The following is a 66,639-nucleotide window of genomic DNA, read 5'->3' on the forward strand; positions in this document are numbered from 1 at the left end:
TTTGTACAATAAACAACCCAGACACAGTGGTGTAAAACAGCAAGGTCATTTAGTATTATTCTCTCTCCTGCCCTAAGCCTGACTTGTTCGTAGCAACAAGTATTTGTAATGGCCAAAAGTGGGAAGCAAGCCAAAAGTCCACCAACAGGTGACAAAGAAATGGCGGCCTGTCCATACGATGGAATACTACCAAGCAATAAAAAGAACCAACGATGTACACCTACCACTAATATAATGTTGTATGTCGATTATATCTCAATTTTAAAAATTTTTAAATAAATTTTTTAGAAAAGGAATGGGCGAGCTGGCCCCGTGGCACAGTGGTTAAGCTCGGTGCACTCCACTTCGGTGGCCTGGGTTTGAGGGTCCAGATCCCAGGTGCAGACCTGCACCATTTGTCAGCCATGCTGTGGCAGCAACCCACATACAAAATAGAGGAAGATTGGCACAGATGTTAGCTCAGGGACAATCTTCCTCACTGAAAAAAAAAAAAGTAACAGACTAAAGATATGTGTAATGACGTGGATGAATTTCAGAATCACTGTACCAAATGGAAGAAGCTGGAAACCAAACGTACACCCTCCGTGATTCCATTTATAGGAATGTCTAGAAAATGCAGCCTAACCTATAGGGACAGAGAGAAGATCAGTGGTTGCCTGGGGTTGGGGGTGAAGGGGCGGGAGTGAGGCTGACAGAGGGGCACGAGGACAATCTCGGGGTGATGGAAACGTCCGCTGTCCCAACTATGGTGATGGCTTCGCAGGTGCGTACACCTTGAGTGTTAGAAGGATGGATTTTGAGTCACGCATGCTTTAAATATTCTCATTCTATCGTATGTCATGTAAACCTCCAGTTTTTTTTATTCAACAGATATAGAAGGCTATATGATGGCAAGCCCCCCTCGACCCTCAGCCCCAGCCACCCAGTTCTTCCCCCAGAGACAGCCGATATCTTTTTTAATTTATGAAAAGGATCAAAATTGTTAGCCTCACTCTGTAACTTTTTTTTTTCTCACAAGATTAGCTCTATTCATGTCAATCCATGTAGTGGTTTGAATGGTGACCCACAAAAAGATATGCTGATGTCCTAACCCCCAGAACATGTGAGTATGACCTCATTTGGAAAAAGAAGATGTAATTAAGCTAAAGATCTTGAGATGAGATTATCCTGGATTAACCGGGTGGGCCCTAAATCCAATGACCGGTGTCCTTATAGGAGACGGGAGAGGAGCAACACCGACACACACAGACAGAGGAAAGGGCCACCCGGAAGCCAGGGCAGACTGGAGTGGTGTAGCCACAGGCTCAGGAACATCCAAGATGGCCAGCAGCCACAGAGGCTGCGAGAGAGGCGAGGAGAGAGGCTTTGGAGGGAACCCACCTGCCAACACCTTGACTTTGGACTCCAGCCTCCCCGGTGCAAATCAATAACCTGCACTTCTGAAACGAACATGTTTCAGTTCTAAGTGTTCTAAGACACTCAGTTTGCAGTCATTTGTTAGGACGGGAAATGAACACAATATGTGTAGATCGAATCCCTTTGTGCATCCTAGGTCTGGTTCTCCACTGTTTTAATGGGACACATTTTAAACAAATCTATTCCCCTCCCACTCGCTCACTCAACACGTGTTTATCAACCATGGTTGTGTGAGGCACGGTTCCAGATGCTGGGGGACGGCGGGGACCACGGCCACGGCCCCCCCTGCACAGAGCTGACATTCTGGTGGGGGAGACGGGCAGTGGACAAAAATATATAATCATGATATGAGAAACGCCAGGAAGAAAAAGAAGGCAGGGAAGGCGAGAGAGAGACAAAACTATGGCCTCTGATCGGGGATCTGGTGTGGGGCTCTCTCAGGAAGCGACGTGAAGCGAAGTTGGGAGCCGAGCAGGACCCAGGGAAGAGAGACTTTCACCCTAATAAACGAGCCTGCGGGGAACAGCCTTGTACGTTTCTGTAGGGACCGTGCAAGAGCTTTTCCAGAACGGACGGCTGGACCTCGGGTGTCGCAGCGAGAGTAACACTGCAAATATTCAAAATATTCCATTTGTTGCTCCCCTCGCGCCCCGCCCTTTGCGGGCAGGCGGGACCACGTGACTAATCCTGGCCAGTGAAGTGGGAGCGGAAGCGTAGGCAGGCTTCTGGGGGAAACACCCGAGCGCTTTCCTGGGGGTCGCCTCTCTCGCTTCCACGGCGCCAGCGCCCGGGGAGGCTGCCCCTCAGGGCGGCGCAGCCTGTCGGGCCGGGTGCCTGAGCGGCCGCGGGGCTCAGAGGCCCGCGGGTCTGTGGGGATCGTATTCCTGGCTGACCGGCTCTGCTGCTGACCCCTGACCTGCTGACCTTTGGGCTCGTCTGTTACGCAGAGTGATCTCGCCTGCCTGATACACGTGAGACAAAACCAATAAGATATATATGTATATATATCCTTATGTATATGTCCTTTTATATATGTAACATACATACGTATACATAAAAAGAGATTGTTGACGAGAAAGGGGCTCCTGTGGTCATGGGGGCCAGAATCCCTACGATCCGCCATCTGCAAGCTGGAGACCCAGGAAAGCTGGTGATAATCCCAGTCTGAGTCTGAAGGCCTAAGAGCCAGGGCAGCTCATGTAAACCCCACTCTGTGGGCAGGAGGAGACGGATGTCCCAGCTCAACCAGGCAGGCAGGACGAGAAAGGGTGAAGTCCTGCTCCTGTGTTCAGGCCCTCAGTGGCCCTGACGATGCCCCCTACACTGGGCAGGGCCGTCTACCTTACTGAGTCCACTGATTCAAGTGCTAATCTCACCCGGAAACACCCTCACAGACACACCCACCTGGGCGCACCGTGACGCGGCGTCATTTTATATTTGACATAGACAGTGACCTGGCACGAGGACATGGCGGCACATTTCCAGTGTTACCAGATGCTGTCAGGTCCTGTCTCTCTCTGACTCCCCGTCTCTGTGGCCGTCGCCAGCTTCTCCTCTGCACCTGCCTCGAGCATGAGCATTCCTCAAGGGTCTCCCTTCTCCCATTCTGTACTTTCTCCCTTGCTAATGTCATCCATTAGCCACGTGGATGTCCTCTGTATCCACTAAGATTAGATTCAGTTTTTTAAAAAAAAAGGAAAAAAAAGAGAAGAAATAAAAGAGAAATAGCTGCTGAAACAAGAGAGAGATCTATTTTCCTCTCACGTTCAGGATGACCGGAGCTGGTCATGTGGAAAGGCCTGCAGTTCCGTGCGCTGCTTTCATATCTTTGAGCCTCTCAGGGCCCCAAAGGCCTAACTGTGGGTTTCCCGGCCTTTGGCAGATATGCCCGCCCCCCAGCAGGAGGCTCCCCACCCGGCTGGTTCCTCTATCGGCCAGACCAGCTGCACCCCATCTGGTCCTCAACCTAATGGGTTCACCTCTCCGCCAGCCTGAGAAATTACTCAAACAAGCCAGTCGCATCCTCCCATGGGAACCAGAGGCCACCCACTGTTTGTCACTCCGCAGCCCGCCTCCTGCAGCCCCTGCGTCTTGACTCTGCTCCTGAGTGCAGCACCATCACCCTACCCCCGGCCTGTGTGGCTCTACATGGCGTGCAGTGTCCTCCCCTCCTCTGGGCTCGGAGTGTATGTGACTAGTAAACCAATGTCAATCTCATCTATCCAGTGCTGGGTGTCGTGTGTTCAGCCATCTTGCACTATTTAAGGTGGGGGATCCCTCCTTCACCAATGGGGTAATTGGGAAGTGATCAAAACTCTGGTCAGTCCAAGGATGGCACAGCATGGTATGCAGCACCCAGGTTGCTCCTATCTTGTTGCTTCACCATTCAAGGCCTCTATTCCCAAGGTAGTGTCATGGCCCAAGATGGCCGATGGAGTTCCAGCCATCACATCTGCTTTCCAACAGAAGGAAATAGAAAGACATCCCCTTTTCCTTGAAGCTGTACATACCACTCCTGCTTCCATAGTCCTAAGACTGCTCCTAGCTGCAAAGGAGTCTGGGACATGTAGTTCTCTATTCCAAGCAGTCATAGGCCCAGCTAAAGAGCAGCAATTTTATGGGTTGGGTCCAGATCCTGAAGGGCTAATTAGCCAGATGAAGGCTGGCTGAGGAATTTGGCCTTGGCCAGTGTCTCAAGGTCGGATGCCATCAGAGGATGAGGAGGGGTGTGCCTTGGGATCCTTAACTGGGCCTGAGTTAAGACTCCTACTTTCCTCTTCTAATTGGGAGACTACATTTCCCATGAGCCTCTTGCTCCCTCCCACACTAACCCTGCCTCCTCCCCCGACCCCCAGCAGCCAAAAGGAGACCAGATTGCTGCACTAGCTGCCCACGGTGTTACTGCAACTGTCCCTCGTCCCCATGACCACATAGTCCTTCCTAATCTGAAGGCAGGGCCTCAGGGGCACTGAGAGACACCACACCCCCTCCCCACGCAAACCTCCCCACACACATGGGCACAACCCTACATGCATTCCAGGAAGGTGTATAAATGGTGATCATGCCAGGCTCCACACTGGTGGACCGTACTCCATCGCTGTCCCCACAGAACTCCTCGCTGGGTAGGGAAGGCAGGGCTAGGCAGGGGAGGGTAGAGAGAAGGGCCTAGAGAGAAGGCCGGGGGTCATTTACAAGACTGGTGGTTAAGTTCCCAGCCAATCAGCACATTACGTCCCTCTGGCCACAGGGACTGGTTCCAGATGGACAAGTGACCAAAACTCAGCCAATGAGATTCTAGTTCAGGGCTTTCAGCTGGACTAAAGCTGGGGTTCCTTGGCACTACATAGAGAAGCATGCTGGTAGAGCTGAGAGAGAGAGAATCCATCCTGAGGATGTCATTTGAGTCCCTGGATCCAGCTATGCCTGAAGGACACACCCCTCCAGCATCTCTGTTCATGAGTCAATAAATGCCCTTATTTGCATTAGTTAGTTTGGTTTGGGTTCTCCATCCTTTGCAACTGAAAGAGGCCAGCTAGAAATTCAAACTTGAAATTTGAATTCAAATTCAAAGGTTGTTCTCATTGCTGCTTCCCTGGGGCTAGGATCTGTGCAGTAGTTCAGTAGCTCCCTGGGGCTGGCCCCACTCCTCTGCTAGGGAGACTGAGGGGCTTCTACACAATGTCCAAACTAGTGGCTGTCAGTCCCACATGGAGAACTTGGGGTGTGGCCTGTCTTGTCTCGTGCCCCAGCACTGAGGGGCACTGAGGGGCTCTGAGGGTCCCCCTCCCAAGGCCACACAGTCCTGGGAATCGTGGGCAAACGCCACCTCTTCGGGTCTCAGTGTCCTCCTCGGCGAAAGGGTGGCTACAAGCACAGACACCCTCTCTCTCCATCATTCTCCCGCATCATGGCCCCTTCCTCCTGCCCACCTGACCTGCTTCACTGCCGTCTCCCCAGGGCTCGGCCCCACAGCCTCCCGTGGCAGGTGCTGGCCGGGCCCCGCTGTTGGGCACCTGTGTCTCTGGGCCTGGTCTTCTCTACCAAGTGCCGGGGAGTTCAACCGATGGAGGGAGTTGGAGGATCAGCACCCCAGCTCCCTCGCCCAGCAGAGGGATGACTCTGAGCGTGTCCCCAATCTCTCAGCGTTCCCCAGCGGGCCTGAGCCCAGTTACCTATAGCAGGAACTTGCTGATAACAAGAGGGACCGACCATCCCCGTCTGCCCAGGACTAAGGGTTTTCTGGGATGCAGTATTCTGAGTGCTAACACTGGCAGGTTCCAGGCAAGAGGATCCCTGGCGATAACTCATCCATTACTGACTGCTGCCTTCCTGCCCTCTGTCACTTCCCCACTCCCTGCAGCTGCGTTCTCCTAGACAAACGCACTCAAGCCTCGTCTCAGGCTCTGCTGCTGGGAGACCGCAGTGGCCTTCACGCCCTTTGCACAGCCCATCAGCTCGGCGGCTCCCACTTGTGAGGGGCAGGTGCTTAGAGCTGTCCGTCCGCCACCTGGTTTCGCCCTGGGACAGCCCTTTGAGAAAAGGTCTTCTGTCATCTTCGTTTTGTGCGTGGGAAAGCTGAGGTTGGGCAGGAAAATGACTGGCCTGAAGTCACCCCTCCGGCAAGTGGTCTGTCTTGGGGGATTACGCCTGGGCAGAGACGGGCTTCCTCGCCCCACGGCACACACTGCCGTTCCAGCATTGAGGGCCTGGGATGTGCCAGGCACTGTCTGCCCACATCCTAGGCATTATCTCATTTAATCCTTACACCCCTCCCAGGAGGTCAGACAACCGTTCCCCTACTTTGCAGAGTGAGAAACCGAGGCCCAGAGAGGTGGCAGAGCCCAGGTCCCAGCCCAGGCAGGCTGGCGCTGAGCACACATCCTTAACCACCAGGCTGCTGCCTCAATACGTGTAATTTCCTTTCGGGTGGCGGCTGTGGCCATTTGAGGAGGGGGGAGTCTGGCTGCCAGGGAGGCCAGCTGGCAGAGGGAGGAGGGCCCAGACGGCAGACCTGGCTGAGGGCCCCCAGGCCTGCCCTGACTCCTCGCTGCCAGCCCCGGTTCCTTGGGGACCCTCCTGCGGCCTGAAGTGCCCTCCCCTCCTCTGCCCCCACTCCTTCCCCTGTGGTTGGCCCAAATACCAGACAGGGCGAATCTCGGCTTTCCCCCCAACATTCCTTGCTCCCGTGGCCGGCCCAGGCTGGCTGAGGTTACGCAAGCAGAGCCGGGGTGGTTGGGGGGGGACCGAGGGGACGGGCTGGCCTGTCCTCACCACCCCATCCGGCAGGCCGCCCGCCTTCCCCAGGGCGGGGAAGGGGGTGGGCCCGCTCCCCTGAGCCCCTGGGAGCACAGGCTGCAGGGAGGGTGGCCTCTGCCTGGAGATGGGGGGTGGTGGCGGCCACGGCCGAGTCTCCGGGAGGTGACCGCCTGCCTTGCATTAGGGAGTCCTGGTGGGCCGTTCGGGCAAGAAGGCTGAGCTGGGCTGGCTATGGCGAGGTGGGGCGGGGATGCTCCTGTCGCCATGGCGACCTCCTGCCCAGCCGGGAGACACCCTGACCCGGCCCTCCGCTCGCAGCGGCTGAGTCTGCTGCTGCTGCTGCTGCTGCCTGGCCCCCCACCCGCCCCCTGCATGGAGGACCCCGCCTTCCCCCACCTGGGGGAGAGCTCGCAGCCCCCGCCCCGGGCCTGCCCCCCGCGCTGCTTCTGCCCGCGGGCTGACACGGTGGCCTGCGACGGCCTGGACTTGCTCGTGTTCCCGGACAACATCACCAGGGAGGCCCAGCACCTGTCCCTGCAGGTGGGCCCGGCGGTGGGGGGCTGGGGGAGGCGGGGCGAGGGGCCCTCGAGGGGCGAGCACGGGGAGTGCTGGGGTGGAGGGTGATGGGGTGGGGGCCTGTGCGTGGCTTGGCACTGATGGAAGTTGGCCTTGATGGGAGTGTTGGGGTCTGTGCGTCAGAGGCCAGAGGAGTCGGGGTACAGATATTAGAAGTGGGGGCTGAGGGTTTGAGCGTGTCGGGGTCAACATCTTGGAGGTCACAGAGTTGCTTGGGGTAGTGTGATGGGGCATGTGGGGTCAACTGTGGGGGTGATGAGGTGCTGGCTGTCAACATCTTGGCAGTTATGGGGTTGTTTGGGGTCAGGGTGATGGGGCACTTGGGATCGACTGTGGGGGTGATGGGCTGTCGGGGCTCACTTGTTTAGGGTGGTGGGGAGCTGAGGATCAGGGCTGGGGTCCCTTGCTGAGGGCTCAGGGGCATCGGGGTCAGGGGTGTGAATGCCCGCCCCCGCCCCCAGAACAACCAGCTCCAGGAGCTCCCCTACAACGAGCTGTCACGCCTCAGCGGCTTGCGGACCCTCAACCTCCACAACAACCTCATCTCCTCCGAGGGTGAGGGGGACGAGGGAGGGGCCCTCCAGCACGGCCCCAGCTGCCCCTCCCGCCCCCGGCTCTGCGGGCGGCTCAGCGGCCGTTCCCGGAACTGCCCTGTGCTGAGCAGATGGAAACTCAGGGGGTGGGGGGCTGTGGCTTTCGAGGGCGGGGAGGGGGTGCCTGGAGGAGCGTTGGCCAGCGAGCACAGGCTCCCAGCCCCCCGGCCGGGTCCCTCACGGCCCGCCCACCGCAGGCCTGCCCGACGAGGCCTTCGAGTCCCTCACGCAGCTGCAGCACATCTACGTGGCCCACAACAAGGTGAGCCCCCAGGCCCGGCCGGCGGGGCACAGAGCGCGGGGCGCACGCGGGACAGCGCGGGCCGGGGGCACCGGGACCAGCAGGGCCGTGCTCCCGCAGCTCTCGGTGGCCCCCCAGTTCCTGCCTCGCTCCCTCCGTGTCGCGGATCTGGCTGCCAACCAAGTGACCGAGATCTTCCCGCTCACCTTCGGGGAGAAGCCGGCGCTGAGGTAGCCCCTGGCCCAGCCCAGGCCCCCAGGCCGCAGATAGGCCTGTGGTCACCCCCAACCTGGGGCCGGAGCCCTACCCTGTGGGGGGTCTGAGGTGGGAGACAGAGCCCTGGTGGCCTCGTCTGGAGAATTCCAGCCTGAAGTGGAGACAGTGCACGCTCACACTGAAGGTGGCCCTGCGCTGGGTGGGGGTGGGAGTGGGGGGCGGTGGGGAGGCTGGGGGCGGGCTGGTGGCCGGAGCCTGGCTCCCCTCAGGTCCGTGTACCTCCACAACAACCAGCTGAGCAACGCCGGCCTGCCCCCCGACGCCTTCCGCGGCTCCGAGGCCGTCGCCACCCTCAGCCTCTCCAGCAACCGGCTCAGCTACGTGCCGCCCAGCCTGCCACCCTCGCTGGAGCGGCTCCACCTCCAGGTGCCCCCACCTCCCCACCCCGCGTCCCGCCTCCAGGGCTTCTCCACCGCTCTCCCCGGGGGCCCCCGCCCCCTCAGAATTCCCGCAGTCGGAAATGTCTTTCCTGGAGTCTCTTCCACTGGCAGGCGGTTCACGAGTGCTCTCTGAGCAGCCTTGCTAGAGCGAGGTCCGTCACGCCCTTACTCGAGAGCCTCGCCTCCCGTGGCTGCCCTGTCCTCTGTCTCTGACCCTCGGTCCCCTTCTCTCCTCCCTGCCCAGAACAATCTCATCTCCAAGGTGCCCCGAGGGGCCCTGAGCCGCCAGACCCACCTGCGTGAACTCTACCTCCAGCACAACCAGCTGACGGACAGTGGCCTGGATGCCACCACCTTCAGGTGGGGCCTGGGACACGGTGGGACGGGGGTGCCGCCTCGTGCTGGCAGTAGGGGCTGAGGATTTGGAGTCCAGGGGCCCCAACGTTCTGTCCCTGTCCTGTGTATGACTCCTAACCCAGAGCCTCATTTGGTGAGCACCTACTGTGCGCCAGGCTCGGCCGAGTACCTGGCAGCCCCCTTGCTCCCCAGCGCCGTGCAACACCACAGCTGCCATGCGCAGATCTCACACCCAGAACTCTGCCCTGGCCACCTCCACATCCACCCCTCAGGCAGGACTCTGCCCTGGCCACTCCAAGTTTAGCTCCCACCCAGATCTCTCAACTCATCTCCCCAAGTTGGAACGTCCAGCTTACATCTCTCAGGGAGCCCTCGACTGCCCCCAGATCTGCCCGGCCCCCCACTCTGGGCCCAGCCCAACACCGGCCCTCTCTCCCCCAGCAAGCTGCACCGCCTCGAGTACCTGGACCTGTCCCACAACCAGCTGGCTGTGGTGCCCGCCGGCCTGCCCCGCGCCCTGGCCGTGCTGCACCTGGGCCGAAACCGCATTCAGCGGGTGGAGGCAGCCCGGCTGCGCGGGGCGCGAGGCCTGCGCTACCTGCTGCTGCAGCACAACGAGCTGGGGGCGGCGGGGCTGCCCGCTGGGGCGCTGCGGCCACTGCGGGGCCTGCACACGCTGCACCTCTACGGGAACGGGCTGGACCGAGTGCCCCCGGCGCTGCCCCGCCGCCTGCGGGCCCTGGTGCTGCCCCACAACCGCGTGGCCGCGCTGGGCGCCCGCGACCTGGCAGCCACGCCAGGGCTGGCTGAGCTCAACCTGGCCTACAACCGCCTGAGCAGCGCCCACCTGCACCACCGGGCCTTCCGCCGGCTGCGCGCCCTGCGCAGCCTTGACCTGGCCGGCAACCAGCTGACCCGGCTGCCCGCTGGCCTGCCCGCTGGCCTGCACACCCTGCGGCTGCAGCGGAACCAGCTGCGGGCCCTCGAGCCCGAGCGGCTGGCGGGTTTGCACCAGCTGCAGGACCTCAGCCTGGCACACAACCGGCTCCGCGTGGGCGACATCGAGCCCGGCACCTGGCACGAACTGCAGGCCCTTCAGGTCAGGGGCAGGCTGAGGAGCCACACCGACGGTCCCGGGGGCCCCTCCATCCCCCTGTCCGCCCAGCTTCACCTCCACGAGAGCCCCTGCCGTGGGCCAGCCCTGGGGCAGAGCAGGCAGACCCAGCCTCCAGGCCTTTGCCCGGGCTGTCCCTGCAGCCTGGTCTGCCACCACCACCCCCTCCGCCTCCCCAGCGCAGCCTCTAGCGCCTTGGAGCACTGTTGATTCCACACAGTTTGGTGCAGCTGTGGGTGCCGGGCGCTGTGCTAGGCCCGGAGCGGCACAGCTCCTGGGTCCTGGCACAAACACTCTAGTTAGGGAGAAAGCAGTCAACAGCCTTAAGTAAACGATAGCGTGTTAGAAGGGCACGAGCACGTGGAGGAAGCAACATCTTGGTGACTAACTGATTCAGTGTCTCCGGCAGCAGGCGGGGACCCTGTCTGTCCGCACCCCGGGCCCAGAACAGGGCCTGCCCCAGGGGACTCAGTTCATCTCTGTCGCGGGGAGGAAACTGGCAGCCACAAAGGGTGTCAAGGGGAGGGGGCAGGAGGACCGCGCTGGGCAGGCAGCAGAGGAGGGCCCGCGAGAGCGGTCTGGGGCTTGTCCGAGCGGCTGGCCCAGGGCCTGGGGCCGCCACGGCGCCATCTCTGCCCGCCGCCCACCCAGGTCCTGGACCTGAGCCACAACGAGCTGTCCTTCGTGCCCCCCGACCTGCCCGAGGCCCTGGAGGAGCTACACCTGCAGGGCAACCGCATCGGCCACGTGGGCCCTGAGGCCTTCCTCAGCACGCCCCGCCTGCGCGCCCTCTTCCTCAGGTGCCCCCAGGGCGGCTGGGTGGGGCTGCTGGGAGCAGGCAGGGAGGGCCGAGGGGGGCTGTGGTGCACCCAGGGAGGCTGGGTGGCTCAGGACGGTTGTGGCCCGCTCCGCTGGCACCTGCCCTCATACCCACCTCTCCCTCCAGGGCCAACAGGCTTCACATGACCAGCATCTCGCCCGAGGCCTTCCTGGGCCTCCAGCACCTGCGCCTCGTGGACACGACGGGTAACCCCGAGCAGGTCCTGGTCCAGCTGCCGCTAACAGCCCCACGTCGGCCACGGGCAGGGGCCTCCTGAGCCTGGAGAAGCCCAGCAGTGCAGCCCAGACCCCTGGGGCTCCGCTGGGCCATGGACTAAGGAGACGGCACCCACCTGGGGCCTCGACCTGGCTCTCCCAGGCCTCGAGGGCTGGGCCCGCGTCACCGGTGCTGACCAGAGATCTCAGGGGGTACGCAGCCTCCACACTCAGGGCACTGAAGCACGAAGCCCAAGCGCACAGACCAAGCCGGCCCTGCCCTCACCCCACACAGACTCAGACGGCGACAATAAAGTCTAACTCAAGTGCTCACCACCTCCCAGGGGTTCTTCACCTGCCGGGAGGGGCTCTCACAGTCCCCGCGTCCAGCTGGGGAGACAGGTCCTGGGATGCTAAGTGGGTCAGGCAATTTGGTCCAGGTCCCCTGGCCAGTGAGCAGCAGGGCTGGATCTCGAAACCCTGGGCCACAGGCAGGTCACCAAGCACCGTCACCTATGGCCCAACCACACGTGTAAACCCAGACACACCCGAGGCCACCGGCTGGGGCCACACTCCCCCTCGTGCAGGCACATCTCCATCCAGGGGCTGGGGGAAAGACACCGCGAGGAGCGAGAAACGAAGGCAGGACAGCGGGATGGGTGTGGCCCTGGCTGTTTATTCCTCGAGTCAGCCCTGGGGCCCGGCTGGGCCAGGGCAACCCCCTGGGAGCCGGCGGGCTCTGGCTGGCCTCAGTGGATTCTTTGGGGTGGGGGTGGGGGTGGGTTCCAGGGTTAAGGCTGGGGAGGGACAGGAAGTAAAGTGCTTGCAGGGCCCTCAGAACTTAATCCCAGCCGCCCCTGGCTGACACCCCGGGACTGTGCAAACGGGACTCTCGGGGGCCCACCCAGCTGGGCCTGGGCGAGCGGTGCACACCGGCTGGCGGGCACCGTCCTTGTCGTCCCCTGGGGGGAGGCTTTGGCTGGGTGGGCCCCGGGGGGACGTGTCCACTCGGAGCCGATTGTCCACTGATTGTCTGCTTGTCTGGTCTGCGGCCGAGGCAGCTCCTCGGGCGCCGGGGCCTCAGGCCTGCCCGCTGCTCTCCAGGGGCCGCCCACGCGCCAGCCCTCACCTGCGGAGCCGCTGCAGCTGGGGGAGAGGCGCTGGGGTCAGGGGGGCCCGGCCACAGCCGCCGCACCCCCGCCACCCGCCGCTCACCTCGCTCTCGACCAGGTTCCGCCTGTACAGCGCCTCCTTTGCGGCCTCCTGGGGGACAACGGGCGGTCGGTGGGCAGCCCCTGCCTCCCCAGCCCCCAGTGCCCGCCCAGCCCTCGCCCAGCTCACTCTGTTGCCGTCGTTGCCCATGCGCCGGGCGGCCTCCGTGTAGAACTGCAGCTGCCGCTCCAGCTGGGCCAGGTACTCTGCGGGGAGAGGGGTCAGCACGGCCCGCTGCCACGCCCCCCGGGGCCCGGGCCCCAGCCCCTACCCCACTGCACGCCCGGGTCGTCCGGGCCTCCCGCCCCTCCCCTCCCCCTCCCCCAGCCTCTCCCCCTCCCCTCCCCGCCCCAGCCCCGGCCCCGCCCCTCCCCCAGCCTCAGTCCCTCCCCCGGCCCCCAGCCCCTACCCCGCAGGACGCCAGGGCCGCCCTGCTCCAGCTGAGCCCTCTGCCACTGGCTGCGTTGCACGGTGTCCTGGTACTGCTGGGCCACTTCTGGGGGCACCGGCCGCCGCGCCTGCCTGAGGGCCAGGATCTGGGGGGTGCAGAGGGGCCTGTGAGGGCCCTGCCTGGGCCCGCAGACACCCCCCAATCCTGCCCCACCGAGCCCAGCGGGTTGGATACCCACCTTCCGCTCCAGACGCTCTTGGTCGAAGGCCAGTACGCTGAGGCTATGCAGGGGCCGGGCTGATCTACGAGGAGGGGAGAGATGAGGGGCCGCAGAGATCCCCATCCCCGACCTCGTTAATTCAACAGACACGCTGGGCACTGGGGAACAGCGGGAGACAGGCCAGGCCCACCCCAGTGTTGCTGAGCCCACAACCTAGCAGGGACAATGGCTGTACACCCAGGCAACTGGGATGCCAGGTGGTCAGGGAGGGCTTCCTGGAGCGGGCAACAGCCAAGGTGGGACCCAAAGAAGTCAGAGTGGAGCAGAGGAGCGGGAAGCAAGTGTGGGGGTCAGGGTGCTCAGGGCATCGTAACACAGAGAAGCCCAGAGGCCAGTGTGAACTAGGTGTAGCCATGAACCAACCGGAGGAAGTGGGGAGAGAGAAGGCTGGATCTGACAATGGTCAGATCACAAAAGGTCTTAAAGATCAAGCTGAGAAGTTTAAATTGGATCCTCCAGGAGAAGGGGAGTCAGGAAACGTTTTGAAGCAGGGGAGGGGCATGCTCCAATTTGTGCCTGCTGGGAAATTGTCCAGGAGGGGTTGAAACGGGAAGAGGGGAGGTTGTCTCCAGATGGCCTGGCCCAACCACCTACCTGTTCCCTGGCTCCCTTGTTGGGGCAGGTACAGCAGGAGCCTTCCCTTTGGGCCCAGCAACCTGCTGCAGAGGACAGAACCAGTCTTGTGAGTCCTGGCCCCTTGAACAAGCCTCCCTCCCTGGGGTGCTGAGGGCAGGGGTCTCACCGTGGGCAAGGCGGCTGGCACGGGGTCGATGACCAGCCACCTCTCAGTCGTGGTCTCCAACTGCTGAGCTGTCAGTGGCTCCCGGATCCGGACCATCACCTCTAGCCTCCCCCCGGTGGGCCGGCGACCATCCAGGACCTGTGTGGGAGAGGAGGCTGCTGGGAAGGTCCAGGGCTGGGGTCAGGGAGAACCAGGGCGATTTCCAAAACTACAAGCCCACGGCTGTGGCTGAGACAGCATCTGGTGAGACGGAACAGGGTGCCAGCGCTATTCAGGGCTGGGTAGTGGGGAGGGCTGGGACTCCGTGGGAGGGCCTGCAGGGAGCATCTGAGCAAGGTTAACAGGTGGCATGGCCGTACCGGAGTGCTCAGATGAACGCCCCCCTCTCACCTCCAGAATCTCCCGGACCTCACATGCTGTCTCCAGGGCATCCAGCTTCAGCTGTGCTGTGCCCAGGACCCGGTCGGTCTTGAAAAGCCCCCTGGGTGTGTGGAGGGGACAGATGGTTGGCCCAGGCAACTCCCCCCGCCCCGGAGCCCACATAGCACCTGTGGCCCCAGCTCACCCCTTGTGGACCACTTCGAACTTGATGCCTTTGGTCTGGATGGCCCTTCGGAAGCCGCGGTGGCCGCGGTTGATGCAGAGTTTGAACTGCTCCTTGAACTCTGCCCAGGGAGGGATGGGGAGAGGAAGGAAGGAGGAATCAGGCTATAGTCTCCTGTTCCTTCTGCAGGCGGTGGGGGCGCCCCCACCGAGGCTCACCAGGGGAGTCTGTGTTCTTGACCACGCTGGTCTTGTCTTTCTGAGCTTCTTCCTGCGACCAGAGAGGAGGCAGGGAAGCTCAAGGGCTGGGGCCTGGCCTTGGCCCCCTGCCCGACCACCCCCAGGCCTGACGGGGCTCGAGCCCATGCCCCCTCGGCTCGCCACATACCACATTGGGATAGGGGAAGTCGAACCGAACGAAGACATCCAGGTCGCCGGGGGACAGCCCTGTGGGCGAGCGGAGGTCAGAGCCGGGCAGCGAGGTGGTCCCCATGGCCTGAGCCCTCCCGCCGCCCCTCACCTGGTGGCGTGGGCAGGCCGATGCCCTTCACAACCCACAGGAGCATGTCATTGCTGCCGAGCTCAGGGAAGATCCTCCAGGAGGGCAGGCGGGAGACAGAGGAACCTTAGCCCCCCGCCACCGCCTCTCCCCTTGGCGGGGCAGGCACGAACCCCACGCTGGCCTTTGAGGGTGTCTCAGCCCCCGGGTTCACTCCAGAACCAGACAGACTGGAATTCTCCGTCCAGTGCCAATGGCTACCTCGTGGGCCCTTCTTTCAGTCTGCGTGTACTTATTTGGTACCTGCTTTGCGCCAGCAGTGGCCGCGCTGCTGGGGGACCTCCCTTCACTTCACAATATTTCCGGAGCCCCTACTCTTCCCCAGCCAGTGCCCTAGCTGCTCTGGGGCCTTCTCATTTGACAGTATTTCTGGAGGCCCCTACTACGTGCCAGCCGGCGTCCTCGCTGCTGGGGGTAGAGCAGGAAATGAGACAGCCCCGTTCCTGCGCTCAGAGCCTGAGCCTGCCGAGTGAACAGAGAACTGATGAAGACATCCAGAGAGCAAAGGAACTCTGCAGAGAGCTGAGATGGGAGAGGGCGGGGTGCGCTCAGCGGGGCTGCTTTAGACGGGGTGATCAGGGAGGGCCTCTCAGAGGAGGTAACATCATAGGGGACTCTGGATGTCAAGAAGGGGCTGCTCCATGGAGACCTGGGCTCGAGGGTCTGGGCAGAGGAAAGAGCCAGTGCAGAGGCCCTGAGTGGGCACGTGGTTGGTGCGTCTGAGGGACCAAAAAGAGGCCTGTGTGGCAGGAGGCGAGTGACGTGGGGACAGCGAGCAGAGATGAGGTGACAGGGAGCCAGACCATGCAGACATGGGGGAGCCAGGGTAAGGGGGGTAGGTCACCCTAGCTGTGGCGAGGAAGCACTGGAGGACTGGTGGCTGCACCTAACCTCGTCTATGAGTGGGGAAGATGATCCCAACTCCCTGGGCTGTGGGAAGACTTCACTGGAGCGGGACCAACCACCACCACCAGGTGGGCCTGTCCAGGCCCTAAGACAAGGCACATCTCTGCCTCACTAGATCGTCCCCATTTCCAGATGTGTCACTGTCAATGCCTCATCACCATCCTTCTGTCTCAGGACCCTTACACGTGCTGTGCACCCATCACCCACCCAAACCCTCCTCCAGAGGCAAGTCCTCCACCAGCCTCCAGGGCATGCAAACCCCTCTCTAAAGGGGTGGCCGGGCCAGGGGTAGGGGGTTGGGGGTGGGTTCAGGGCCTTACTTGATGACACTGAAGGTTCTCTGCTCAAAGCGGGCAGTGGGTGTGGGCAGGCCCCGGGCGAAGGCCTGCTTCAGAGTCTCCATGCTCCGCTTACAGTCTTCTGCCAGCTTCTCAAATCTGCCGGCGAGAGGGCCCTACTCAGGTCCCTGGCCCCCAGGGCGGGCTGGGGTGGGGGCGGGGGCACTTACTTGCTGGTTTCGGTGATGTTGCCCAGGTGGGTGAACTGGTTAGAGTGGTTCAGGCACATCTGAAGAGCAGAGACAGTGAGGGAAGGTGGGGGGCCACGACTGTGCGGGAGGCCTGTGACCCGAGCCAGGGCCCCCTCACCTCGTGTTGCTGCCTAATGAGCTTGGTGAGTTCACTGTAGCGCCGGGCGCACTCCTGAGAGAGACCTGGGCCCGGCCGCTGGACCAGGGCAAAGTCGTCCTTGTTGATGGGGGCCGGCGGCACCTGGGGAGGACGGGGCCCATGGGGAGGCCTGCCAGTCAGCAATGAGCCGGCCCACCCAGGGATCTGCAGAAACATCCATCCTCCTGACCACCACTCTGCCCCTGCTGCTGCTCTTGCTTCTTCCCCAAGGAGAAAAGTGATGCTCAGAGAGAGGTGGGTGGTCCCGCCCGAAGTGGCAGAATCTGTTAACTTTCTCCCCCAAATCTGATCCCCACCCCTTCTTCCCTAGTATTGGAGTTCTGGCTGGGCACACGGCAGCCCAGCAAGAAACTACATATCCCAGCCTCCCTTGCAGCTAGGTGCGGCCATGTGACTCAGTTCTGGCCAATGGGAAACGAGCAGAAGTGATGGCAACTCCACGTCACTTCCTTTAAGGGAACTGCTTGCCCTGCCCTTTCTTGCTCTCATCCTGTCCCACGGGCTGGATGCAGACAGAGTAGCGGTCCACTTGGACCACGTGGACAAGGAGGACCTCCTCGGGTGCGGCAGAGCAATAAGATGGAAGGAACCCAGGCCCTGGGTGGCCTTGTCTTTCAGAGCCCACTCACCCTGAGTGTTACGTGTGAGAAACATAAACGCCTGTCTTGTTGCCGCCACTGTCTCAGGGGGGCCTATTTGTCACAGCAGCGTAACCTGGACCCTGACTGATATGCTCTGAGTCACATGGCTGCTAAGTGGCCAGGGCCGGGTGGGCGGGTGCCTGGAAAGGTCCAGCAGGCCTAGAGGGTTCACCTTGGTGATGTCCACGGGCAGCCCGCTGCGGGAGGCCTCCAGCATGGGCTCCAGCCCCTTGGCCTGCCGCAGGAGCATCTTGGCGCCCTCCACGTCATTCTTCTGCTTGGCTCGCAGCGCGGCCTGCAGGAGTTGCTTCTTACGGCCCTCCAGGAAGGCCAGCTGCTGCTGGGCTGTGGGCACAGGGCGTCTGCGGGTGCTGCCCAGCCCACAGCCAGGCAACGGGCAGCCGGGGGAGGGCACACCTACCTCTGGTGGATGTGCCTTTGGGGGCTGCCTTGGCTGCTGGGGCGGATCCTGACTGGGGTGCCCTGGAGGGTGGGGCCTTGGGCTGGGCTGTGGGGGCTGGAGGGCTGTTGGGCTGCTGAGGGATGGAAAGAAGTCAGAGCTCTCCCAGCACCAAAGGGTCAGGGCCCGCCACCGACAAGAGTGACCGTCGTAGTTTCTGTTTCCTTGCACTGAACACACGTTCGCTCCTGTTCTAGCTGAATCTTTGCAACAACCCTGGCAGGTAGGAACTATTGCTATTACTATGCCCACTTCACAGATGAGATTGAGGCTCAGAGAGCAAAATGACTTGCCCAGAGCCACACAGCCAGGAAGTGGCAGGGCCAGCTCGAGGCCAAGACTGTCAGGGCTTTGACGGGCTGCCCCTCCCTGCCACACCGCAAGGCCCCGGCCCCTCACACCTTCTTAGGCTCCTCATCGTCTTCGTCCTCTGGGCCTTCATCCTGGTTGGCCAGCTTCATGGCGGTCTCCAGCACTCCCACCAGGCTCTGCTGGGCAGGCTCGCTGGCCTCCAGGCCCTGGATGGGGGGAAAGCCTGGGCGGCCAGGCAGGGCCTGGTCAGGAGGGAGAGACCCACACCACGATGGTGGAGATGTGAGTTCCTCTTCCTCCTAAGGAGCCGGGGCCTTGGAATCTACTTTGAGTCCAGGAAGGAGCTGCTGCTGGTTCGGTGTAGACACCAGACCACCCCAACCCCCCTCTCGGGGCTTGACCAGACTCCAACGAGCAAGCACCGTGTGAGGCGGCGTGCTGGCACAGGGGTGGTCCTGGGCCTGGTGGGACCCCGGGGGACCAAGGTGCAGAGAGAAAACTGCTCTCATGGGGGACACACAGGTGGCTCTGAGAACCCAGGGGAGGCCTCCAACACCCTGGAGGTCTGACGGGGGCTCAGGAGATGTCTGTAAAGCTGAGAGCTGAAGACTAGGAAGGAGCAAATCAAACAAAGAAATGGAAGGATCAGACAGCAGTGGGCTGGGGACCAGGCTCTCCAAATAAACCCCTAATTCTTAGTGTTTGCCAATTTCCATGGTGTAAACACTCCTGTCGTGACCGATTTCAAGCTACGAACTGTCTAACAAGCTTGCGGAATCCCTGAAGGCGTGGGATCCGCTCCCTGAGCCTGCACACTTGGAAGGATGAGCACCCGAAAGGCTCAGCAGCTGGCGGGGGGCAGGGCGGGGCCTACCTGGGGGCACGGGCAGCGCGGCCACATCCACGGCTCGGCCAGCTTTGTGGGCTCGGATGGCATCTTGGTATTGCTGTGGGGACATGGGTGTGAGGGCCACCCTCGCCAAGTCTGCAGGGCCACCCCCCCACCCCCTCAGCCCACGCACCTTGAGGATGCGCTCGTGCATGCGAGCCTTGCGCTCGTCTCCTTTGGCCTTGGCCTGGGCTGCGGCCGTGCGGTAGCGCTCCATTCGCTGCTCCAGCGCCTCCAGGAGAGTCCGCGGGGCTGGGGGAACCTCTGGGCCAGAGGAGGGCAGGATTAAGAGTCTAGGGCAGGGCAGACTGTCTTGCCCCGGCCTGCCCACCCCAGAGTGTCCCGGGAGCCTACCTGGCGTGGAGGGCACGGTGGCGGGAGCTGGAGGCTGCGGTGGTGGTGATGGTGGGTCTGGGGGCAGCTGGTCTGGGGGCAGAGAGGTCCAGTCCAGTGAGAGTGGCCACCCTCCCCCAAGGCTGGTCTGGCCTGAGGGGGTCCCCAGGCCCGACCGACGGGGGTGGCAGCATCAGGAGGCGGAGGCCTCCAGCAGTCCTGGAGGGAGGGCAGGATGCGCTCCTCACCAGGTGGAGGGGGCAGGTGGGACAGGTCCACAGGCTCCCCCCGGCTCAGGGCCTCTAAGACAGCGTCACAGCTCTGGAGAAGGAAGCAGATCAGGCGAGGAGGCTGCAGCGGGGGCCAGACGTTCTGGGAAGCCTCCCCATCCGCCATGCGGCAGACTCCCAGCTCTGTCCCTCCCTGTGCACCACCTTGCTCAAGCCTCTTCTGACACTTAAGCCCATTTCACAGAGGGGGTAAATGGAGGCTTCAAGAGGTGCAGCAAAGTACACCTAGGGAGTGACAACCCGGGATTCAAATTTAGGTCTGACTGACTCTGGAGCCCACGTTCTTTGCCACCACGCAATGTGAGAAGCACTCTGTGCTCTCCCTCCGGCTCTGCCCGTCCGTCTCGACGCACCTTGGCCACGCGGAAGAGTCTGGTGGCAGCGGCGGTGTCTCCCTGCTGCTTGGCGTGGAGGGCAGCCAGCTTGTACTCATGTTGGCGGCTCTGCAGCTGGGCCAGGGGGCCAGGGCTGCAGGGACCTGGAGGGGAACAGCACACAAGAGGCAGCACAAACCATTTCTATTTTATTCTCACGACAAAGACTGTTCTTGGGGCCATTGCACAGATGTGAAAACGAAGGCTCAGAGAGGGGATGCTGCCTCCCCAAGGTCACATAGCTGGAGGACGGCATGGTGGGGACCCCACCCCAGGCTGGCAGGCTCTGGAGCCGCCACTGTTCTGTCCACAAGAGAATTTTGGCAAACCGTATGTAGCCTTACACACTTTTAAGTTGACATCCAAAGTTTTTCATCTTAAGTTTAAAAAGTGGCCAAGGTTGTCATTCCCAGTGTCCTGCAGATATCGACACGTGAAAAAGAAAACCGCCACACCACTCTTCCAGATCCAGTGCATCTTCACCCCCACGGTGATTTGAAACTCACCAACGTTCACTCTTTATTTTGCTTTATAAAATTGTGGTAAAATGCGTACAACATATAATCCACCATCTTAACCCTTTTTAAGTGTACAGCTCAGTGGCATTAAGTACACGCCCATTGCTGTGCAGACATCACCACCATCCATCTCCAGAACTCTTCATTTTGCAAAACAGAAAACTCTGTCCCCATTAAACACTAACCCCCCCTCCCCTCCCCCAGGCCCTGGTGCCCCCACTCTGCTTTCTGTCTATGGATCTGACTCCTCTAGGGACCTCAGGTCAGTGGAATCATATAGCATTTGTCCTTTTGTGACTGGCTTATTTCACTTAACATAATGTCCTCAAGGCTTATCCATGTTGTTGCATGTGACAGAATTTCCTTCCTTTTTAAGGCTGACTAATATTCCATTGTATGGATGGACCACATTGTGTTGATCCATTCATCCACTGATGGACACCGGGTTGCTTCCCCTTTCGGCTACTGTGAATCCTGCTGCTGTGAACACGAGTGTACAAATATCTCTTTGAGATCCTGCTTTCAATTCTTCTGAGTATATACCAACATTTACTTTTTAAATAAATCCCAGGTTCACTTTCAGCAGTCAGGAATTTCACTTCTTCTCTTATTTACATCCACATCCCCCAGAATTGCATCCTAACACGATACACATAGGTACTTGACAGCCTTTGTGGGACCACCCTATTGTACATTTGTGCAACCAAAGCACATCGACGTGGCGAGGCAGCAAAGCTGGGAGACAGGATGAAGCTGCTTCTCCCATGGCACGCTAGTCACTGTTTCAAACCACATGCTCAATACGTTGTCAGGGGAAGCCTCTCCCAGTTGAAAGCAATAGGTACAACTGTTGGTATAAAAATGCCAAGTACAACAGATACACCACCCAGTATCCACACAGCCTAGAAAACCCTGGAAAACAGCACGCCTTGTACTTTTCAGACTGACAGCTGGACCTGGTGCTTTCAGCTCAGGCGGACCTGCCTGGGAAGGGGTCTGCAGGGGAAGCCAAACACCTCCACACTGATCGGTTTTATTTCCCGTCATCACAAGTCTCTCAGTGTTAACAAAATTTTCTTCCGGGTTGAGTTACTGTCACAATTATCATGAGCACGTAACTGAGCACAGCCTAAGCATATGGAGCTTTCTGATCAATACTCTTTACGGGCCGAGGGGGAAATCCGATTGGCAGGGCACCTCTCGCTGACAGTGTCAGGGCCGGGCCCACCCCTCCCAGGACTCTGAGCCCTGCCATGCTCTATGCCAAAAACCCCCTCGAGAAACATTTTTGGTGATTTTGGCTGAGAATTTCAAGTGATGATTTCCAGTAGCCCTCCTTGAACTTCGCCAAAAACAGTGGTTTAGAGACCAGCCTGGCTTTGGACAACCGCTCACTTTCTCAAGCCCAGCAGGGGAGCATGTGCCTCGGGGAGAGCCCCCTTCATATTCTAGAAGGGAGGGGATGGGCGTTCCTTTCCCACGGTGGGAGAGGCTGGCAATGCCCTGAAAGGGAACGGAGCGCTGTCACATGCTGAGACGTTATGCCACGTGAGGGAAGCCAGGCACAAAAGCACACACAGTGCAGGGCTCTACTTACGTGAACTGTAATCCAGAGACAGAAGGCAGAACCGAGGTTCCCAGGAGCTGGGGGAGGCTTACGGGGAGTGGGTCTAATGGGGACAGAGCCTCTGCTTGGGGTGGTGAGAGAGTTTAGGAAATAGACAGAGGTGGTAGTTGCACAACATTGTGAAGTGCTAAACGCCACTCGATCACACAATGAAAAACGGTGAAAACTGCAAAGATTAGGTTACATATATTTTACCCCCACCACACAAAAAAACCTCTCTGTCTGCACGGGTCCCCCTGGAAGGTACTAATGAACTCCAGGGACACGAGGACCCGGGAAGGAGAGGGGTGTTAGAGAAATCTAACCATCAGGGCAGGGCCTGTACCCCCATAGAGGCGCCTACCGCAGAATACCGCCCCCTCCCACATCCTGCATCAGCCCGCCCGGCCCCTGGCCTACCTGGGGGCTTAGCCGAGCCCAGAGACGAGGCTGGGGCGCTGAAAGGGGGACCCTCCGTGAACGCCCTGGGCTCCGGCACTGGCGGGGTGGGCGCTGGGGCATCGCTGGGCGGGGCGGCGGGGCCCCTCCCCACGGCCACGGGCGGCGGGATGTCCGCTTCGTCGATGGCGCTGCCCTTCTGGACAGAGGCCAGCAGGTTCTCGAGCGTCTGGGAGGAGGCGGAGCGTGGGTTTCAGAGGAGCTGGACCTGGGAGGGGGCCGTGGCGGGGTCCCAGCACCCTCCTGTCCACCAGCTCACCTTCAGGCCCCGGTCGTAGCGCCGCATCTTGGCGCCATCCCCGGCTTGCCTAGCGCTTTCGATTGCTCTCTGGTAGAGGGCCAGCCTCTCCTGCAAGGTGGCCTCCACCCCGGGGCCCGGGGCTGTGGCCCTGGGCTGCGGGAGGGGCCGGCGCACGGTCTGGGTGGTGACCCCACGCGGGCTCCCCGCAAGCTCCCTTGGTGGAGCGCCTACTGCATACCGGGCACGTCACCCTGGGCCACCACCCCCACCCTAGCAGGGCAGAAATCATGTCCCCATTCCCAGAGCAGGTGTCCTGTCACTGCCCAGCGTCACATGGCCTTGAGGGGCAAGGGAGGGCCTTGAACCCGGGCTGCAGGGAGCAGGGTGGTCGGCGCTATACCTGGGCCACAGGAGGGGGGCGCTCCAAAGTCTTTTGCTCCTCCCCAAGGACCTCATTCAGTTCCGCCTGTAGGGACACGGCCGGGCCGGGCGTGAGGACCCTCTGGACGGGACAACGGGAGGGGCGGCCCCTGCCGGCCCGGGCGCTCACCAGCAGGTCGCCATCAGCCTCCACATCCTCCTCGTCCGTCCCCTCCTCCTCCTCGTCCAGGTCTCTCATGCACAGGCTGGCCATCTTCTCAATGGCCTCCATGGGCAGGGGACCTGGCGGCAGGGGGAGGCCCAGCTGGACCGGGATCTTTCACCAGTCCCCGGCCTCCAGTCTCCATCACCCACGGCCCCAGAGAATAGGGTAGCAGGTAGGGGGCAGCACGGCCCCCTCCCCGGCCTTCCATGGCACCCTACTGCTCCCAGGCCCACCCTGCATGGTCCCGCTCCCTGCTGACCACACCTGCCTCATCTCTTCCTCATCATGCCTGAGTCTGAACCCTGACTCTGCCACGTTCCCACTGCGGACCTTGGGCAAGTCACTTCACCTCCCCGGGCCTCAGTCTTCCCATCTGTTAGATGGGGGCAACTACAGTTTCTCCCTCACAAGGAGACTGTGGGGACCAAGGTAAATGAAGCTCTCAGAACAGCATATTGTCAGTATTTTGTCATTCAAATGTTTCTCGTTATTCGCAGTAGTTATGGTCTATAAAGTTGTCGTGAACACTGAATTAGCGAACACTGAGCCATCACTCCTAGAAGAAATAGAGAGTTAGGGGGCCGGCCCCGTGGGTTAGCGGTTAAGTGCGCGCGCTCCACTGCTGGCGGCCCGGGTTCGGATCTGGGCACACACCAACACACCGCTTCTCCAGCCATGATGAGGCCACGTCCCACATACAGCAACTAGAAGGATGTGCAGCTATGACATACAACTATCTACTGGGGCTTTGGGGGAAAATATTAAAAAAAAAAAAAAAAGAAAGAAATAGAGGGTTAGGTTCCGGCAAGCCTCTGGACACTATTTCCATCAACCGGTCAATACGTGATCTTGTTTTATGTGCGTTTCTGTTTAAAGACACCTTATTTACTATATATTGTTGATTTGTTAACACTGAACTCAAGGCCAACGGCACCGTAACTCAGGCCTGAACGAAGTTCACCACACACGTACTTTCTACGTAGGGCACATCACAGCCTCTTGTGCTCAGGGACACGAGACAGCACTTCAGCACTATGCCTGGGGCCCTTTTGAACAGCAAAATCACCAACAAAAAGCACCAAAATGAGAAAAATGCGGCACTAAACAGACTGAGGACAGGACATGTTTACAATATGATGAGAGGAAACAGAGCGTCACCTGGCTCTGCCTCAGCTGGGAACGTGCGTGTCGGGTGACTAACTTTTTGTGACTCGGTGCATGCCCGTGAATGACTGTGAAAGCACCACAGACAGTGATTTTGGTGTTACAAACAAATGGTAGCCAGTAGGTAAATTCACAAATACGGAATCCATGAAAATGAGGATTGACTGTATTAGCTAGAAACTGTGCAGGCTCCGTTTGCCCTCTGAGCGCCAGCCCCACTTGAGCACTGCAGAGTCCACTGGCCCTGCCATCTCCCCCAGGGCCTTTGCACATGCTGTGACTCCTCCCCAGCTCTTCACCTGGCCCTCTCCAGGGTGGGTGCCTCCTCCGGGAAGCCACCCTCTCCCATCACTCAGTGCTTCCCCCACCCCGCCCTGAGCACAGGACAGCAGGCTGGAGGACATGCTAGGCCCTGTGTCAAGTGCTTTACGAACATTAGGAGATTAACTCCTGTGATGTAAGGGTAGTCATTATTCCCATTTTACAGATGGGGAAACCGAGGCCCACACAGGTGCTGGAACTCATCAGGTCACACAGCCAGTAAGTGGCAGAGCTGGGATTCCCAACCTCACTCTGAGTCCAGAGTTGATTGCTTAACCTCTTACCCAGACTGTAGGTTCCGGGAGGGCAGGGCCCTTCTCCGTCTCCTTTCTTTGTCTCCCCAGCGCCCAGCTCCGAGCCTGGCTCACACTGGAAGCTCAGAAAATCTTCAAGGGCGTATTGAAAGTCTCACCTTTGCCTTTGAGCTTCTCCAGGGCTTGCGGCTGGCCCCCCACCAGAGCCAAGAACTCGGCCTCCAGTTCCTGGTCATTAACTCCGTCCTCGGGGATCATCAGGCCGTCTGGAGAGAGGTCAACCAGCAGGCCCAGCTGCGGGAACAGCGAGGGTCCAGTCAGACCCCGGGATGTATCCCACCTGCCCAGAAGGCAGCCATGATGGGCCTGGAGTCCCCACGGGAGGAAGGGGACCCAGGGCTCCAGGGAAAAGCCATTTCCCTGGGGAGTGCCAGGAAGCTGGAACAGGCCCAGAATGCAACAGGTGTCCCCAGATGGGCCAGCCCTCTGGCACAGATCAACACGGGGCAAAGAGCAGGTAGAGAGACCCAGCTCGCTGCTCAGAGCCCACGCCTCTGACGCGCTGCTCGCCGAGTTCGCTGGGGACAGCAGGCTCCTCACCCTGCTCCAGAGCAAAGCCACTGCGCACACCTGGGCTTTCCCTCCTAGCATCCTCAGCAGAGGGAGTCACGCAGCAGGGTTGGAGGCATCAAAAATAAATAGAATCCCTGACAACATGTAAAAGTTGGAAGTGGTGTCTTTGCTGTGTAACAGACCTGTCTTCCTAACCTGGCTAATCACCAATCACGATGTGATAATGTTGAACTGTACAAAATGGGTCAAAAATGGCCAAATACCAGCAATCACATATAGTTGCATCTAATAGTAATAATGATGATAACACTTATGGAGTGCTATGTTCTAGCACTTTCCATAAATGATCTCAATGAATTTTCACAACTGTCTGGGACATAGGCACTCCTATGGCCTCCATCTTACAGATGAGGAAACTGAGGCTTACAGCTGTGAAGCCAGGCAAAGCACAGAAGCCAGGAGGGAACTTCAGGTTGGCCAGCCTCTAATAGCTGGGTACTAAGCTATGGGCTGGGCTCCTTCCATCAAAGCTGAGAAGCAAACTCTCCCCACGCCCAGAGCAGGGGAGATGAGGCAGGCAGACGAGGCCCAGCCCCAGTCTGTGGGCTCACGGAGGCAGCTCTGGATCTGCACTTAGCTCTGGCCAAGCTGTTAATCCCTATGACCGCAGCAGGGTCTTCACCTCTCTGGGCCTCAGTGTCCTCATCTGTACAATGGGGACCAAAAGAGTCTGACCTGGCTGGCTGATGCCAGGGTTGGATTGGCGCTGGGGCCAGGCGCACAGTAGCTGGCCTTCTTACCCCAGGTCCCAGGCCTTCCCTCCTGGACGCGAGCTGCCGCGGCAACAGGTGGCCCTCAGCTCGGGGCAGGGCGCCAGGAGCTGGGGAGCTGGGGCCGGTAGGCCGCACCGTGGGGGCGAAGCTCACCTGGTGGGCGGGGACAGGGGCTCACCTGGGGTTGGAGATCTGGTTCACCTGGAGGGTGGGGCCCACCCCTGAACGTGAGACGGGGTGGGGAGGATACCTTCAGCAGGGCCGGGGGTGGGGGGCGCGGGGGGTACAGACTCACCTGGCGGGCGGCGGCGGCGCCTCGGCCCGGGGGTGCCGGGGGTCCTTTCCTCTTGTGCATCTTCCAGGCGGGATGCCCAGGCCACCAGCCCCCTCGCCTGGCCTTGCCCTGTCTCCTACCCCGGGGCCTATCGCCGCGCACGCGCCCTTCCTGAACCCCGCGCCTCTCTTTGGCGCCCGGCGACCGCCGACCCCGCACCCTTGGCTCCCGGGGTGGCTGCCCCACTTCGGCCTCGGCCCTCAGGCGCCGCGGCACCTGAACTCGGCCACCAGACTTGCCGGGCCCACCACGCTGAAACTACAACTCCCGGCAGGCAGTGCGCGAGTACGCATGCGCACTGCGGGGCGGCGGGCGGTGCCACGGGTTGCGCGGGAAAGAGGCGGAGCGTGCGCGAGTGAGGGGCGGTGCTAGCATCGCGCATGCGCGCGGCGGGGCCTCGCAGTGCGCGGGAAAGAGGCGGGGCGCACGCGGGTGACGGGGGAGGCGGCGTCCCACGGCCTCCTACGGGCTCCGGCCTCACCTGGCGGTCTCGGTCTGGGCAGTCCTCACTTTTCAGTGGCCGGGGTGGGGCTAGTGTGGGCCTGGTCACCGGAAGCCGGGTCCACAGCGCTCGGGCCCCGGCCCTCAGGGGCCTCCTGGCCCTTCGGCTCCAGCGCCCCGGCTGCCCCGTCTCCGTGAGGGCCTACTGGTGTTTTCCCCCCAAAATTAACGCAAATGATTTAACCGACTTGTCCCCCAGCAGATCCAGGCCGACCTCCCTAGTTCCCGATAAGGACAGCGAGACCTGACCACTCCTTGCGCCCAGGTCGGTGTGGGCTCATCGGCCCCTGAGGCGACTCCGGCCCCTCCCAGGCCCCAAGCATCCCCGAAGGGCCCGCCACTCCTCGAAGGGCCCCAAGTGGCCCCTCTGAAGTCCCCAGGTGTCCCGGGAAGGGTCCTGGAGACCCCTGTCTGGAGGAAGGGGGCTTCACACACGCCGCCCCGACTTAGGGACGAGATCCCGGGTCCCCAGGGCTTTCCACGAGGACCCGGTGCCCACGTGCGCGGAGGCCCTGGGCAGGCGCCGGGCAGTCCCCGTCCCCTCCGCAGCGCGCAGGTTCCACTTCTTCCCCGGCCACGGCCGACGTGGCTGTGGCTCCCGCCCTGTGCCCTCGTGGGGCCCAGCTGACCCCTCGGAGCAGCCAGATGGGCCGAGGTGGGCGCGGGGGGCTTCCGCCCTCAGCGAGGCGGGGGGGTCTGCGCCCAGGGGCGGGGACTGAGTGTAATGCTGGGGTTTGGCTGGCTGTTTTCAGGTTTCTCAAGGAAGGATAACATGAGTAAGAGGAAGAAGGCTCGGACCTCAGGTACTTGGACGTTCGGGTGGACACCTCTTTAGTGCTGCCTCTGCTGGTGGGAGGAATGTGGGCTTACTGATTGCAGAGGTGCTGCCATGACCACACCAAGCTCCTTAAGAAGAAAGTGATGACTTAATACGTGCCGGTAAGGAAAGTATAAATTACGGAGGAGTGCATACAGTGAGAAGGGAAAGCTTCGTGGGGCTTCCTGGAGCCCCCGGTGGGATCCCACAGCCTTCGGGGCGGTGTGCCACCCCCCTGGGGCCCACTCTCAAAAACGACCCCTGGATAGGGCTTGACGTGCTGCACGGCCATCTGGTGTGTGGCTAAGTGCTTTGCTCTTGAGCCAAAACCTGGGTTCCTCCCAGCTCTCCTGCTCACTGCATGATGGCAGATGATGTACTCTGGGCCTCAGTTTCCCCTTTCTGTATATAGGATCCTAAGAGCACCTACCCTTCCTTTAGTGATTCTCAACCTGGTCAGGGAGGAATTTGCCCCCTAGAGGACATTTGGCAACATCTAGAGACGTATTTGGTTTTCACAATTGTGTGTTGGGGGTGGTACTGTCATTTAGTGGGTGAGGCCAGGGATGCTGCTCAGAATCCTACAGCGCCCCGGATGGCCTGTATGACCCAGAATGATGCAGCCCCGGAGGTCAGCTGTGCCGAGGTTGAGAGCCAGGCCCAGAGCTCACACGTGGCTTAGTATTTGCAGAGCACCGAGAGTAGACCCCAGGGAGGACACCGATGCATGCTGCTGTTATGATTGCCCTTCCAGGCTTTTAAGAAAACTTCATTTTGAAATAATTTGGGGCTTACAGAAAAGTTGCAAGAAATAGTTGAGAGTTCTGTCTCCCCTTCCCCCAGCTTCCCCTAACATTGCCGTCTAGCAAAACCGCAGGACGGTGATCAGCCATGTAGTACAGCATAAAAAACCAGGAAATGAACCTCGGTACACTGCTGCTTCTAAACTTTTTCTGTGTGTACGTAAATAGAGTGTTTTTATTGGAAAATTGAGTCATCACACGTTCTGCTCTGCACCCTCCGTTTTCCACTTCCTGGTAGATCAAGATTGTCTTTACTTGTCAATATACACATAGAATTTCCTTGTTCAAAAAGAAAGATGGCCCATATTACATGGTATGGTTCCATTTCCTTGTTATTGTCTAAGGTAACTTCAACTTCTCAAAAGTTTAGAAATGACTTCTTTACTGAGTGCTTAATGAACTTAGGGAGGAACACTCATTTTTTTCCCAAGATGTGGGATAGAAAATTAATTACCAACGGGTTGAAATGTTTTTGTGCAGAGATGTGCAACAGGCTGCTTGGAGGCACAGGAATTTCTCTGACCTGGGGGGAGCCGGGGACAGGCCCACCCACAGCAGGTCTCTTGGGGCCTCTCTTGGCAGTGGACTCCCCGGGTCAGTGGCCCCCTGGGCCGGCCCGGGACAGCAGTTTCTGTGTGTCCTGGATGGGGTGGAGAGAGAGACAGATGATTCTGGCAGGTGGTGAAAGAGGCCGTTTCCCTGCACTACACAAGGTTTGGCCTTCGTTTTTCTTAAATTAGTCTTGTGGGGACAGATCACCGGAAGGAAAGGGGAGGCTCTTCACTTCTGTTGATATTTTTGCTTTTTATTTGGCACAAATGTTCATTGGACAAGCAAAGCGAGCTAGTGTTTGGGCATCTTAAGAAACCAAGTAAACGAAGCTGCTGTATTTTGCCTTTTTTGGCAAGCCTCAAGGTGGGAATGTGTTAGTGTAAGAAACGTGGGTCGGAGCCTGGCTCTAGAGGCAGTGCTGGGGTGGGCACCTGGGGGGCAGAGGCAGGGCGGGGATGAGGTCAAAGGGTGCAGGGGACTCGGTTCCTGCCCTCAGCACCCTCAAGGTCTAGTCGGGAGAAAGGAAAATGCTCCTCATGGGGAGAGCTAACTGAATACACGGCAGTGGAGTACAGTTCTAAATGGCACGCATGAACCGTACCGTATGGACAGAGTTAGGGGAAATGACAGGAAGGCGCTGCCGTCTAGTGGAGTGTGAACAGCCAGGGGAGTGCTGAGGAGGACCCCGGCGTCGGCGTTGGGAGGAGGGAGCAGAGGTTCAAAAGGGTCTCCCTCCCTGAACCCAGAAAGATCAGGCCTGGGTCTGGTTAGTCTTTTTGTTCTCAGAAGCACAGTACACAGTATGTGCTCAGTAAATGCTCAAGTACAGTGAAGTGTGCAGGCTCTGGAGTTGGACTGCCTGCATCCCAGTCCCGATCCCTTGGCTCCATGTGCCTTGGGTTTCTGATCTGTAAAATGAGCATCACAGCAGGACCCTACCTCAAAGTTTTGTCTTGACGCACCCAGGTTGTCAGGCCAGTGTCTGGCGTGGAACTCACCAGAGTCAGCCCTTAGCATTTGTTCATTGAATCGGTGATTAAGTCGGGGTCAGGTTTGGGGAGGTCGTCCAAGCCAGCCGCTGGTGGCAGTTTCTGTGCAAGGGAGTTTCCTTCATTCAACAAATAGCTGTTAATAAGCACCTTTAGGTTCTAAGTTGCACTCAGCGATGGGGAAGGCATTGCAGAGATGTAAGGGAGCAGGGGCGGCCGAGACATCACCTTGGCACTCGATGACTCGGGTCCCAGCTCTCCCGCTGGGGGTGCTCTGCGGACGTCGAGAAACTAGAGGGCACGGGATCCAGTGCTGGCTGCATCTCCCGGGGGGTGGTCTCCTGGATGCTCTTCTAGGCACGGGGGACCCTGCAGACCAGGCCCCTCCTTGCATGGAGCACGTTGTAGAGGGGGGCCAGAGAATGACCCAGTCCATGGGGTCCTTGCAGGAAAGCTGTGGCGTGAAGGAGGCAGAGCCTGGGGCTGCAAGGGGGTGCTCTGTGCAGGAGTCAGGGGTGGCCCCTCTGCAGGGACGTTTGAGCTGAGACTCGGAGGAGCCAGCACGTACCTCCTGCCACTTCCCCAGAGAGACCGGCTGGGCCAGGGTGTCTCGGGTGGTTTGGAGCCGCGCCAGGCTCCCTCAGGATTCAGCCACAGCCACGACCAGGCCGTAGGGAAAAGGCCTTAGCATCCCATGGCCGCGTAAGCCCCTAGGTCCCACCTCCTGGACGAGGTTGCCTCCCGTCTCTCGCTCTCCAGGCGGCCGTCGGAGCAGGGGTGTCCTGGCCTTGGACGAGCCTGCTCGCTTGGCCGCGGTGGTCCTGCCTTGTTTGGTTGTTTCTAACACGCCACCCTTTCATCTCCCTTTGTCTCTAACCAGGAGGAGAAGGAATCCGTCCTCCGAAACCCCCAAAGAACTTGAGGCTAGGAGACTGTGACGGGGCCCCCCAGAGTTCCCAGTCGGGCCATTTACATCACCCTGATGAGTCAGAAGGCAGCTCAGGACCCGCTTCCTCTGCAGAGCGGAGCAGGGAGGAGCCAGGACAGGCAGCCTCCAGGTAGGTGGCTGAGAACCTTCCAGCAGCCTCCCTGATGACAGCACAGCACAGGGGCCAGTGCACAGGGTGGGGGAGCGGGGGGACCAACACAACCCGTCCCATGCGGTGCCTCCCCCGGGGGCTCAGGGCCCTCAGACTGTGCTTCTTGAAGCTTTCCTCCCAGGACTCGCTTCTCCAGCAAGAAAGGTCGATATTTTAACCACAGGCGAGGAAAACCTCCAATTTCCAAAGTCACTTAGTTACGGATGCAACAGCATGTCCTGTCTGCTGGCCTAATCCGTATGTATCCCACGTTCCTTCTCAATCAAGAAGGGACCAAGGAGTCGTGGGTCTGCGAAATAATGACTAGTAAAAGGGAAAAACAGTCATTGTGTGCCAGGCAGCGAGTTAATAATAAGCCCTTTACATACATCAGCTCGTTGGATCCTCGCAGCTGTAAAGTCAGTTTTTCTCCCCATTTGACTGGTAAGGACCCTGAGGCTTCAAGAGAGCAAATGACTTGCCCAAGGCCTCTGAGCTGGTGCAAGGCCGGGTCTGAGCTGGCTGCGTCTGGCTCTGTTTCCCCAGTTCTTTAATTTTTTCAGGGTATATGTCATTATGCACAGTGGGGAAAAAGAAAGACCTGGAGAACAGTTTAGTCTGTCCACAGGGTTAAACCACACATAACTTGAGCAAAGTAGGAAGGGTTAGCAGGAGTTAGGAGAAGAGCGGTTCCTGCCAGCCAGAGTCTTCAGAGAAGGCGTCGTGGATGGGACTGCCAAATTTTCTGAATTAGAAATTGAGGCATGTGGGCCGCTGACAGAGCAGTTTTCTCGGGGGCCGGGGGTGTGCGTATCTGATCTCAGGTCATTGCAGTCTGAGGACTGAAGGCAGCCCTGTGTGTGTGACATGAAGAGGGGCCATGTGTCACAGCCCTTCTCCCAGACAGACACCGCGGTGTCACCACGCCCCTCACTCCCGGAGAGGCCAACAGGGCCCACGGGGTCTCGGCTGCTGCCCGCCCTGCCGTCTGAGTCCACGGGAATGGAGCCCACAGAAGTGGGTTCCCACCCTCTTTTTTTCTGTTGTTTTTTAAATGTTTTATTAAGAAGTACCACATGCACAGAAATATAACACAGGAAAAAAAAGAACAGAAAGCAAACAAGCTGAACACATGCGTGTTGAGAAATGACATCTTGCCAGCAGCACCCCAGAAGCCTCCCGTGGAGCAGACTGTTGCCATCAGCATCTAGGCTCGTTCTGTCTCTGTAACCTGCCCGGGCACAGCGCAGGCCCCTTAGCGTGTCCTCGTGCCTCCTCCTGCTCCCCTTCCAAAGTTGAAATCGTGTAAGTTTCAGTTCCAGATGTCGATCTTTTTTTACCATATACATAGCCACATTTATTTAGATATAGCCATAAGTCTCACTAGTTTTTTTTTTTAAGAGCAGTTTAGTTTTCTCAAGCAGTTTTAGGCTTACGGTAAAATGGAGATTTCCCACATACCCCCGGCCCCCACACATGCACGGCCTCCCCCATTATCACCATCACTGACGGGAATGGTGCATTTGTCACCAAGGATGAACCTCCGTGGACACCTCATTGTCACCCAGAGTCCGTAGTTGACATGAGGGCTCACTCTTGGTGTACATCCTGTGGGTTTGGACAAATGGGTGGTGACGTGTTTCCACCATTATAGTGTCATATGGGGTATTTCACTGCCTTGAAAATCCTTGCCTGTTCCTCTCCCTCCCACCTCAGCGACCACTGATCTTTTTACTGTCTTCCTAGTTCTGCCTCTTCCAGAGCGTCACCGAGTTGGAATCACACAGGCCACTGTCTTCTCAGATGGCTTCTTTCACTGAGGAACACGCACTTAAGGCTCCTGCACGTCTGTTCATGGCTGCAGAGCCATTTCTCTCCAGCGCTGAGTACTGCCCCGTTGTCGGGAGGCACCACAGTTTACTCATGCGCTCCCCTGCCGCAGGACGTCTCTGTGGCTTCCACGTTGCGGCAACTGTGACTGCGCCGTGTTTTGGACCCCGTGTTTCCCGCATGTGCACTTCCCTCCTCTGGCATTGGCAGACGTGGGGCTGGGCCGTCAGTCCACATGAGAATTCCTGTTCTCTCTGCAGGAGCGCCTCCTGGGCTTGTAGGGCAGAGGTGCCGCTCACACCCCGGCTGTGGGGCTCCGCATGCTTCCTGGCGGTTAACGTTGCAGGGTGCTGCCCACCCCCCTCCCTCCAGGCAGGGGCTCCAGGCCTCCCTCAGAGGAGGCTCTGAGCACTACTCTGCCTTCGGAGCTCCTTCCTGTCTTACGAAGCATGTTGGCAGCCTCGGAGGACTTCAGAACCTCCTCTGTTTTGTCTTTCTCCGCCCAGCTCCCCTGAGGAGGAAGCAGGAGCCCCCTCCAGGCTCCTCAGGCAGCCAGAAGAGGAGCCAGGGCGCCTGCCCCCTTCCCAGGTGAGCCGGTTCGCAGCCTCGCGCTTGCACAGAAGAGCTGGCCCCTGCAGCTGGAGTCCGTGTTCCTGCTCACTCTGCCCAGGCGGGCTCGGGAGAGCGTGCACAGGGATGGGGGCAGGGGCCGCGTTGGAGGCTGGAGAAAGGAACGGGCCTTGCTGTTTGGTTTTTCCTGGGCCTGCCTTCCTCCCTTATCTTTACTGCCGCTTTGTTCTTGTTTCTGGTTCACAGACCTCACTTGGGAGGTTCGTGCCTCAGTTTGCAAAGCCCAGGAAGACGGTTACAAGACAAGCCGCCCGGAGGGCAGAGGACCTCGGGAGTGGGGCCTGTGGCTCGGTAAGGCCTTAAAACCGGCCGGGCAGAGCACTGTAGGTGCGCGGCCCCTTGGCCTGGCCTCGCAACTGTGTTCAGCCTGCGAGAGGCTCTCCGGACAGCTGCGCCTGCGCGGGAGGGTCGCAGCCAGAGCCCTCTTGCCCAGGGTGCGTGCGAGTCGTAAAGCCCAGAGGGGCAGCCCACATTCCAACCCTGAGACTTTTGTGTGAGTCGGGGTCGAGGGCGTTGCCAAGTGCTCTCTCGTCCTTTCCACCCTGAGCTCTGGGGCTCACGATGTCTCTGGCAAGACATGTCCCTAGGAAAGTGAGTGGTGGGTGTTCCCAGCAGCTGTGTTTGGAATCGCCCCAACTTGGGAACACCCCAGATATCCCTCGGCGGGTGAACGGTTGAGCAGACCGTGGTCCATCCCCACGGTGGAGCCCAACCCAGCCATAGAAGAGGAGCAAGCTAGTGAGCCACGCAGCCACCTGGGGGATCTCCAGGGCTGTATGCGGCATGGGAAAAGCCAGTCCCAAAAGGTCACAGGCTGCAGGATTGCGTTCACAGGACATGACTGAAGTGACAAAATTATAGAGATGGAGGGCGACTCGTGGTTGTGGGGGCTGGAGCCAGGGTGGGTGGGAGGCGAGTGTGGCTACAGGTGGCAGCACGGGGGTCCTCGTGTTGGAGCTTCTCAGGATCTTAACTGGTGGTGGATCCACAGCCTCCATTGGTGGGAGAACAGTATAGAACTTAGCACACACACGCAAGCGAGGGCAGGGCAGCCGGAGAGCCGAAGAAGGTTGGGGACTTGATCCGTGCCAAGCCCCTGGTCGTGATAGAGTACTGGAGTTATGCCAGATGCTGCCGCGGGGGAACCTGGGCAAGGGGCCTACGAGATCTTTCACTTCAGTTCCTCCCGCTGCATGTGACTCTGCAATGATCTCACAAAAGGTTTAGTTTAATGAGAGGAGGTGGTAGCTCCACCCTCGAGGCAGGAGAGGCTGTGTGACTCCGCAGGCTGGTCGGCAGTGGCCTCACTGAAGGTTGACACGCCGCGACCGTCGCTGGTCCGACACTTGCAGTGCAGACCGCCTCCTGGAGAGGGTGGCCCTGCTCCGTGTGGGGAGGTGACTGTGCAGGAGGCATCCCCCCAGGGTTGGTAACCGTACGACAGAAGCGAGGGAGCAGCTGCTGTCTGCAGGGTGCCCGCGGGTGCAGCCCTCAGTCCCTGCATGCTGGGTTCATTTACTCCAAGTCCAGTTTGAAGGGAGGGCTGACAGTGTGGCTGTGAGCGGAGGGGAGGCGACGGGCAGACTCCAGGGCTAGGGCCCGAATAGCTTGAAGCTCTTGCTGTGAGCTGAGACAGGGAGACTCGGAGGGGACGCTCAGGAGCTGGTGCTGGCCGTGTGACGGCAGCGGTGAGCGGGGATGCCGGGCGGGAGTGTCAGATGCGTGTGTCTGGAGGCGGGGAGACCGGGCTGCGGTGGCTCCCCAGGGGTGAGGGCTGAGCTCCTGGGGGGTGGAGCTGCCGTCTCCCTAAGGGGTGGTGCTCCATCTGCGGCCCGGCCGGGACCCCCCTCCCCCAGCCTGCTCTGCTCCCCTCCCACCTCCATCAGGTCACCTCCCCCGCTTAACTTTGTATCTTGAAATTATAGATTCTTAGAAAGTTACGAAAACAGTATGGACCCAAGTGTCCATCAGTGGATGAATGGATAAAGGAAACACGGTCTGTCCACACGATGGAGTATTATTCAGCCTTAAAAAGGAACGATGGGGGGCCGCCGGGTGGCGCAAGCGGTTAAGTGCGTGCGCTCCGCTGCGGCGGCCCGGGGTTTGCAGGTTTGGATCCCGGGCGTGCACCGATGCACCGCTTGTCAGGCCATGCTGTGGCAGCGTCCCATATAAAGTAGAGGAAGATGGACATGGATGTTAGCCCAGGGCCCAGTCTTCCTCAGCAAAAAAAGAGGAGGATTAGCAGATGTTAGTTCAAGGCTGATATTCCTCATAAAAAAAAAAAGAAAAAAAAGGAACGGTGTTCTAATACATCTTACAACATGCATGAGCCTTGAGGACATTAAGTGATATAAGCCAGTCGCCAAAGGACAAATACTGTGTGATTCCACTTAGGTGAGGTCCCCAGAAGAGTCAGATTCATAGAGACAGAGAGTGGAGCGGAGGTTGCCGGAGGTCGGGGGAGGGACAGTGGTGGTTTACTGGGGACAGAGTTTCAGTTGTGCAAGATGAAGAAGTCCTGGAGACGGACGGTGGTGACGGCCATACAACAGTGTGAATGTACTTTACGCCACTGAGCTGGACCTGTCAAACCGGTCAAGATGGTGAATTTTATGTTGTGCGTATGTTACCACAATTAAAATCCAGCACAGCACAGAGGGCTCCCTGCGTGGCCTCCTGCGGCTGCCCCAGTGGCAACGTCTTGTGTAACCGTGGTCCGGCGCCAAGGCCGGGCAGTGGACACGGGAAAGACCCACGGGTGTTTGTATCCTGGGTGTTTGTATCCTTGCCCTTCCCGAGAGCCTCCACGTGCGGGGGGCCGGCGGAGAGGGGAGAAGGAGCTGGCGGAAGGAGGGACTCCTGTGCCCGTGGTTCCCCGCCACCCCCTGCTCTAACTCTGCCCGGCACTGATACTGAACCCTATTTGGGTGCCCCAGCATCCGCGCAGCAGATGAGTCTTTGTTTAGGGATGGTAACGACTAGAAAAATCCTCAGAGTGCTTGATTTTTGAAGGCCCAAGCCTGGGTCTTTTTGTCTCCACAGGAAGCACCGCCAGAGCCCAGTGCCCAGCAGGCAGAAAGCCAGCCTTGGGAGGAGTCCCTGGGGCATGCTCTCCCGGAAGCCAGGGGGCCGGGAGACCAGACCCAGGCGGACGGCGCCCCCCCTGGGCACAGCAGCCAAAACCCCGTGATGCCAGTGCCCAGCAGTGGGCATCCTCAGCCCTCGGCCTCCACTGATGCCGCTCCAGAATGGGGGACAGTGCCCGTGGCCTCAGAGAGGGCCAGCCAGGGCCACCTGTCGGAGCAAGGGACCAGCACGCCAGATGGTGGAAGCACGGAGGGGGCTTGGTTTCCAGGCGACTGTGGCCAGGAAGGGCACCTGCCGAGCAGTGACACTGAAGAGAAGGAGCCAGACCCAGGAGCCCCCCGGGAGGGAGGTGCCCAAAGGGGAGCAGGGGCTGACCTGCCTGAGGGGCAGCAGGAGGGAGGAGACGGCATCCTGGGCCCGGCCACTCGGGGCCTCCCTGACCCCGTGCAGGCACCCAGTGGGACTGGCGGGGGAGCAGAGCAGAGCTGTAGCAGCCCAAGGCCCTCCTGCCTTGCGACCGTTGTCATCACAGCCGTGAGCACGGACCCCGCCGAGCCAGAACAGAGGGCTCCAGAGGTGGCAGGGCCAGATGGGGAGGCTGCCGTGGGGCCACCTGCCTCTGCTAGCGGGAAGGCCCCTGAAGGAGGCCACAGCAGGGCCCTGCTCGGAAGCGTGTCTCTCACCAGGGAGACCACCGGAGGTAGAGGGGAGGCAGGGTGGGAAGACAGGCCCCCTGATGACATCCCAGAGGGCCCTGCAGCCGCCCTGGCTCTGGCTCATGGGGTCCGAGAGGCCACAGTAAGTGCTGGAGAGGCCAGTCCTCTAGCCTCGGAAGTGGGCCTGGGCGTTGATCAGACACGGGGGCCGGGCGCGGATCAAGAGGGGCCAGGAGGTGTGTGTGCCCGGCCTCTGCTGTCCCAGCCCACGGGTGAAGAGGCAGCCGAGTCAGGCAGCCAGAGCCGAGAGCAAGACCTGGGGGCGCTCCATCTGCCCCTGGGAGCCTCCACTCCGCCAGCACACAGAGGAGCAGTGGACGGCCCGACTTGGGAGGCGGGGGCCGGCCAGGGCTGCCCAGACGTCCCTTCAGGCCCTGCAGGCCATCCTGAGCAGCCTCCCAGCTCTGCAGAGCGGGCCGTCTGGGGAGGGTCCCCGGCCATGGACCTCGACTTCCTGCCCGACAGCCAGATACGGGCCGCCCTGGAAGGCCCCGACTTTGAAGCCCCCCCTGAGCAGGTGAGAGCTTCCCTGAGCTGCAGCCAGACTGTCCCAGGGCAACCCCAACGGCCTTGGGCCCTCCCCCAAACCATCCAGGGTAGGGGAGATGGGCACGTGGTGATCTGATTATACTGCAGACGGGTTTGGGGGTCTGAGTCGTGGCTTCGGTGGGTGTGGACACAGTGATTTTCCAGAAAGGACAGACCTGCATTTCTGTGAGGGGCCCATCCATGTGGGAGCTGAGGAGCCCGGGGCAGGGACACACGGATTTTGTCAGCCCACCCCCCACCTTCCAGTGCCCACGCTGGCTGCAGGGTCCCCCGGGGTATATGGAGGGCGCCAGAAGAAGCCAGTGACCTCAAAGCTGGGCCTGGGGAAGGGGACTTTGCTTCCCAACTGGGAAGAGCCTTTGCCCATCTTTAGGGTCACTTGGGGGCCCTGATATGATTCTTTCTCAAACGTACATGGAATTCAGCTTTTCTGCTGGAACTTGTAGGCCCTTTGCTTTGCTTCCTCTGGGGGTCTGCCCGCCGACAGGCAGTGGGCGAGCAGCCCGACGGTGCCTTCCTGGGCCGTTGGGGTTCGCCTGTCGGGGCAGCTGGCGGCCCCGCCCGGGAAGTGCCCCCTCCCTGGCGCTGGTGCACCGGAGCCTGGCCTGAGTGTGTGCAGCCGCGCCCGCCCGCAGGTGGGTGGTTCTCTTTCCACACAGGTGTGGCTTCGAAGCTAGGCCGAGGCCTGAGGAGGTTGGGCACCTGCCCCGGGGATGCAGCGGGAGGGGCAGGCTGCGTCTGCGCCCTGGTGGGCCTGATCCCATGGCTGCGCCTCAGCTGCCCGCCTGGCCCGTGAGGCCAGCTCCTCCACAAACCTCGGCCTTTGTCTCTCCAGCCGACCCCGTGGAAATGTTTCAAAAACTTCCTTCAGTCCACATTTATGGAGAGCCTGCTCCATGCCGGGAGCCAGCAGATCTGGCGGGTCACCCACCGCGAGGTCTTCCCTCTCACAGAGGAGCATCTGCCCCGTCATCACAGGCTGGGGTGCTGGGCCAACGGGTTATACTGGGAGCCTCGTCCCTTGAGGCACACAAGCGCCGCCCCCAGGGGGAAGAGCCGTCTGAGTTACCCTGGGTCTGGCCTCTTGGGCAGCGGCTGAGGGAGAAGGTGGGGAAGGCAGTTGGGACACTGGGTGGCATCTAGCAGGCGAAGGAGCAAGCCCTTGTGGACAGGCCGCCAGCCCTGCTGGCTTTGCAAACCCCAAGGAATGTGCCGTGCAGGCCGGTCAGACCCGCCGGGCCGCCGGGGAGGCGCTGCCCCGGCCCAGCCGCCGACGCCTGGGCGCGTGTTGTTTTGACACCCGGCGTTCCTGAGCAAGCTAGGGCGGCCCAGGCACAGCAGGTTCCCATGGGAAGGTTCCAGGTGGCCCCCGGCTGGAAGGCCGTGTGGGCAGGGACACTTGGGAACAGAGCAGGTGGATGGGGAGCAGCAGCCTCGCGCCAACAGGCCCCGGACCTCACCTCCCCGTGACGCCACAGGGAGTGCCACTGCGGAGGGGGCGACTCGGGGACGCGCAGAGGCTACACAGCAGTGACAGATCAGCTTCAGTCCCGGTCCCCCACAGGAGAGTGTGGGGCTTCATCTCACAGCAGCTCCCTGAGGACAGGATGCCACCCTAGGGCCGGCGGGGCCTCTGCCTGCTGCATAAGGGCCGTCACTGAGAAAGCTGGGTCCCTCGTCCCTCTCGGGGCCTGTGGCGGTGGCCCCCGCGCATGTAGTGTGAGGACCGCCTGTGTCGTGGCACGTTTACACCATCCTCGGGGCAGTGGTGCCCCTGGCAGGGAGGACGCTTCTCGGCCGAGTACGGTGCAGTGAGTTGGGTGAATGTGTGGCGTGGAATTGCATTTGAAGTCCCAGAGTCGCCCGCAGGACACAGCCGGGCACGTGGAGATACTGTACTGTCTGCAGGGGCTTCCCTGCGGCGCCCCTGCTGGCATCCGGCGGGTCCTTCTCTGTAGGGGCCGTCCTGTGCACTGTGGGGTGTTGGGCACACCCCTGGCCCCACCCACCAATGCCAGTAGCAGCCCCTCACCAGGCATGACAACCACAACTGTTCCCAGACGTTGTGAAGTGTCCCCTGGGCAGAATGGTCCCCAGGTGAGCACCGCAGGCCACGGGCGGGTCTTCATGTCTGGTCCTCTGGATTCAGGGGCCCTTCACTCACCACCACCCCCGTGGAGGGAGAGGGCTCCGTTCCAGAAGATGTCTCTAGAACAGGCCCCTCCCCCAGGACTCTGGTCCCCTCGGGAGAGGCCCGCCAGCCCTGGGCGGCCGCCCTACCTCAGCCTCTTTGCCTCTTTTCCGAGGGACGTATGTCGCCTCCGTAATTGAGCCTGACATTTTCCACAAAAATTAAACCACCGTTGACATTTAGAAATTTAAGCTTCTCAGGGTTATCTAGCTCTCTCTCCTATTAATTATGAATTTTCCTCTCGCAATCTATTTGCAAAATCTTTTCCTGACACAAGACTCGTGGCTTATTTGTCTGACTTCTTCCCCTCGGTGCCAGATGCCCGCTGGATGCCACTGTCACTACCCCTCGGGGTCTCCTCTGTACCTTCTAGGTACTGTGGGATGAGGGGGAGACGGCGCCACGCCTCAGCTGTCAGGGACGGAGTGTGCACAGAGCCACGGCTGGCGCAGGGCAGCCCATTGGAGGGCACAGGCCTGGCGGGGACTCCACGGTCGGGCTCGGCGTTGCCCTGTTCCGCTCACTTTCCAAGGGGCTGGTGGCCCCCAGGTCTAGGTGGCGTGGCGTCCCTCCCCCCGCACCCCTTCTCCTCTGCAGGAGTCCTGGCTGGGTGTTCCTGGTGTGGCCGAGGGGAAGTGAAGTCCCCAGCCCTTTGTGACTTCCTTCGCTGTGCAGGGCTCGCCCAGCTAGGCCGTTCACACCTGCGCTCTCTCTCCAGGTGTTTCCTGCAGGGAGTGGGGTGGGCCTCTGCTGGCCTGGCACTGGCACATGCGCTGACGGAGGCCCCCTGGCTGAGGCCCAGCCGAGGTAAGCGGGGGGACGTGTCGCTGCTCTCCTGGCCCTGGAGCCCCTGCAGGCCCTCACCCGCACCTGCGAGCTCCCTCTGTGTGGCGGAGGGTGGTGGAGAGCCTGACGCCCTCGCCGGGCCTCACTCTCCTCAGTCCATAAGGGCGCCGAGCCCTCTCCTTCACCTTGCACGTGTCGCCTGACCCTCCCCGCAAGTGGCGAACTGGGGACCTGTGGTCTGCACCCAAAGCAGCGTGTCTGCAGGAGCCCTGGGCTGGGGCCCCAGGTCTGTGGGTCGTTTGAGTGCACGTGTGTGTGTGTCTGGAGAGAGGGTCCAGAGCCTTCCCCGGATCTCCACGGAGGGGAGGGGACCCAGACGGCTGAGAACCACTGGCCCAGAGGATCTTGGGGCCCTTCCCGGCTCTGGCACCTCCCCGGCCCATCCTGTCTCCTCACTTCCCGCCTGGCTCTGCCCCAGGCAGGCCAGCGCGTGCGTCACCTCCCTCTGTGTCCTTTCCCTCAGCCCTGCGGGGCTAGCACCGGCCACCACCCTCTTGTTACCTCGTACCTGAGCCTGCCTCTGCAGAGGGACGCTCGTCGATTATTTATGGCCGAGGTTGTGTTTCCGTCTGGTGATTGGAGGGAAGGCTGGGCACGCAGTCCTTGGCGGAGTTTGTTCCCTTCCTTATCCTCCCCCTCGGGGTAGAGGGTGGCCGTGTGCCCACCTCTTGCCCTTGCACACATCCATGACCAGCACCTGTGTACGCTTGCTCACACACACACACACACACACACACACACACCAGAGGGGACCAGAGGCAGTTCAGTCAAAGTGGCCCCAGTGTCGTTTGAACAGAGGGAGAGCCCACGGCCTTGTGTGACCCCACATGGGCGTCCAGAAGCCCCCAGGGGTCCTGGGGTGTGGGGGCCGGCGGCTGAGTGAGACACAGGAGGCCAGGGCCTGGCCAGCCAGCCATCTCGGGGTGACTCAGGCAGGTGGAGCAGACCCAGAGTTTCTGTAGTGGCCGCCTGGGGGACATGCTGAGCTTGGGGTGTGGGAGACCCTAGGGAGAGCTGACTGAGGCCAGGAGGTCCCCCTCTGCGCATGTCCGCAGGCCACATGCGCTGGAGCCGGGGGCGCTGAGGCCCAGCCCCCGCTCTCTCAGGAGCCACTCTGGGCTCTGGGATGTGGTGGGCGGGGGGTGTGTGGGGAGTGACAGGCAGACAAGCAAACCAGACAGATGGTGGAGTGTTGGGGAGAAAAAGACAGCAGGAAGGAGGTTAAAGTTTTAACCGTGGTGATCAGGGAAGCCCCCCCCAGGAGAAGACATTTGGAAAGGAACATTCCAGAGCCCTAAGAGGTGCTCAGGGAATGGCAGGAATTCAGTGTGGCTGGAGGAGAGAGGAAGGGGGACGGGAGGGAGGCGCCGGGGTCTGGAGGTGTGCAGGTGTGCAGGGCCTCCGGGAGGGTTTCCATGTTCTCAGCCCCGTGCCGCCAGGCGACAGGCTGCAGGGGCGGGAGCTGGGGGCCGGGGGAGCAGCGGCTGGGTCCTGGGTGTGCTTTTGCTGGTGGAGCGGCTGGGGTGGCCGTCAGGGTTCTGCCTGGGGTGGCTTAACATCTGGAAAAGGTCAACCTCGGGAGAGGCGCAGGATGAGTATCTGGAAAGGAAGCCAGCTTGAGGCCCAGCGGAAGCCCCCGGAAGAGTTGGCAGAGCCATCCACCGAGTCAGGCCTCTCGTCTTCCCTCCTCTCCTGCCAGGACCCTCGCGGGGATCAAGGCCTGTGAAGCTGCCAGGATGGAGGACGCAACGGACACCGTGCGAGGCCTCATCCTCGAGCTCTCCAACCTGAAGTAAGGGCTGGGAGGTCCTCGGGGGCAGGCAGTGGGGACGGGCCCACAGACAGGGTGGGGAGGCCCAGTGGGGCAGCGGGAAGGAGGCCCCCCAGCGAGGGGCCTCGGAAAGCAGCGCTGCTCCTGGGCCCTGGCCCCACGTGGTGCAGACCTGTCCTTCGCAGAATGGTTGGGTCTGAAGAGGGGCTGGAAGTCCGAGTCTGCCTGTGACAGGCTGGCTCTGATTGTGTGTGCGTGTGCCTGTGCGTGAGTGCACGGGCCGTAGGGGCACGTGGCCTGTGAGGAGCGTGAGCAGGCGCATGTGCCCAAGTGTGACGTGTGGTCCCGCTCCGGCGCACGGTGGCCACCCAGCACACCCACATGTCCTGCCGGCGTGTCCACGCAGCCGGCTGATCATGAGCACCCACCGGGACCTGGAAGCCTTCAAGCGCCTCACCTCGAGGAGGGCGAAGCCGGCAGGGAGAGGCCCCGCACCCTACACGTCAAAGGGGGCTGCCAGCCTCCCTCGTGGGGAGCAGCCCTGGAGGGATCTGTAGGATTCTGCCTCCAAGCCAGCCGTGTGTGTGCGTACCACTTGCCGCTCGCCTGTCCTGCCAAACAGCTGGAAACAGTCTCTCAGCAGACCCCACAAAGCCCACAGGCCCGTGTGCCCTTTGGTATTTTGTTACCCTCCAAGATGCTCCAGCGGGTCCTAGTGGGCCCCAGAAACCGCCCCTCAGCCGGCCCGGAAGTCGGCTTCCCTGGGAAGCACAGGAGCAGCTGGGGATGCTGAGGGAACCTGCTCCTCCCGGGCCCCCGAGGCCGTGGGAGGCGGGAGGCAGCAGCTGGGGCCCCCGGAAGCCGGCTGCTTCTGAACAGGACTGGAGCTGCCCAGATGTTTATCTGGGTTTGCAAATTTCGGTTCCTTCGCTGAGGTTACGGAAGGTTCAGAATTTGTTTTTTTCCTGGTGGAGAAAAGGGCCCCCTTTGTTGCCTGTGCCTTGTGTCTCCCTGGATTTCCATTTCATTTCTTCCGGGAGGACCATTAATAAACACACCCTAGCTTGAGGCCCGCGCCTTGCTGTTTGGGGTTTGGGGCTTTCCGGTTCCTCGATGTTCCACCCACAACCTCCCCGCCGCCTCTCCCCCTCTTCTCCTCCTCCCCGGAAGGCGTGGTGAGCCACTGCTGGGACACAGGTCGAGGGGTCCCCTCCAGGTGCCGAGCGTGTTGGATTCTCCAGGAGAGGGTGACTGTGTGTACACGCGTGCCACACGCACACGTCTGGAGCAGCAAGCCCACCAAGACGGGGCTGCTCCGGCCCCGCTGCAAGGAGGCAGTCCCGGGGGGTCATCGATGCAGACGGGCCCAGTGCCTGCAGGGTGCCCAGGGCAGCTCGCACACCTCGTCCCACACAGGCCTTACCACAGCCCCGGTGACCGTGACGGCATCACAAGCCGTCCAGGTGCTGCCGGCAAACCCAGTTTACAGAAACAAGGCTTCTGTTAAGTTGCTCACCGCAAGGCTGAGCAGACCCGAGACTTGATCTGTTGCTCTGCCTGTGGCTCCCGCTCTCCAGCTCCAGGGCCAGGCAGGGCCCCCTCCCACCGCCTTCTTACACCCCGGGAGACCCCACACAGGAGGGAAGCAGGGCGGGCCAGGGTCCCCCCAGCTCTCCTGGCTGGACGTGCGGCCCCATCCTCGAACCTGCCAGGACATGCCCAGTTGCCTGGGTCCTTGGGGCTGAGCCCCCGCAGCTCTGGTTTACACAATTAGCAGATGCAGCAGCTGGTGGGGCTGGGACGTCGTCCCCCAACCCAGTGCAAAGACCCTCGGGGCCACTAAGGAGCCCTCCTCTGTGTCCTCCTTCCCCTCCCCGGCCCCCCAAGCCTGGGTGGCAGGCTGGCCTCAAAGGCCAGCCCCTGGCCCCAGCTCCGCTCCCCAGTGACCCCAGGTCCCCGTTCAAGTTGAAAAGCCAAGGGCTGAGTGGACCTGTGAAGTCCAAATCCTGGGCCCCCCCGCCCCCCAACCTGGGAGAGAGGCCATGGGGGCCAGAGCGGAGCCCAGGCCCCAGGGGAGGGATGGGGAAGGACGCCTGCCACCTGCTGCCCCTAGAGGCAGGGGGAACAAGATTGGGGGTGGAGGCAGCCAGATTGGGGGTTCCCCTGGTGCAGCCCCACAGGAGGGCCGAATCACAGTCCCTGGGCGGGGCTGGGTCTCTGTCTCCCTCCACTCTGGCCCAAGCAGACCCCAGTCGCCACCACGGTGCCCCAGCCCCTGCCTGGGCTGGCCCGAGCCCTGGGGCGTATTCCCACTCCTTGCCACCCTCCCCCCCAAGTCCTTCCCTTGCTCTGAAGGGCCTGGCATGTGACTCCATGGCCCTGGGTCACTGCGGCATCCCTGGTGACTTGACACTCTCCGAGGGCCTCCTTGGTGAGGACGGTTGGAGGGGACGGCTTGGTCTAATCATCTCGATTTCCCCCAAATCAGGCCCCGCTCCAGTGCCCAGCAGACGTGTCAATGTGTGAGGGTGGCGGGAAGGGGGGAGGCACCACGTCCCAGGAGGGGCCTCAGGGCCCGAACCCTGCAGCAGGTGTCGAGCGTGTGCTCACAAGCGTGGGGCCAGGGACCCTGCAGAACCCACAGCCGCCTGCGGGCCTGCTCCCGTTTCTCAGCACAAAGCAGCTCACGCAGCACCCCAGGGTGAACCAAAACCCCAACAGCATCGGAGAAAGTGGGGCTCAGACTAACGTGGGGGCTGATGCAACCAGGAGAGAAAAGAGGTGCCCCAGCTCCTCCAGGGCTGTTCTGGCTACCTTGTCCCAAGACGGAGCCTCGGCAGACGCTGATCCATTCATAAGCATTTATTGAGCGCCCACTGGGTGCCCAGCGCCAGGGAGGGAGGGCAGGGGTGCCTGAGGACCACCTCCTTCCTTACGGGGTCTCTTCTGGCGGTGCTCCCGAGTCCCGCTCCCTCGCCAGGCCCCCAGGGGCGGGTCCTCCAGGGGGAATGGTCCCTGAAATGCAGCCTCCACCGAGCCTGGGTCCCCATGCCCAGCGAAGGCAGCATCCCGTCCTGCCCGCGCCAGCCTTCTAGGCCGAAGTGGAGGGACGGCAGGAAGAGGGCGAAGGTCCAGAAGACGTCCCGGCACCTTTGGAGCCTGGATTTTCAAAGAGGAGAAAACCAGTTAATAATACGCGATGATTCAGGTTGCCGAAGTTCAACCCGAGGGCCGCCGGGGCTCTGGCGCCACCTGGAGGCTGCTCCTGGGATAGCGCCCCGTGACACTCCCGGACCCGTGAGGCGCCAGGTGGGACCCAGCCGGACACGCAGCGCAGAACTCCAGCGCCGGCCGGCCGTGCTGGCCCCTCGCGGCCGCAGAGCTCTGGGGACTCCGGATTTGTTACACCCGGAATGTTACCGGGGGGCCGGCCTCTGGCAGCCCTTCTGTGCCAAGACCGCGGAGAGGGCTCCCCCACCCCATCCTCCACACCCGGGGAGGCGTTTTCCTGTTCCCTTAGACTCAAGGGGAAAGAGGAACATTCTGAGACCATCATCTCTATGTTCCCCCCAGCTTCCTGGGTCTCCCGCTGGACCTCACGGAACCTCACAGAGAACACTAGCTTCTGTTGGAGGCAGTCGCTCACTTTCTATACAAATGCTCACTGCGCAGCTGCAGGGACGGGGAGGGGTCCCGCCCAGGCCCCTCCCTCAGGAGCTCACAGTCTGATGGGGAAGCAGTACCCACGCAGGGCACCCACGTGGACAGCGACAGACCTCATCAGACCAGCCTGCTCTGCTGGCTGACCCCCCGGAGGCAATCCAAGTTGCTAAAACGAATTTCTCTTTTAAAACCCCACAGAAGCTGGGGTCTTTCGCATCTGTTATAACTGCTGCCATTTACACGCGAGCTACTCAAAGCCTGCCTGGTCCGTGGCCTGGCAGCCTGGCGAGCCGGTGAGAAATGCAGATGCTCAGGCCCCACCCACAGCTGCAGAATTGGAATCCGCATTCCATGGGCAAGATGGGGTGACCCCAGGTGGTGGCCCGTGCAGGGTGAAGAGAGCGGGCTCAGGCCTCAGGGAAGCTCTGACCTCGGCTCTCCTAACCTCAGAGCAGGCTGCCCTCCTGAGCTGGTCACAGGCTGCTCCCCTCGCCTGGTGTTCCCCCAGACGCCGGGCCTCTCTCCGCCTTGCTGGCTGCCTCAGACACCTCTGCCTGGAGGACAGCCCCCCGCTTCCAACACTCTCAGATCCGTCCCCAGCGTCCAGCTGGTAACCAAGGCCTGACACACTGAACACGCAGACCCCGTCTTGCCCCTTCCGTGGCCCCCTAATGCCCAAATCCAAGACCTACAGGCCCTTCTGCTGGCCCCCGATCTGACACCTCCCCTCCACCACACATCACACACCCTCCGTCCCAGACACACTGACCTTCACTAAGTTCCCCACAAGCCCCAATGCCTGGGCCGAACTTCCAGCGCTCCACCCAACTGAATTGGGCTTCCAGAAGTCACTTCCTCCAGGAAGCCCTCCTGGAGGCCCTCAACCGGATCGGGTGCTTCCTCTAGACTCTCCCACTCAGCACCCGTCACCCTGTGTTTGAGCTGCTGCTCCCTCATCTACCTGTTCACTGCTGGCCTGGCCCAGTGCTTGGCACAGAAGATGCACACGAACTATTTGGTAACTGACTAAGCAAATGAGGTGGCTGGGGTTCAGAGAGGCTCAGCAACTTCTCTCAGGCCACACAGCTTCTAAGGGCCAAGCAGGCTTGGAGCTCCTGATGTACCTGTCTGCAGATCCCACCGCTGGTCTCCGCTAGTGTGGCCTCCCTGCCAGATCACCCTGTGCCTGGAAAAGGATGGCATTTCCCCCACAGGCCCAGAGAGGGAGAAAGCCTTGCCCAAGGCCACACAGCGAACTCAAGCCGAGGTTTACCCACACTGGGCAACGCTTCCAGAATACTGTTCTGAGCTTCCTACACGGATTATCTCCCCCCAACCCTGAGGCAGGCCCCTCCACAGCGGGTCCCCCAGCCACCTGCGCAGGCTCCTCCTGCTCCTCCTCGGCGGTGCCCGTGCCCTGGGTCCTGCGTTCTGGCCCTGTCAGGCCGGGCCAGCCTCTTGCCGGCCGAGTTGCGGGTGGTGTAGCTGTAGACGGAGGTGTAGCCCTGGCCGGTGAGCGGGCAGAAGCGGCGGGTGTGGGCGCGCTCGCGGGTGGCGCCGCACTGGGGGCACACATAGTCCCGAAGGATGGGGCACAGCACCCGGCCCGCCTCGTCCTTGAGCACGTGGGACTGGTAGATGGCCCGTGACTCGCCGTTGTGCTTGCAGAAAGAGCACAGGCGTTCGGGAGCTGCTGGGGATTCCGGGACGGGCCTCTGACCCCCTGGTCCCGGCGTCGGCTCTGGCTGTGGGTCCAGCCTGGTCTCGGGCTCCTCTTCTCCACGCAGAGCCCCCACCAGGCGTGCCAAACCCAGGTAATCTGTCCACAGGTCGAAGGTGCCCATGGCTGGGCAACGTGTGCCAGGCGGAGGGGCAGAGAGGGAAGAAACTGCCTGCCCAAAGTTCGCCCCTCTCCCCTTCCTCCCTGCGCCTCCCTGCCTCCCTGCCCCTCTCCGGAGCCCAGGAGTTTGAGCTCTCAGTTCCCTCCTTATATCTCCGAGGGGACGTGAAGGGGAGGAGCAGGCTGTGGGAGGTCCCTTACTGTCACAGGGGGGCTTGGGCCGCTCCCGGTAAATGCACCTGCCCTGCCCCTGCCGAGGGGATGCACCCCATCGGTCTCTGGGAGGGCTGAGGGGAGGGGGTACCAGGACAGGCTGCAGGGGGCACCCACAATTTAAAGCCACACATGCCCCCCGAGGGCACTGAGAGGGCTACCCCTGCCTTCTCCCCCTTGGAGGCGGCTGCCACCCCTGCCCCACAGGCTGAGGGGGGGAGTGTGGAAGCCCCGCCCCAAAGACAGGCGTGGACAGAACCAGTAACTTAGTAACTTCTTCCTTCCGTCCCCTGGGCTGGGGCAGGGCCACGCGCCCCTGGGCAGTTCAGGCAGCCGCTGATGGTGCCTGGCTCCCGGCTGGGGGACAAGGACCAAGGCCCCCAGCTCCGGTCTCCCTCAGGGTGCTTTCACACCCGTTGTCTCAGGGGAAGCCCATTGAATGGATGAACAAGCTGAGGTGTGAGGTCACTGGCCCGAGAGTTATAAGCCTGCCTCCCCCATCCAGCTACCTCCCTGAGGCTGGGCCCCGAGGTTAGAGGGGTGAGGCAGACCTTATGGGGGGGTGGGGAGAGCAGAGCACAGGTTGGGCTAATGGGGGAGCCCCAGCCCTCAGCAGCACCTTGATCCCCAACTTGAATGAGATCCCAGCTCCCTCTCAGGAGGGGGTGTGCCAGGAGTCACCAGGTGGGGCACAGACCTGCAGGTGGGTCAGGCGGCACCAAGGTGGAGGTGGACCACGGGGACAGCAGGGTCTGTGGGCGCTGGGCAAAGAGGGTGGGGAAGCGGGGCCCTGGACTTGGACACTGAGAAAGGAGGATATGCTGCCTACCCACCCCATTCATCCATTCATTCATCCATCCATTCATTCAAGAAACCTTGATTGAGTCTGCCAGGAGCAGTGCTCACCAGCCCCTTCCAGAAAGGTTTTTCAGCTGCCCAGGCCTTTCCCGTGATCCTCCCCACCAACCCTCCAGGATCTATTCCCCAAATCCAGCCTGTGTCTCTGGGGTCCATGAGGATCCCAGACACCAGCCCTCCCCAAGGGGTGAGAGGCGGGGTCAGGGCAAGGTAAGGGCTGAACGATTCTGTGGGGGAGTCCAGGCTGGGTCCTGTCCCCATCCCGTTCCCTGCAGGCTGTGTCCGGCCCAGCCACAGTGACATTCATCCCCCGGTGGGTCTGGCCTCCGTCCTCACAACCCACCGACAACAATGAATGTTGATTGTGACCTTCGCTGTGGCCCAAGGGAGGGGATGTGCTCAGGATCCCCTGGCCGCCCCCAGATCTGGAAGGTGGGGGTCGCAATGGGCGGACGGCAGTTCCAGGCCTCGGGGTCCACTCAACGGTCGATGGTTTGCCTGAGCTGCCCAAACTCACCGACAGGTTGAATGTTCCCCCAAACCCTTGGCAACTTTCGGGGGGACCCCGAGTGGAGGGTGGGGGGCAGGAAACCAGATAGGGAGGGGGAGGAGAGGGGAGGGAGGGGGGGACCTATCGACTCATTAAGTAGCAAAGGGTTATTAGGTACCAGCTCTGCCCCAGGACCTGGAAAAAGCAGGAGATAAATATAAGTAGTGATAACAGTAGACGTTTACATCGCCTTTGCTACATAGATGCAGCAGTCCTGGGCGCCGGGCCCGCTTCTTCGTGCATTCACTTGAGGAATCCTCGAAACAGCCCTGGAAGGTGCAGATCTCCCCATTTGTCATTCTGGGAGACTGAGGCCAGAGGGCAGGCCAGTGGGAGGCGAGGAGGGATTCCTAGCGGCCCCAAGATGTCTGGCTGCCAAGCGGTTCTTGCCCCAGGGGCATCGATGCAACCAGAGATAAACAAGTCATTTTAATACAATGTAATACCTTCTGCAAGCCTCACCGTGTTCCGGGCGCGACTGTTTGTGAATCACAACAACCCCGGGGCGGGGGCGGGGGCGGGGGGTGGTCAGAGTCTCCACCTGGCAGATGCGGGCCGGCTGTGGGGCGGGGGGCCGCTGCCAGGCCCCACCCACAGGTCGAAGCCAGAGGACCAGAGGGGACACCGGCCTGCGGGTCTCGAGGTATCTGAACTCAGGCGCTTCTGGGCTCAGCGCCCAAGCGCACCGCCACGCGGGGGCTGCCCCGTGATGTGGGGGTGCAGAGTCGCTCGGCCTTTGGCCTCAAAACAGGCTGCGGCAAGATGCTGCCCCCTCCCCATTTCCTCCCTTCGGGGCCGCGCAGTTGGGCTACCCCCACCCTCGGGTGCCCCCACGCTCAGTCTCGGGGGAGGCCGCCCCCCACCTGGGTCTGGGGACCCTGAGGACGGCCTGGGGAGGGGCCTTCAAATTTCCAGTCCCCTCCCGTTTCACTGAGTGGAATATTGAGCCCCAGAGGATCCCCCTGGCGTAACCCTAAGGTGGACCTGGGACCCCAAATGTGCTGAGCTTGAGTGAACCCCAAAACGCCCCTCGGCGGACGCGGCCTGAGCAGGCACAGCCCGCCAAGCCCCGGGGACCCGCCCCTCCCAAGACCCGCCCCCTTAAAGCCCACCCACTTACTGCCAGTCTCTATGACTCTCCCTCTAAAGCCCGCCCCCAAACTCCACCCCCACAAAGCCGGCCCCCTAAGCCGGTCCTCCAAGAGCCCAGCAGCCCTAAGGCTTGCGGGACCCCACCCCCAGAGCCCACCACTCTGGGACCCCACTCCCACTATCGTCGCCCCCTACGACCGTCCTCTGAAGCCCGCCTGCCTAGACCCCCACGGACAGAGTCCCCAAGGCCGCCCCCACGGAGCCCAGCACCCTAAGGTCCGCCCCGACAGGACCTGTCCCCAAACCGGACCCCGAGAGCCCGACCCCCGCAAGACACGCCCCCGTGACATTCCCCGGTCTCCTGAAGCCCCTTCCCCGGAGCCCGCCCTCTCCCACCTGCAGGCGTTCCAGGGGGCGCCCCCCGCGGCCCTTCCACCCAGCCAGCAGGGCCCCTGTCGGGCGCGGGGCTGCTGCCCTGTACCCCCAGCACGGTATCCAGGCCCCTCCGGGGGAGAATGTGGGGTCCCCTGCCTTGAGGACGGTGGTCCTAACGAAGAGAATGCCTAGAACTCTGGCGGAGGGGGGGTTGGGAGGGCGGAGGTAATAATAATAATAATAATAACACTTTCCACGCGTCGCCCTCTCGTTAGGACCCCATTTTATCAGAGTTTGGAACACAACTCTCAAAAGTTTTGTTCTCCAAGACTGTGAGCTAGAATGCTGGGGTCATCGGGCATGAGGCCGCACTGGTGGGCTCTCCGAGACACCCCCTCTCCTTCTGTGTCCCCTCTCCGCTTGCTTCCCTTCGGACTCGGACCTTGACCTACCAAGGAGGGAGGTCCCGGTGAGGGGTCTCCCCAGGACAGGGGAAGGGCGGTGGGGGGATCCCCGTCTGGGCGGCCAGGAGGACGGGGGCGGGGCTTCGCGCCGAGGGAGGGTGGGGGAGGGGCTGCCGGGGTCTGACTGTGTCCCTTTGTCTGTGGTGGTTGCCCTGCCCTCGGTGTCTGTCTGGGCCTGACTGTGTGTGTCTGTCCGCCTGTCCCCTGCACGTCTGGGGCCAGTGAGGGGCGGCCTCTGGTTTGTCTGCAGCTCACTGTCTGGACTTGGGGTCCTTGAAGGGGGTGGAGAGGGAGGGTTGGCCGAGTGTCCTGAGGCCTCCTCCCTCCATCTGACTGCAGCCCAGCAGGTGCAGGTGGGGAGCCGTCTCCCCTCCCTGGGGCCCGGGTGAGAGGCAGGGGCCCTTCAGGGCCACTGTGGCCCTCATTCTGCTGCTTCCTCATCCTCAGTCCCTGGGAACCCCCACCACCACCACACCTCAGCTGGGAGGGTCTGTCTGGGTAGGCGGCTGGGGGTGCGTGGGGCGAGGGGAGCCTTCCAGAAGCCATGCTGATCCAGGGCCTGTCTCCACCCCCCGCCCTGAGCTCCAGGAAGGCAGGGCAGCTGGCCTGGGTCTGGGGGTCAGGGGCAGAGGTGAGAGGTCCCCAGGGAGCCAGATGGGCAGGCGAGGGATGGAGGCAGCGCTGGCGTCAAGTTGAAGAACAAGGCGGATGCAGGCCGGTCAGAGGTGCGGAGCTTCTCAGATGTGTGGCGGCCTGTGTGTGCATGTATGTGTGTGTGTTCCTGCATGCGTGCCCCCGAGTGTGTCCCAGTGTGCACGTCCCTGTGTGTGTGCCCTTGTGTGTGCGCATGAACTTGGGGGGACACGGGGGAGGAGGTGGGTCAGGGCCTGGCAGACAAAGAGCCCGTTACAGGGCGTGCAGCGACGGTGCAGCGGGGCCTCCACGTCGGGTGCTGTGGATGGCTCGGGCTGTCTGGACTGGCAGGCAGAGGGCTCCCGTTTCCAGGACGCCTGGGAGGCCTCTCCGGTTCCCGCCCCGCCCTCCTGTCTCCCCTGCTTCCTCTCTGCCTGCCGGCCTCTCATGCGGGGTCCTCAGACAAGGGGCTCCTCTGTCCCGCCCAGACCTGGGGCAGCCCATGGGCCGCGAGCCCGAGCTTCCTTGCCGAGCCCGCCAGACGTGGGGCCGGGGCTGCGGGAGGCCAGAAGTCTCCCGCTGCCCCGGGGCCAGGGCTGGGGTTGGGGGCTGTGGAGGGCCTGGGCAGGTCGTGGGGAACTCAGACCCTTTGGCTCAGGCTCAGGGTGCAGGGCCCCCGGGGTCTGGGTCAGGGCCAGCTTGTCTGCAGAAACGCAGGCAGCACTGCTAGCGGCCTGTTACCGGGGGCTGCGGTGGGCTTGGGGTGCGAGCTACTCTCGTGGGCTATCTGGAGGGCCGTAAGCCCAGGCAGGTGTGTGCGCTCTGGGCGGCTGTCTCCGTGTCAGGTGTGTGAGGGCGCTCCCGTGGGCTTCTTTGTGTGCTGTCAGGGGACTGTGGGTGTGCATGAGCTAATTGTGTGTAATTGCAGGTCGACATGTGAGCCGGTGCACGTGGGCGTCTGGCGTCTGTCAGTGTCACTGTGGGTAACTGCAGTCTGTGTGTCATCCGATCAGGGTGCCCCCGTCCCCCTCACGAAAATGTCAGCCCCCAGAGGGGGGATTCCATCTCCTGTATCCTCAGAGCTAGAGCAGCCCTGGTACAGAACAGATGCTCCAGAAACAAGGGGTGGATTTGTGACTGGGCTTCTGCGTGTCCCCGTGTCATTTTCCTGTGGGTTTGTGTGCCGTTGTGCTTGTGTGATTGTGTCTGATGTGTGCCAGTATGTGTGTAGGCTCCAGGTGTGTAATGAAGTGTTAGGGTGAGCACTGTGGGTGTAGACACCGCTGGACTGTTCATGTCTGCCTGTGGGTGACAGTGTCGCATTGGGTGTCTGGGAGGGTCAGGACATGCAGCTGTGTCACTGTGTTCGTGTGTATGACCCGATGGCAGCATCTGTGGGGCTCCTGCCATCTGTGTGTGTGTGTGTGTCAGGGTGTGTCCTTGCTTGAGGGGCGCCTGGATGTCTGTGTGTGCGTCATGGTGACTGTGTACTTGTGTCGGGGCATCCACACACCTGTGGTTGTTGTGGTGACTGGGGGACAGCCTGTGGTGCTGATGAGACGGGGAGCATCTGTGTGTCTGTGTGTGCAGTGGAGAACTGTGTGTGTCAGTGCTATGTGGCGGCCGTCGGCGGTGGCTGCATTTTGCTGTGTGGTGGTTCTCACGGGCATCAGCCCTGGATGTCCGCCTCGTCGTGGGGGATGTGTGTGCCCACGTGGCAGTGTTATCGTGGGTGACTGTGTGTGCATGTGTGTGTCGGCGTTCCTGCAGGTGAGGTGAGTACTAACAGGGACGGTGTATGTCTGCGTACAGTGTGCGGATTCCGGGGTCTTCATCGGAGATTTGGGGCTGTGTAATTGGGGCTCTGGAAATGTATCTGTGAGCAGTCCAGGGCGCAGGATTGCGAAGGAAAGGTGGAGGGCACTGAAGCGAAGTGGGGTGTGTGGGGGGGTACTTCTCAGCTCCCATCAGCCAATGAGGGGTCTTCTCCGTGCCCCCACCCCGGCATGCCCTCCAGGGCGAGGTCCCTGTGCAAGGTGCCCTGTCGCTTTAAAAGGGCTCCCAGCACTGGGATTCCGGGCCAGTTTTCCTCTTTAGGGCCAGTTTTGGAGGGCGTGTCTTGCTGGCAGACCTCGGCCCCAGTAAAGACCCTGCAGCCGCCGCTGGTAACGACGGGCGGCGCGGGCCTGCGGAGGGCGCCGGGGTCCTGCAGGCGGCGCCGCTGCGGCTCCGGGCCCGCGGCGCGCCAGGCCGAGCCTGCCCCGCCGGGAGCGCCCTCCGCAGGCCCGCGCGCCCGTGAACTTGGCCCGGCGCCTTCCCGAACGCGCGCGCCAGGCCGGAGCCTCTGCCGGCCCTGCCTGTCCGCGGCCCCCAGCCGCTCTGCGCCCCGAGAACAAAGCTCGCCGCCGCCCCGGCCCGGGGCCTGCCGCGGTCAGGTGTCGGGCAGCCCGGGCACCGCTGCCCCTCCGCCCCCGCCGTGCGCCCCCGCCCGGCCGAGGCATCTCGGGCCGCCCTCCCCCCCGGCGGCCCCGGCCCGGGGACTTGCGGGCCGCTCCCCTTTGGTGGGTCTGGTCCCCCGCGCCCCTTCTCGGGGAAGGCGAGAAGCAGAGATGCCGCCGGGGCCTCCCCGCCCCCCTTCCCCAGCCGCCGCAACAATGGAGGGCCGGGCCGCAGAGGCCCGGGCGCCCGCCCCCGGGCGCGAGCAGGTGCGCGAGGGGGCCGAGGCCGGGTCCCGCCGCCCCGCCCCGCCGCGCCCCCTCCCCGCGCGCGGCCCCCGCCGCCGGCGCCCGCGCTCACCTCGTTCTGGGCCGCCGCCGCGCTTCCCCTCTTCTTTCCAAAACCCGCCCGGAAAAGCCCCCCGAGCCGAGGCGCCTGCACGGGAAATTGCATTTCGGCGGCTCCGGGGCTGGGCGGGGGCTCCCCAGGCCGCAGGCAAGGGGAGGGGTCGCGGGGCTCCGGCGCCGGCTCGAACCCGCGGCCGCCGCCTCCCGCCCGCCCGCCCGCCTGTCTGTCTCGGTGACGTGCCCGCGCTCCCCGCCGCCGCCGCCCCCTTCCTCCTCCCTGCTCCGTGCCGGGCGGTGGGTCCAGCCGGGCCGTGTGCGCCCCCAGGCCTCCCACCAGGCGCACCGGGACGCACGCGGGGATGCCCACAGGGCACCAGGTCGCAGCTCTCGGGGCCCGCGCGGGGGACACGGGGGCGCGAGCGGGCACACGCAGGGACCCGGACGCACGCAGACCTCAAAGGCGCACGGGGAGCACACGCGCACAAAGGCACGCGGACCACAAACACAGGGAAGGATGTGCATGGGGCTTCCAGACACACACCCACGGGAGGGGGTGGGGAGATGCAGGGCACTGGGCCACCGGCCGTAGGAGGATGTCCATAAAGCCGAGCTACACACACAGGGGCACACAGACACACACGACACAGACAGTACATCCAGGGGCAGGAGGAGTGTCCTCAGAGCTGGAATACACATGAAAGGAGCCCAGGGGCATACAGAAAATACTGACACACTCACAGGGACAAGCACAGGGGCACACACAGGACACGCAGACACACAGGGATACACAGACCCACATACCTCCTCACCCACCAGGTGCACGGGGGGTGGGAACACCCCAACACGCGTGGATAGCGACACAGACACAACACACAGCTAGATACACAGAGCAGGAACACGCCCATGGAGATAAGCCAAGCAGTCTCAGGGGCACACACAGACACAAAGTTCACCGACACACACAGAGACACACAATGACTCATGTGCAAAGGACAGAGGTACACTGGAATTCATAGAACCAACACCCACACCCACACAACCCCGGGGGCAGGTCCCCAGGACCACAGGGGTCTATACGGACACACACGAAATACAGGGACACTTGGGGACATGTATACCTGGGCCCACCTGGCATGGGCACACACGCAGGCCAGGTGCACAGGACACACACAGGAGGCCGACTCAAAAGGTGTGCACAGGCTGGGGCTCTCCTCACCTCCCAGAGGTGCTGCCAGGGGGCCCATATTCTCACATGCACACACGCCAGGTGTGGGGCGCACACAGCAGGAATCCTAGGCTGCCTGAGGCCCCCTCCAGGGGTCTGCACTGAGATCCTCCCATATGCTTCCCCGCACACGGCCCCTGCCTGCTGCGGCCACCAGGCTGCTGGAGGGAGGTCACATCAGGGCAGAGCCTGGCGCCAGGCGGCCTCCCATTGGCTGGGACTGGGCTGACAGATTTCTCCTTCTGTTTAGTATTCCCCACCCTGTTCTGAGACGGGGGCGAGAAACCTTTGAGCTCCCCCCCCACAAGCCCACCCTTGTGGGGCCGTGGCCCCATGCCAACTGGCCATGCCCCCGGGGCCCCTCCCCACAGTCCTGCCTCAGTTTCTCCTTGACAGGTCCCTCTTCTTTACACTTTCCCCTTCCTTCAGGTCTCAACCCAGAAAGCCAAGCTCCAGCTGGCCCAGGAGGGTGGATGGACCCCAGAACACCCCAGAAGCTACTGGGGTCAAGCCCCACTCTGTACCTGACTTCCCCCAAATGGGGGGTAATTCCCTGGGGCGGGGTGGGGTGGCTGCAAGGAAGAGGATGGGAGTAAATGGTAATCCGGCCTCCGTGGGTGGGGTCAGCTGTGTTGATGTCCCTCCTGCACCGACCTGCTTCTAACTGAAAAGGGGGAGGGGCTTGCTCTGGAACATAGAACCTTCATTCATTCACTCATTCCTTTCTTCCTTCGCCCCAGGCATCTGACTCTTCCCAGCAAGCCAGTGAAGTGAATATTGTCCTTTTTGCAGATAGGCACCCGAGGCCCAGAGAGGGGCTGCCCCCCGCCCGAGGTGGCACAGCCTGGAAGCGGCAGAGCAGGGTTCCGAGCAGGGCCTGTCCCGTCTGCGTCCCTCCAGGACCGGCCTGACGCAGCTCTCCGGCCGGCTCTCCCGCCCGCTGAGCTTCCCGCGGCCACCAGCAGGGGGCAGCAGACGCCGGCGCCCTCCCCCCCATGGAGGCGGGCTGGCTGTCAGCTCCCCTCCCTCCGCCCACAACACGCAGGGCAGCTGAGGACTCTGCCTGGACCTCCCCAGGCTGGAACCCCACTGCCGAAGTGCAGAGGCCAGCAGGAAGGAGCTCTTCTGAAATACAGCCCCTAGAACGGACGTCCCCACGTGCCTCACTCGCACGTGGTCCCTCTCGACGTCTAGCCCTGCTCCTTCTTGCTGCAGCACATTCGCTGGGCGGGCTGCCTCTGCATTCCTGAACTGGGTCAGACCAGGAGAGATTCCTGGAGCCCGGCCCAGTGGTCAGTCCCTCCCCAGAGTCCTCTGACGATCCCCCAGAGCGCAGCACAGGATGGGAGGGGCGGTGGGGGAAGCCCCGGTGCCCAAGCCGCCTGGTTCCTCCGGGCGTGGGAACTGCCCTCCCCTCCCCCAGCCCCCAGTTCCTGGGGCCCCTGCCAGTGCTGACTCATAGGGGACCCGCGGCTGTGACTCAGCAGCCGCTCTTCCTGAACCTCTCCCTGAGAGACTTCCCGCCCCTGTCACCTCCCGGCCCCCCGGGGGGCTCGTCCGGGCCCTGCATGTGTGGGCCAGCCGGTGTGGGAACCAGAAGGCCCTTCTCAGCTCCGTCCTCCCGAGCCCCAGCCCTGAGAGTCCCCCAAGGCTGTGGCCGAGGGTGGGTGCGCCCGGTCGAGGGCTCTCGGGCGGGGCCGGTGCACGCCCAGATATGTGTGCGCCTTGCACACTCAGGAGCCAGCCAAGAGGAAATCGCGAGAAGGCAAAGCCCAGGCTGTGAGGCCGCCTTCCTGTGCCCCGCTGGACAGAGTCTGGCAGGGACACTCCAGGGCCATACAAGGCCCTGGGCTGAGAGCTGGTTCCCTCGACCACAAACCAGCTTCCCCGTCTCCGGAAATGGCAGCTCCATCGAGCCAGCTGCTCGGGCCAAAACCTTTCTTAACAAATGCAGTCGATTAACAAGTCGGTGACCGTCCCTTCTGAGTGCACCCAGGGCCCCCACTGAGTCCAGCCCCTTCATCCCTCCCCTGGACCAGTGCAGTCCCAGTCTGCTCCCTCACGGCAGCCTGAGGGCGCCTGTGAATGCCCGAGTTGGATCACGTCCCTCTTCTGCCCAGAACCCTCCATGGCTCCCATTTCACTCAGAGCAAAAGCCCGAGTCCTCCCCATGGCCCTGCACCCTCCATCCTGCCCCCTCCCTGCCCCCTCGTCCTCCACTCCCTCCCTTGCTCACTCCACTCCAGCCTCCTTACCCTTCCTCAGACATACCAGGCATGGCCCCAGGGCCTTTGCACTGGCTGTTCCCTCCACCAGGGACTCTTTTCCCCCAGACACCCACATGGCTCCCTCCTCACCTCCTTTAGGTTTCTGCCCAAATGTCACGTCCTCTGTGACACCTTCCCTGACCCATTTAAAATCGCACCTCCTTGCTTTGCCCAGCTCCATTTCTTCCATCACCCTGCCGCCTTTGAACACAGTTTTATTGCACACCTTGTTTCTCGTCCACCTGCTGTACTCACGTGTTGGCTCCACCGGGGCAGAAGCCTCGCCCTGCCCACTGCTGTAGCACGGCGAACAGAGTCTCAGACGATGTCTGTCACGTCGACGTGTGGGTCTCTACCAGGTTCCTGGCACACTGGGGACCAAACAGACGTGGCGCCTGCCTGCCACCGTCTGGTGGGGGGACAGTCACGCAAGAGCCAAGTGCAGTGAAGAGTGTTCAGTGCTGGGAGCCAGAGCACAAGAGAGCACAGGGGAGGCCTGGGGCCGGCCTGGAGGACGGGGTACCATCAGGGAAGGCTTCCAGAGGAGGTAAGGTCATGCAGGGCCTTGACGGCCAGTGACGAGTTTGGATTTAAGTAAGACGGGCAGATGTGGAGGGTTTTTATTTTTAGTTCAGATTATTGAGGCATAATTTGCAGAGAGTAGAATTCAGCCTTTCTGCAGTGCTGGGAGTGTTGACAAACGCACACAGTTGTGTAACACGGCCTGAATCATGATACAGCCGAGTCCTGGGGAGGGTTTGAGCAAGACTGAGGTCACATGAGCCAGGCCATGCACACAGCCCAGGGGACAGGGTGGCTGTGGAGGGCCAGCGGGGAGGTCAGTGTGGCTGTCCAGGTGAGACGAGGTGGGTCGGTTAGGGCAGGGGGGAGGGATGGCTTCAGGAAGTGTGGCCACAGATCTAGAGATGGGCTAAGTGGGGGGCTGAGGAGGGCGGGGGTCCACTGGGGCCGCTGGGTCGGAGGCACCTTTGGGGCGCCCAGGAGGTGTTCGGGGGGGTCATCAATGTGTGACGACCAAAGCTATGCCCGGGGAAGACCGCACTTGAGGGGCATTGCACAAAGAAGACTGAGGCGGACAGCAGGAGTACAGTGTCCCCAGCCCAAGGAGGCTGTGGGCAAAGGTGGCAGATGCCACACAGAGGCTGTGGACAGTGACGACGGCCTCCAGCTCGGTGTCTGTGACCAGGCCGCCGCTGGAGCAGTAGACGGAATGGGGGAGGGACGGTGAGGCCCACCCGGCCTCTCCGACAGGAATAGACCTCGAAGCCCAAAGGCCACCTGCCACTTGTGTAATTTCTAAATTTTTCAGTAGCCACATTTACAAAAGTAAAAACAGGCAAAATGAATGTTAATATTTGATTGAACCCGATCCACCCCAAACACTGTCGTTTCAACATGTGACCAAGTTAAAAATGACCGGTGAGGTATTCCACATTCTTTCAGAAACAGTTTATACTTACAACATATCTCGATCGGGACGAGCGGCGGCCAGGGGCCACGTGACCCGAGGCCACCTCGTGGGAAGGTGCGGGTCTAGACAGGACGGGGTCTGGCCCTGGAGTGACTCACCTCCCTCACGGCTCCCTAACCCGGCCCTCTCAGAGCCTGTCCTTACTTAAAATGGTGATATTGTGTTCATCGTCATGGATTGTTTTGCATTCATTTTGACTCTCAAGAAGATTGCACTCTGTAATGTTTAATCTCCCACAGGAACTCGTGCACACGGACGTCACAGCAGCATCATTCACATTAGCCCCGAAGTGGAAACAACCCCAGTGCCCATCGACGGGCGAGGAATGGATTACAGAACTGCGGTCCATCCACACCGCCTGTCACTCGCCCACGAAGAGGGAGGAAGGAGCCGCACGCGCCCCATGTGAACCAACCTTGAAAAGTGCAGGAAGCCGGTCCCAGTCCCAGTGTGAGTCTGTCCACACACAGAGACAGAGGTGGATTAGGGCTGCAGGGCCAGGAGGATGAGGGGCAGGAGAGGTGATGCAAATGTTCTAAAGATGGTTGTGGCGATGGTGGCACAGCTCTGTGAACACGCTCAGCACCCTGAATCGTGCACTTTAAAGAGCCACTTGTATGGTCTGTGAGTTTTCCCTCCCTAAAGCGAGTATGAAGTGTATTTGATCTCGACTCCTGAGGGTTTGGTGCCCCCTGAAGTTTCGTGTCCCGGCGGGGTGCCTCACTCCCGTCGCCCTGGTCGGGGCCTCCTGTCCTTCCCGAACCAAGCTGGAGAAGGACAGCTCAGGTGGGGAGGAGGCCTGGGCGAGGGGTGGTCCCTTTCGGAGACGTGGCCACGTGTGTCCCCAGTGCCCGTTCGTCCTGCCGGAGGCCTGGGCTTCCAGCCTCGGCCTCGCAGGCTCCCGGGTCTCCGAAGCCTGATTCCACCGCCCCGCCGCCCGCCCTGGAGACAGCCCGACTCAGTTTGCCTGCTGTGTGCGTGTGACCCTCCGCTGTCCCCGGAGTGACTCAGGCGGACTGGGAGCCCTCCGCCCCCCCCCCCCCCCCCCCCCCCCCCCCGGGGACGCCCAGCTGCCCACGGTGACTTTTCAGACATGGCTGAAGCAGGCCGGCGCCTCCCAGCCAGGCCTGGCTCCTGGGGGCAGCCCAGCAGGGCCTTGGCCCCACAGCCCCCCACAGAGGGCCTAGGGGCTGGGGGAGGGGAGTGGGGAGCTCTTCTCAAAGGGCCTTTGTGGGAGCGGCTGGGGGGGCTGCGGGGGACCCCGCCCTGAGTGACTCACGCCTCATTGCTGGGCGGTGACTCACGCGCCAGCCCCCGCCCGCCCGCCAGCCCACAGCAGGTGCTGCCAGCTCCAGCCGCGGCCGGCTCTGCAGCCGCTTCCACGCCAGGCCCCTGGCCTGTGACCCACACCCCCTCCAGGGGCTCCCGCCTGGCCCTGCCCCTCTTGCTCTAGAGGGCACCCTACAGGGCTCGGGCCACGGAGAAAACTTCCCACGCTCCCACCTCTCCTTGGGGAGGGCAGACCCCCGTCTTGAGCTGAGCCAGCCACTGTCTCACTGTGGATTCACGGAATCCTCAACCCCCGCAGAGGCCGCGTGTTCTTGCTACCTCCCTTTAACAGACGGGGAAACTGAGGCTCGGTGAGCTTATGGAGTTTGCCCAAGGACTCAGGAGATCAAAGCCAGAGCCGGGCATTCCGGAGCTGCTGCCCCGGACTCTAATCGGGTAACAATCCCAGCTGCCGGGCGCCCCCGTGGAGGGTTGCCGCAGCCCGCGAAGTCCGCCCACTTCCCCGGTGCGCAAACCGAGGCGATGCGCACCGGAGGCGCGGACGGAGAGGGAGACTGGGATTCGAACCTCCCGGAGCCCGGCCCGCGCCGCACCTCCCCACGGGCGCGGGCGCCCACGCGGGGGCCGGGGCGCCCCGCCGCCGGCCGCTCCAGCCGCCGGGCCGCCCGCCAGGCCGCGGGCGCCGCGCCCGCCCGCATCACGCCGCGGTGAGTCACCGCGCCGCCCCGCCCCCAACAAACAGCGCGTTGCCCGGCGACCGCGCGGAGGCCCGCCCCGTCCGCGCGCTAGGGCCCGGGTTCGAGCCTCCAGGTTACGGACTCAGCTCGGGCCCGCGGGCCTGGTGGGCACGGAGATGAGGGCGAGGCAGACCGCTGTGGTCCAGTGACGGGAGGACAGAGGATGTCTCGCCCCAAGCCAGACCGCCCCTGATGCTCTGGAGGCGGGTGCCAGCGTCAGGGGATGGCACAGGGTACTCCCTGTGGGGCGAGAGGGCCCCTGAGCAGCTGGGCCAGAGCGGCGGCCAAGGGGTCCAAACCATTTTCCTAGAGGGATTTGGGGAGCCGGCCTGGGGTGGGGGAATCAGGAGGGCTGTGGGGGTGGATTTGGGCTTTCACTATCCCTCCCCCCATCCGCCCACAATCAAAGATCTAACACTTAATGAGCACATGCTGTGTTCCAAGCTGTTCTACCACGTGTGTACCTGTGTATATTCACTAATTTAGGGTTCTCCATAGACCTCTGAGGGTTCACGGGTATTATTCCCATTTTACAGATGGGGAAACTGAGTCACAGAAAGGCAAAATCCTTTGCCAGAGAAGGCAGAGCGCCAAGGCAGGGCGACCTGGGCTCCCAGGCCCCTCTCAGTGGGGTGCGTGCCCCCTCTTGGCAGTGGTCACATCTGCGGGAGTCTCCAGCAGGGTTATGAGTGATGAGTCCAGGGTGGAGTTGGGTGGGACGTGTAAGGGTGTGGTAGGGGCCCGGGGGGCTCCTTGGGGGCTGTCCATGCAAGGGAGCCAAAGACTGTGCCCTCCAGAGGCTGCGCCAGGCCCCCGCCCAGACTGCCAGGCTATCTGAAGGCAGGGAGAGGGCTCCTTGGGAGCCAGCGTCACCTCACCTCACTTTTGGCTCCCCAGGACCCCATAATAGTCACTGCCAAGCTGCCCACGGGACCCCTAAGGGGCCTCAGACCCCGTGGGGTGAGGAAAAGAGCAGGTACCAGCACCAGGGTACTCTGTCAGAGAAGCGACCTGCTGCCTGGGAAGGGACCGTTGTGTCATTTAAGAAATGTTCATTTTCCTCAGATGATTCAGTCAGTCACTCAGACTGGGGAGGCAGGTGAGTACAGGGTCCTGGAGGGTCTGAAGTCAGAGGGGCATGTGGGAGGTAAGGAAGGCCTCCGGGAGCAGGTGATGCTTAGGACCTGAAGGATGCTCCGGAGTCAGCAGGTGGGTGTGAAAGGCTGGAGAGAAGTGGAGATCTGACACCCGGGCCTCGTGGGACCCGGCACCGGGGAGGAACTTTTTCCGTGGATGGTAGAGGGAAGATGTGGCTGGATTCGATGGGTCTCTCTGGAGAATGGCTGGAAGGGGTAAGGCCAGAAGTAAGGAGACCAGGGAGGGGTCTGTTGCGGTGTTTGCAGGTCAGAGCTGATGGTGGCTCCGGGATACGGTTGCCAGATTTAGCAAATAAAAATACGAGAGACCCAGTTGAATTTGATTTTCAGATATAGAATAAATAATTTTTTCTTTAGTATAGGTATGTCCTAAATATTGCATAGGACATACCTATACTAAACAACGATTTGTTGTTTATCTGAAAATCAAATTTAACTGGGTGTCCTGTATTGTATCTGGCAAGAATACCCGAGGGCCTCAGGGCCCCGGGATGGGAAAAGATAGCTAACAACCACTGAGCAAATGCACTTTTGAGTGGATGCTATGGTCCCCATTTTACGGAGAGGTAAAGTAAGGCCCAGAGAGTTTTTTTTTTTTAGTGACCTGTCTATACAGTTAGTAAGTGAGTGACCCCGGGCAGGAACCCAGGCACGTTGGGTACAGTCCACTAGCGGTTAGGGCTGGCACCCTCCTGCCCAGGGGTGAGGATGGGGCTTGGACACGAGGTTCCCGAGGTTTCTGCGCCCAGGTAAGGGCCCTCCTAACGCAACAGACTCCCAGCTCCTCCCGCAGCCTGGGAGCGGCGCCCCCGCCCGCGCCCCTCCTCTCGGGACACCGAGCGGCCTCAGGGGGGCTCCTCTCCCGGCGAGCTGGGCCTCGCCCTCCTCCAGGCCGGGAGCTCCGCCGTCTGCGCCGCCGGCAGGGGGAGGGGACGGTTATTTTTACCTCCCTCCCGGCAGCTGGGGCGACAGGAAGTGAGCGCGCGGCCCGCCAGATGTGGGGAGCCAGGCAGCTGGGAGCAGCCACAGCTGGACGGGCGGCCGGCTGGGGGCGGGGGCGGGGGGTGTGCGGAGGGCGCATCCCGGGCCTCAGGTCCCCGCTTTGTTCCCCGCCGCCCAGCCTCCCTCCGAGGTCGCCCCTCGTCCCCATCCCCCGCTCGTCTCGCTCGTGGCCTCGCTGTCCCCCATCTGTGCGCCAGGCCCCTCGGTGCTCACGGGCTCGCGGGTCCCGGGCGGGGAGGGGGACCCTGCTCCTCGCCCTGGGGACCCCCGGGTCCCGGCGGAGCGCGGGGTGGGAGGGGGAGACGGCCCTCGCCGGCCCCGCCTGTCACCGCCATTGTTTACCCGTCGGCTGCCTCCTAGGAAACTTAACCCGCCCGCGGTAATTTTATTTGGGAACTTCGGCCAGTTGCCATAGCAACCCCCAGTGACGTCAGAGGGGCTGGGGCCCGAAATCCCCGGGACAGGGGGGATGGGATTAGGGGGGAGACCCCCAAGAGGGTTCCTTCTTAACCCTGCGCCTGCCGGCCCCAGTCAGAGGGGAGAGGGCAGCCAGATGTGACATCTCTCGGGCGCCCCCATTCTGGCCCCATGCCAAGTCAGGGTGGCAGGCCAGGCCCTGATGTCATCCGGCGCTGGGTGGGGGGTGACTCAGTCCCAGCCTGGGGGCTATTCCTGTCTGACTCACCCCTCCCGTGCCCCGAGCACCATCGGGACCCTGCCCTGGGGGTTTCAGGCTCCTGCCGGGGGACCCCACAGAGCCCTGGGGCCCCTCTGCCCCCTCTGAACTGTGGGTGGTGGGCAAGGGCTTTCCTGGTGCTCCCCACAGGTTGAACGGAAGGGTTAGTGGCAGTGAAGTGGGGCCACTGCGTGTCGTTCCCCAGGTGTGGGGAGTGGCTGGGGCCGGAGTGAGTGAGGGGCAGGTGGTGGGGTCCTGGCTCAGTCCATAACACAGCCTGTCGCCACGGTGACGGGAGGCAGGGGCCCTGACTGGCAAGGGGAGTGGAGCCGCCAGCCGGGGCCAGGCTGGGAGGAGCCGCCCTAACCACAGTGACGTGGGACTTCCTCGCCGGCCTGTTTGATGTCTCTGTGTGCGGCGTTGCCATGGGGCCCGGCGGCGGCCCTGCGTGTTAGCCAGGGTGACCTATGGGGCAGCTGCATCTGTGAGGGTCCCCTGACCCAGCCCCCATCCCAGGCACTGGTGGCTGCGTCTACCTGGGGTAGCAACATTCAGACCCTTACCCGACTTCTACCCCGCCCAGGCCCTGGGCCAGGACATTACACTTTTGGTTTCAGAGCCTCATAACAACCACAAACTGCATGTTTTCAGGCCCATTTTACAGATAAAGAAACTGAGGCTCAGAATGGTGTGATCACTTGGCTGAAGACATCCAGCCGGAAAGTTGGGGAGCAAGGATTTGAAACTCAGTTCTTCTTCCACTCCACTCCCCTCCCCAGTCCATCGTACTGGTCCCCTTGCTGTTTCTCAAATACTCCAGGCATGTTCCTGCCTCAGGGCCTTTGCACTGGCTGTTCCCTCCACCTGGAACTCTCTTCCTCCAGATGTCTGCCTGGCTCCTCCCTCACCTCCTACAAGTCTTTGTTCAAATGTCACCTCCTCCTCAGGGTGGCCTTTCCTGACCTGGCCCCTGCCCCCTTACTCCTCATCTCCTTTGCTCCCCGCCTTCTCCCCCCGGGGAACGTACCACCCAACACACTACATAGCTTTAGAGCTAGCTCTCTCTCTACTGTGCATGTTCCTCCCATAGATGTCGGCTGGCCCCGTGAGGACAGGGACTGTGTTCTGGCTTGTTCTCTGCTGTGTCCGCAGTGCCCAGAACAGCGCTGGCACGTGGCGGGCACCAGTGAATGTTTGGAGAATGAAGAGATGGGCGTGTGTGTGCCCTGCGCCGCTTGACCATTCGACCTGGCCTTACCCTGGC

The 66,639-nt window shown here is 61.7% G+C and overlaps 4 protein-coding genes across 9 annotated transcripts; 2 read left to right on the forward strand and 2 right to left on the reverse strand.

The window, feature by feature from the left end:
• The first annotated feature begins 6,922 nt into the window (after positions 1–6,922).
• PODNL1 (podocan like 1) lies at positions 6,923–11,572 on the forward strand. Its single transcript, XM_004442588.3, is given in 10 exon segments — positions 6,923–6,971; positions 6,974–7,212; positions 7,710–7,803; positions 8,039–8,103; positions 8,203–8,312; positions 8,568–8,724; positions 8,983–9,098; positions 9,537–10,194; positions 10,861–11,009; positions 11,156–11,572. Coding segments are annotated over 10 exon segments (1,788 nt in total). The 3' UTR covers positions 11,307–11,572.
• A 302-nt stretch (positions 11,573–11,874) lies between these two features.
• CC2D1A (coiled-coil and C2 domain containing 1A) lies at positions 11,875–26,951 on the reverse strand. 4 transcript variants are annotated; one of them, XM_087425335.1, is made up of 29 exons: positions 26,656–26,951; positions 25,173–25,308; positions 23,240–23,352; positions 23,090–23,155; positions 22,708–22,842; positions 22,410–22,617; positions 19,845–19,969; positions 19,450–19,522; positions 19,223–19,294; positions 19,002–19,132; positions 18,854–18,926; positions 18,069–18,202; positions 17,629–17,740; positions 17,380–17,552; positions 16,525–16,647; positions 16,386–16,444; positions 16,198–16,314; positions 14,933–15,006; positions 14,801–14,859; positions 14,632–14,683; positions 14,435–14,534; positions 14,260–14,350; positions 13,870–14,007; positions 13,722–13,783; positions 13,086–13,149; positions 12,866–12,992; positions 12,586–12,662; positions 12,460–12,507; positions 11,875–12,390 (listed from the first exon to the last, which is right to left on the reverse strand). In XM_087425335.1, exons 1-29 carry the CDS (start codon positions 26,713–26,715, stop codon positions 12,370–12,372), a joined length of 2,823 nt encoding a protein of 940 aa, XP_087281461.1. In that variant the 5' UTR covers positions 26,716–26,951; the 3' UTR covers positions 11,875–12,369. The 4 variants fall into 4 exon arrangements, with proteins under 4 accessions (XP_087281461.1, XP_087281459.1, XP_087281460.1 ...); XM_087425333.1 differs by having other exon boundaries at positions 13,722–13,786; XM_087425334.1 differs by having other exon boundaries at positions 17,629–17,743.
• Positions 26,952–27,124: 173 nt separating this feature from the next.
• Positions 27,125–44,126, forward strand: BRME1 (break repair meiotic recombinase recruitment factor 1). Of its 3 annotated transcripts, none has more exons than XR_015550176.1 (9): positions 27,125–27,460; positions 27,948–27,998; positions 31,237–31,414; positions 33,772–33,853; positions 34,082–34,186; positions 36,941–38,218; positions 41,160–41,248; positions 41,383–41,513; positions 42,987–43,064. XR_015550176.1 is itself a non-coding variant. In XM_087425338.1 (9 exons), exons 2-9 carry the CDS (start codon positions 27,968–27,970, stop codon positions 43,849–43,851), a joined length of 2,277 nt encoding a protein of 758 aa, XP_087281464.1. In that variant the 5' UTR covers positions 27,125–27,460; positions 27,948–27,967; the 3' UTR covers positions 43,852–44,126. The 3 variants fall into 3 exon arrangements, 2 of the variants coding, with proteins under 2 accessions (XP_087281464.1, XP_087281465.1); XM_087425338.1 differs by lacking the exon at positions 41,383–41,513 and adding an exon at positions 43,431–44,126 and having other exon boundaries at positions 42,987–43,079; XM_087425339.1 differs by lacking the exon at positions 41,383–41,513 and adding an exon at positions 43,465–43,740 and having other exon boundaries at positions 42,987–43,079.
• Positions 44,127–45,905: 1,779 nt separating this feature from the next.
• NANOS3 (nanos C2HC-type zinc finger 3) lies at positions 45,906–48,737 on the reverse strand. The gene is made up of 2 exons (XM_087425350.1): positions 48,097–48,737; positions 45,906–46,217 (listed from the first exon to the last, which is right to left on the reverse strand). Exons 1-2 carry the CDS (start codon positions 48,563–48,565, stop codon positions 46,150–46,152), a joined length of 537 nt encoding a protein of 178 aa, XP_087281476.1. The 5' UTR covers positions 48,566–48,737; the 3' UTR covers positions 45,906–46,149.
• Between the last annotated feature and the right edge of the window lie 17,902 nt (positions 48,738–66,639).

The sequence above is a fragment of the Ceratotherium simum genome, chromosome 39 (assembly GCF_057802395.1).
Source record: "Ceratotherium simum simum isolate JZ-2026a chromosome 39, ASM5780239v1, whole genome shotgun sequence".
Taxonomy (NCBI): Eukaryota; Metazoa; Chordata; class Mammalia; order Perissodactyla; family Rhinocerotidae; genus Ceratotherium; species Ceratotherium simum.

Excerpts from the sequence above, each read along its gene's own strand:
- CC2D1A (XM_087425337.1), bottom strand. The coding sequence starts at position 26,715 with ATGCACAAGAGGAAAGGACCCCCGGCACCCCCGGGCCGAGGCGCCGCC. Across the intron at positions 22,843-23,089 it reads GCCCCCCTCCTGTGGCCCAG|CCCAGGGCCACAGCCCCGGG; the intron begins GTATAGCGCCGA and ends CCCCTCCCGCAG. Across the intron at positions 16,315-16,385 it reads AACATCACCGAAACCAGCAA|ATTTGAGAAGCTGGCAGAAG; the intron begins GTAAGTGCCCCC and ends TCTCGCCGGCAG.
- BRME1 (XM_087425338.1), top strand. The coding sequence starts at position 27,968 with ATGAGTAAGAGGAAGAAGGCTCGGACCTCAG. Across the intron at positions 31,415-33,771 it reads CCAGGACAGGCAGCCTCCAG|CTCCCCTGAGGAGGAAGCAG; the intron begins GTAGGTGGCTGA and ends TTCTCCGCCCAG. Across the intron at positions 38,219-41,159 it reads TTGAAGCCCCCCCTGAGCAG|GTGTTTCCTGCAGGGAGTGG; the intron begins GTGAGAGCTTCC and ends CTCTCTCTCCAG.
- NANOS3 (XM_087425350.1), bottom strand. The coding sequence starts at position 48,565 with ATGGGCACCTTCGACCTGTGGACAGATTACCTGGGTTTGGCACGCCTG. Across the intron at positions 46,218-48,096 it reads AGCAGGAGGAGCCTGCGCAG|GCTCCAAAGGTGCCGGGACG; the intron begins GTGGCTGGGGGA and ends TTGAAAATCCAG.